General features: G+C 33.8%; 4 protein-coding genes and 1 long non-coding RNA gene across 5 annotated transcripts; 3 read left to right on the top strand and 2 right to left on the bottom strand.

Annotated features, from left to right (window-relative positions):
- Positions 1–4,138: 4,138 nt before the first annotated feature.
- Positions 4,139–6,516, bottom strand: LOC133205618 (gamma-aminobutyric acid receptor-associated protein). The gene is made up of 3 exons (XM_061341459.1): positions 6,300–6,516; positions 5,708–5,905; positions 4,139–4,232 (listed from the first exon to the last, which is right to left on the bottom strand). Exons 1-3 carry the CDS (start codon positions 6,387–6,389, stop codon positions 4,167–4,169), a joined length of 354 nt encoding a protein of 117 aa, XP_061197443.1. The 5' UTR covers positions 6,390–6,516; the 3' UTR covers positions 4,139–4,166.
- Positions 6,517–13,656: 7,140 nt separating this feature from the next.
- LOC133205659 (uncharacterized) lies at positions 13,657–33,985 on the bottom strand. The gene is made up of 5 exons (XR_009723635.1): positions 33,915–33,985; positions 31,029–31,124; positions 27,339–27,443; positions 27,027–27,123; positions 13,657–15,237 (listed from the first exon to the last, which is right to left on the bottom strand). It is a non-coding gene; the product is annotated as an uncharacterized LOC133205659 (long non-coding RNA).
- A 2,688-nt stretch (positions 33,986–36,673) lies between these two features.
- LOC133172480 (collectin-12-like) lies at positions 36,674–38,530 on the top strand. The gene is made up of 4 exons (XM_061307366.1): positions 36,674–36,716; positions 37,412–37,690; positions 37,908–38,156; positions 38,326–38,530. Exons 1-4 carry the CDS (start codon positions 36,674–36,676, stop codon positions 38,496–38,498), a joined length of 744 nt encoding a protein of 247 aa, XP_061163350.1. The 3' UTR covers positions 38,499–38,530.
- A 1,537-nt stretch (positions 38,531–40,067) lies between these two features.
- LOC133172477 (galactose-specific lectin nattectin-like) lies at positions 40,068–43,171 on the top strand. Its single transcript, XM_061307362.1, has 4 exons — positions 40,068–40,107; positions 40,211–40,489; positions 42,691–42,894; positions 43,001–43,171. The coding sequence occupies exons 1-4, from the start codon at positions 40,068–40,070 to the stop codon at positions 43,105–43,107; spliced, it is 630 nt and encodes a 209-aa protein (XP_061163346.1). The 3' UTR covers positions 43,108–43,171.
- Positions 43,172–44,793: 1,622 nt separating this feature from the next.
- Positions 44,794–48,928, top strand: LOC133172475 (hepatic lectin-like). Its single transcript, XM_061307361.1, has 4 exons — positions 44,794–44,839; positions 44,996–45,274; positions 47,977–48,168; positions 48,870–48,928. The coding sequence occupies exons 1-4, from the start codon at positions 44,794–44,796 to the stop codon at positions 48,926–48,928; spliced, it is 576 nt and encodes a 191-aa protein (XP_061163345.1).
- The last annotated feature ends 3,643 nt before the right edge of the window (positions 48,929–52,571 follow it).

Below are 52,571 nucleotides of genomic sequence, written 5' to 3'. Positions count from 1 at the left end.
GTGGTCATTTTTTTTTAATTCACCCTTAAACCAAACTTGCATGGATATCGTTCTTGGGATGTAAACTAACTAGAAAAAAAATATATAATGTGAAATTTGCCTTTCTTTTAGATAACATTCGTTGAGGTAAGCTTCGTAATCTTTGATTACCGGTACCTATGTTTGACTACTGGAATGAGGTACACATGTAATACATATCCTACTGAAGACTCGGGTGATCTAGGTAGGGGTATAATGACCTTGATCTGGAATATGTGACCTTGATTCAAGACCACAACTTACCTTAAGGTCATTAGTTAACAACATATTCTGAATGCTGTGGAATCAACATTGGTCAAGGGGGGACCACAAAGAATGACCTTGTAATAACAGCGGGGATTGGTTTAAGTCTTCACAAAGCTTATCAATTTCCGTTTCGGTCTACGAGTTTGGGCTACAGGCATATACCGTATATTAGGATTTTTTCATGTGTATCCAATTTCCGCTTTGTTAGCGACAATTTCTGAATCCCGGAAAATAAATCAGCATAAATTTCATTGACTGAATTTTTACATTAAAAATTAAGAGTTCTATATGTACAAATACTGTCTCCCTCCCAATTCCTTCATAGGTTTATAACTTGCAATAGGGAAAATTTGATTCACGTAAATTTAATATACTGTTTAAGGTTCTGATTCGTAGAAAAAAACTGATATACGGTAGTAATTTGTTTCTTATATATGATTTTAGTTCTAGTTAATGCACTTGGTATGTACAGATAGGAGGACCCTTTCAGACATTAACCATGTACTTGTACCATGATAATATCCATGCATTTTCAGTTCATATTTAACTTGAAATGTTCTTTTTTGATATTTTCACTGTAATAGTAATTTCTTAGGGCTTAATATTCCCTCCTTGATGTGCATTTGTTATACAACACATTTCTGTGAAAATGTTTAAACATGCCATTGATGATGGATATATTATGTAAATGAATTCCAAGGAAGTGAAGTGCAGCCCTATTATTTGAAAACCTGGCCCACTGACTTCAAAAATATATATTACACGTAATAAGGAATACCAAGTATATTAGCACAAATAATACAAGTGCTATGTATATATGTTCTAGTTCAATAATCCAGACAAACTCTAAAAGCACATGCAGATTATTAGTTGATTCCAGTTCAACAATCCAGAAAAACACTAAAAGCACAGATGTAATGAAAGCATATATGTACATTGCATTTATTTAAGAATAAATAACACAAAACAAACTTTTCTCTTCCAAAATTCAAATATCTTTGCTAAAATATGTGTCTCTCTCACTTTAGAAGTGATATTGTTTAGATAAACAGTTTAATATTTCAGGCCAAGCCACATAATTTAGTGAAATTTAGTGGAAAAATGCATCTTTACAGCTCAATATATTTTTTGAAAAGTTTAAGAAAAGTATAAAGTTCTTAATGCAGAGTTTCTGGGGGATATTTTCAAGAGTGTCTTTTATCATTTCACACAATTAAAATTTTTTAATTACATTTCCATTGGAAGAAATATTGAAAAAATACCAGTGTAACTTTTCTGTGTGGGAGATAAGAAAATTTGTTTGTGGTATGTATCTTTAAATTCTAAAGTATCAATTTGATCAAATGTATATACAATAGAAATCCATTACAGCTCATTGCAGATGAAAATACCTGTATTGAGTAACACACAGTGAATGGTTCTTATCCTCAAAGTGTGCCACTGAGGTACAGTTCTGCTTAATTGCAGTTTAGTTAGATTAACATCTTTTATGTCAGGAATGTATATACATTACTGGTAAAAAATGGAAGGAATTAAAATACACAAGTCCCTATAAAAAGTTAAATTAAAAAAGTGTTTAAAAGACAAGAAGTAGCCTGTGTAATGGAGTGGTTAGAACGTTTGCTCTAGAATCCCAGAGTATGGAGTTGATCCTTGCGTCACATGTTCAAATCCCACTGCAGGAAGTGGAGACCATGTAGTCCTTCGGATGAGACCATGTAAACCAAAGGTCCTGTGTCACAGTAGTTCAGCTGGCATGAAAAAGCCCCCTCACTGCTCAAAAGGCTTAAGTGCCAAGTATAGGTCTAAATTTGCACCCCTCGACCAGCAAGTGGTGGCATCTCAATATGAGTGAAAATTCTAGGACTTAAGAAGGGACATTAAGCAAAAAAATAAACAAAAAAGATGAGAATTTAAAAAATTTAAAAGAAAGTGTGGCACAAGGTGGATTCGAATCACAACTAATAAAATGTTACGAGGGTAAAGAATCAAAAGTTCAACTAAATGTGCTATGCTGCACTGTGCTGAAGGACTTCTAGGCCTGCAAAATTCAGTGCTAAAACTGGGGAAATGCTGTTTTAGCTAACTTTGAGTGTAAATTTTAAAATTCAAAATAAACAATTTTTGCTTTAATATGCAAATTAAAAATATTTAGACATGCGTATGTACATACGATAGACATTCACTACTGAACTTTCACACTGAAATATGACTTTTCCAGAAAAATTGTTCTTTCCCACAGGTCAGTTCTCTTGTTATAATGAATACATCCTTTAATCAATTTATATCCCGTGAAATCTTACCATGAATATATCATCAGTTCATTAAATTTTCTGTACATTAAATGAATTGCCAACAAAATAATGTCCACTCAATCAAGTAAAACTTTGTTGCACACGAACATTGACCCCTTTGAATTAAAATGGTTAGACATTACATTCTTTTGAAAGGTTCCATTTATAATCCTGACACCTTTTTACTGTGTATCTAAGTTACCTTTATCTTTGAGATTAAACTTATACATGATCTAGTCTGAAACCTTTCAAATTTTTAGATCCTCAAGTTCTCGCTAGGACACTACTATTTGACAGTCAGGACCTCCATGCCAAGCCAATCTCACACCCAGAATGGGGAGGGGGGGGGACTGTAAAGTGTCACCATGTCTTTCACACTTTCAGCTAAAGGTACTGTAAGCACTAAGCTCACAAAATGAGAACCCTGCTACCATACGTTTTGCTATGGGAAACCAAAAAGATCTGTACAATCGAAATGTAAAACAGTGATGTACAATGGCACTAAGTTTCATAAAATTTTATTCAGTGTATAAGAAGAGTTGCAGATAAGAGATGGGTACCCCCAATACTATAGGAAGAATGGCAGTGTCCATGAACCACAAGTATCTGTCCAATGGAAACGTAAGACAGTGGTGTACAATGCACTATGTAATAAAGGTTCTGTAAAAGTATCACTAAATTTTATTCAGTTGTATAGGAGGAGTTGTGGATATGAGATGGGTACCCCAATATTATAGAAAGAATGGCAGTGTCCAGGTCTACTATGGGAAGCACAAAATACATGTATGTGTCATATCGAAACATAAAATAGGAAATCACAATGGCACTTTGCAAAAAACATTCTGTGAAAGTCGCATTAAATTTTATTCAGTGCTATAGGAAGAGTTGCAGATAAGGGAAGCGTACCTCCAAATGATAAGGATAAAGAAGGTCGGATACCCTCATCACTATATGCCATCCACTTTTCAACCATGATAGTATAAAAATAATGCTTTTACTTCCTCTTGCAGGCCATCTCAAAGATATCGATGAAAAAGTAGTTCTGTTTTTCTCCAAAACATATTCAAGATATTTTTTCTGTGATTTTATTTACACTCTACATATAATACAATTAATAAAAATAATAAACATAAAAGTATGTACATTAAACAAACACCAAATTTACCATAAAAAAAAGTCATAAAAATGACTTAAAGATCAGAAGATGATGATGAAAATAAAGTTTTTCATATCTTGAAAATTTCCTAACAAAAATTGGTACAAATTGCTGTTTTTCATAAAAATGTTGATGAGTTCAAACAAATGCTTGTCTGAATATAAATACTACCTCTAGTTAACAGGATGAATTATTTGTAACAGTTAATAATTATTTCAACACATTTAACAATGGAAAGCAAACAAGTGACACCATGGAATAAAGTTTCTGTTTTTGCCTGTATTCTCACCTGATGCAAATTATGACATAGCAACCAAAATGTACAAGGTCGCACTGAAAAGCTTTGTAAACAAGTACATGTATAAACTTCTCATAAGTCCAGTGGGTAAACCATTTAAATTTCTCTGATGTATCACCAAGCATTGAAAACATTATGCACCATATACACTCTCATCACTGTAAGCGATGTAAAGAAAGAAATCCTCTTCATGATGTTCCTGTAGGAAAAATGAGCAATGTACAATTTGTTTATCTTTGTATTAGGTAATACATGTATCATTATGTATAGACAATCTATAAAAGCATCATTATCATGGTAACTTTCCAAGAATACATGACAAACCACTTTGCGTTACATTTTATTTCATGCATAAAAGATGAGTAAATGTTTATTCCTTGTACAGTTATGCAATCTTACTTCTGCTAAGTTTCTGAAACATGTAGGTAAACACACATTGCTCTTTACAAGAATACTGATTTACAGGGAAATTTTTTCCCTGTTTCATTTTGACCCTTTGATCCTTGTTGCAAATGGGCAAATTAAAAACAGGGTAAATTCAAGAAAAAAAGCATTATCTCTTTTAACAAAACTCTGTCTGGGTTAATTTAAAATGCAGCTAACTTGTTTGCAAGTCTAAAAGGGTGAAAATATGCAGGGGCAAAAATAACCCTGTATAATGGTCCCTGTTTAATCATCAGGCCTTAAAGCTCTAACCTAATGGCACTTAGGTCCCACTGATTTGATGTGAAGAGATCAATTCATTAATTTCATGATTTTTAAAATAATCTGTATGAATTATCTTTCTTGAATGCCTGATTATGACACTATAGTACATGCTTCAAATCAATATTGATTTAATTGATGCCTGGCAGTTCATGAGAAGAATTCTGTCCTAGAATATTCCTATATAAACATGATAAAGCTTAATTTGTCCTCTTAGGGTAATCCAATCCTAACCTCTGGGACTACAATATGAAAATTATACTCTATAGGGATACATGTACTTGCCTTTTAATGATGACCAATTGTAGTTTTCCTGGTCTTTAGAAGGACTTTAATCACATTCATAATTGCTTTAATCCTAACCTCTATACACTGTAGGGATACTTGCCTTTTAAATCATTAATTCTGGTTTTCATGTTCTTTAGAAGAAAACTTTAATTTACATTTTTTATGCAGATGTTTCAATGAATCAAACCCTGGTTTGGCCTCTTGAAAGTCCTTGGGGACATAATCTGAACAAACTTAATAGACTATATATGGTAAAATGCTTTTATTCAACATTTTTTTCCTTTCTGATTCTTGAGACTTTTTTTTTTATACTGGTACATGACTCTGTCCTATTTTAATATTTCTTAATTGTCCTCCCTCCTTTCAGAGGAAGGTGATCCCTCATTGAACAAACTTGGATCACATGTGCCAAATGATGCATTATGCCAGGTTTAAATTGAATTGACTCACTGATTCTGCAGAAAAAAGTAAAAAAAAAATGTGAGAAAGACAAGAAAACAGGGTTACAGACTGACAGCTAAATAAACTTTTTGAGGTTAGTGATACGCCTGAAAAATAGGTTATAGATCTGAAACAATGCCAGTTTTGCTTCAGAAGTATCCTTCTATTGATTTATTATTATTTTCAAAGGTTCTTTATTCATTTATCCTACCACTCATTGAAATTATTTAAATAGACTACCTGATACAGGGATCCCATGGTGGCACTGGTCGGAGGAATGACATTATTCACAAAGAAAAACAGGGCATCTTCAGGTCTCAAGTGAATCCTCTTCCTGATCAAGAAATAAAACTGACCAACAGTTAAATCTGAAGGAACTAAATACTTTTTCTTATCCAAATCTCCCACGCGTGCCTTTGGTGCCTTTTCAACAATGACCTGTAAAATAAAATAAAAATAAACTGCTGACAAAGCAAAAACAGCATAAAAACTTAAGACACACAATTTGTTTTTGTCATATAGAATATCTTATTGAATTAACATGGATGCCAGATAACATCTATTAAGTATATAAAGATAACCATGCTCATGTAATATGTAACAAACAGAAAGACTACCCTAGGAAAGCAGAACCATTTCGATTGCGCATTAAGACATTCTACGGACTTTGAGACTTGAGACTCGCATGCATTAAATTCACATGACATACATAAAGTTAGTTTTTATCAGAAGGATGATAAAATTTTGCAATTATTCATAACATTATTTTAATTTCCTCTGACATTGCATTGCATTACGACACATTATTTTTCCCTAATTGAAAAAAACATACGGGCACTCTGTCTGGGTATTTTTTTCTTATCTTCTCGCCTTCGGCTCTTCTTTTCTCAAAAGGATGTTCTTCTTTGTATTCCCACTTCATGATTGCTGTAATTTGAGTTGAAATTTCAGGCGTAAAATAGTTTTCCTCTCCTCTGTCAACAAAATGGCTGACCACTGATATAAACAATCAAATTCATACACAAAACAAAGTAGTTCGTAAGCAGATTGTCGATAAGTGCAAGTAATGCTCTTTAAAGTTTCTTTTGATATTAATATAATTCTAGAAATAAAAAAATTAAATACTTTGGTATATACCTTATATGTTAATAGCAGTATTTCCAACAATGTAATATAACTGCGAATTAATATTGGTAAAGTCACGAGGGATATTGCGTCACGTTTTAGACCCATCACTCCTCAAAATAGCACAAGGGAAGTTACTCTAAGAAAGAAAGACACGTAACCGGAAGTAGTCTGTGTTACAGGGAAAATGTCTGCATTATTTAATTTTCAAAGTTTATTGACAGTTGTTCTGTTGCTTATATGCACATGTGCATACATTAGATCCATAGCCCCACGTCTGTTGGACAAAAATAAAACAGGAATTCTTGGGATATTTTGGAAGTGTGCACGGATAGGAGAAAGACTTAGTCCCTATGTAGCAGTTTCATGTGTTGGAATGGCTATTGTTATATTGTTTTTTACATAGTTTGACCTTTTTGAATGTTCTGAAAGTCACAGTTGAAGAATCAATGAAACAGTATCTCGCCTTGAAAGAAAGTGAATGATAACAGAGCAGCGAAAGTGAATGTGTAGTTGCCAAAGTATGAAACACTTGTACAGTGGAAAGAAGGATGAAAGTGATGTCTATTGCTATAAATGATGCAGACCAACAATACATACATAGTGAAAACTTGTTTTTAGGCATTGAATGTATGTTACGAATGTAATTTTTAAATGAGTAACTCATGATCACCATATAATAAATTGTGTTTTCATGTCTAATGTCTTCAGTATGTAATGTATTTTCAAATCAGACCCCCCCTTCTCTCTCTCTGAGAAACATTTTTTTATTGGTTCTATAAAAAAGTATGAGGCCTATAAGACCATGTACTAGTTCTATAAAAAGTATTAGGCCTCTTAGGCCATGTTTCAGATTCTTATTGTAGCAAGCTAAATTGTGCTATGCTAAGTACCAGTCTGACTGAAACCAGTTTTCTTGTATTTGCTTCATTTTGATGTTTTTTTTTGTACTGGCTTTAGTATTCTTATATTCATATAACAATGAATGCACAATAATTTCTTTTTAATCTAGGGATAGGGCCACTTTGCTTCGTATATTTGGGAAAAAAGATTGGCCACTGATACCTACCACCATTTTTAGCTCACCTCGACGAAGTCGAGATGAGCTTATGCTATACCCCCGGCGTCGGCGTCGGCGTCGGTGTCGGCGTCGGCGTTAGCGTCGGCGTCCCAGGTTAAAGTTTTAGGAGCAAGTCCCATTCCCAAGTAACTATAAGCCCTACCTGGACCAAACTTGCATGGATGATGCATCTAGGGATGGACACTACCAAACTTGCTTCGGATGCTGGATCTGACCTAGATTTTCCAGATGAGTGACCAGGTTAAAGTTTTAGGAGCAGGTCCATTCCTAAGTAACTATAAGCCCTACCTGGATTAAAATTGCATGGATGATGCATCTAGGGATGGACACTACCACACTTGCTTCGGATGCTGGATCTGACCTAGATTTTCCGGATGAGTGACCAGGTTAAAGTTTTAGGAGCAGGTCCATTCCCAAGTAACTATAAGCCCTACCTGGACCAAACTTGCATGGATGATGCATCTAGGGATGGACACTACCACACTTGCTTCGGATGCTGGATCTGACCTAGATTTTCCAGATGAGTGACCAGGTTAAAGTTTTAGGAGCAGGTCCATTCCCAAGTAACTATAAGCCCTACCTGGACCAAACTTGCATGGATGATGCATGTAGGGATGGACACTACTACACTTGCTTGGATGCTGGATCTGACCTAGATTTTCCAGATGAGTGACCAGGTTAAAGTTTTAGGAGCAGGTCCATTCCCAAGTAACTATAAGCCCTACCTGGACCAAACTTGCATGGATGATGCATGTAGGGATGGACACTACTACACTTGCTTGGATGCTGGATCTGACCTAGATTTTCCAGATGAGTGACCAGGTTAAAGTTTTAGGAGCAGGTCCATTCCCAAGTAACTATAAGCCCTACCTGGACCAAACTTGCATGGATGATGCATCTAGGGATGGACACTACCAAACTTGCTTCGGATGCTGGATCAGACCTAGATTTTCCAGATGAGTGACCAAGTTAAAGTTTTAGGAGCAGGTCCATTCCTAAGTAACTATAAGCCCTACCTGGATTAAAATTGCATGGATGATGCATCTAGGGATGGACACTACCACACTTGCTTCGGATGCTGGATCTGACCTAGATTTTCCGGATGAGTGACCAGGTTAAAGTTTTAGGAGCAGGTCCATTCCCAAGTAACTATAAGCCCTACCTGGACCAAACTTGCATGGATGATGCATCTAGGGATGGACACTACCACACATGCTTCGGATGCTGGATCTGACCTAGATTTTCCAGATGAGTGACCAGGTTAAAGTTTTAGGAGCAGGTCCATTCCCAAGTAACTATAAGCCCTACCTGGATTAAAATTGCATGGATGATGCATCTAGGGATGGACACTACTACACTTGCTTGGATGCTGGATCTGACCTAGATTTTCCAGATGAGTGACCAGGTTAAAGTTTTAGGAGCAGGTCCATTCCCAAGTAACTATAAGCCCTACCTGGACCAAACTTGCATGGATGATGCATCTAGGGATGGACACGACCAAACTTGCTTCGGATGCTGGATCAGACCTAGATTTTCCAGATGAGTGACCAAATTAAAGTTTTAGGAGCAGGTCCATTCCTAAGTAACTATAAGCCCTAACTTGATCAAACTTGCATGGATGATGCATCTAGGGATGGACACTACCACACTTGCTTCGAATGCTGGATCTGACCTACATTTTCCACATGTGAGACCAGGTATAGATTTAGGAGTAGTCCCATTCCCAAGTAACTATAAGCCCTACCTCGACCAAACTTTCATGGATGATGCATCTAGGGATGTACACTAACCAACCTGCTTCGAATGCTGGATCTGACCTAGATTTTCCACATGAGTGAATTTTAGCCATATTTTAACCAAATTAGCATGGATGTTGTATCTAGGGATGGACACTTCCAGACTTGCTTTGGATTCTGAATCTGACGTACATTTTCCAGATGAGTGACCAGGGTAATTTTTTTTGAGTAGCTATATAATATTATGGCCTTTTATGATTAAACTTGCATAGATGGTGCATCTAAGGATAAAAACTTCCAGACTTGCTTTGGATGTTGGAACTGACCAAAATTTTCTTGATTACTAAACAGGTCAAAAGTTTTTTGAGCAGGTCTATAATTAAATCAAACTTGCATGGATATTGATCTTGGGATGTACCCTAACTAGATAAAAAATATGATGTGAAATTTGCTTTACATGTAGATAACATTCGTCGAGGTGAGCTTCGTAATCTTTGATTACCTATGTTTATGCATGAAATTCTATACCATTTTATATTTTAATTATAAAAAGTTCCTTTAATACCAAGACATCTGTATCTTCAAATAAATGCGCAGATCTAGAGGGGGTCTGGGAACCCTCTCCCCCCTCCCTGGAATTTTCAGTTATTAAAAGTATATACTGAAACAAATAAAATATGACTTTGGACCCCCCCACCCCCCATAGAAAACATGGACCCCAACCACAACGAAAATACATTTTCACAACTATACTGGAGCCGCTCCTGAAAGAGCTATAATCATGGTTATATACACAGGCACTTGGGGTATCCCCCCCCCTCTTTTCCATTTTTTTTCCTTTTTAAATCTGGGATCAAGTCACCTTTTTCCTATTTTTGTATTCTAATATGCACTATATTGTATCGATAATTTAACCCTTTTTTCTCTATAAGCTGTTTATAAATATATCTTTTTCGACTGATACATAAAAAGACTCTTTTTATGTATCAGTCGAAAACGTTAAACCGGGTCCGTAGGACAATACATGTATCATTTTAACGATAGAATGTTCTACATATATATATATATAAAGAGAGAGAGAGAGTGATACATACCCTTTTCCATATCACATCCTGTATCAGCCCGAGACACCAATATCAGCCCGATGGCTGATATTGGTCGATGGCTGATAAAGGATGTGATGTGGAAAAGGGTATGTTTTATTGTGTTTATTACATACTTAGTAATAAAATACACCACACATCAACTTGAGAAAAAAAAACAAATAAATAATCGTGCACTGACTACTGACATGTACGTAGTTTATTGATTCAAAGAACAGTAATTTAAAATTAAAAGAATGTGAACCATATATATATATATATATATATATATATATATATATATATATATATATATATATATATATATATATATATATATATATATATATATATAAAACATTGCTGTGACGTCATGCCTTTGTTCTTGCAGTCTAAAAATTTACCTGTAGCCGTCCGATAATAATAATTAGCAGTCCAATAATATATTATCGGACGGCAGTGATAACAAAATCGGACAGTAGTTAAAAAACAACAACTAAAGTGAAATCAAGGTTTAATTTGTCCAGAAACCAAAAAAAAAGTTAGGGAGAAAAAATTCAGAGAAAGCGAACGCGAGGAAATTAAGTTGTTAAAAATAGCAAATCCAAGAAGAAACTGGAGTTTTAACCTTCTTCAAAAGTAACACTTTCCATTCTTTTTTTTTTTTTTTTTTTTGCAAAGCGTTTTCGATACAGCACTGTGAATAAGCCAATTTAAATCCATTTCTGATAGAGAACCAGTCTGCGAATCTCTTCATTTAACGAGGTTTGTTCGCCAATGACCACAATTTTAAAACCCAAGATTTTCATTATATCATCTAATCAAAATTTTAGATAAAAATCCGCATTTTTACTCAAAATACATTTTGAAGATATCATCCAACACTGTATCTGTATCAGTGTCAAACGCACTTAATAAAAAAAAATTCTGAATCATAAAAAAATCCTTCATCACCTGACCACTGTCCATAGTTCCTGCTAAGCCAAACGACTGCCATTGAATGAATGAAACAAAAGAGTTAACTCACTGATTTTACTGTCTAAAGAAAAAAAAACTTTCTCTTTTCTTTTGTCTACTTATTAGATGGTCTCAGGTAGAAAACTATTGATGCCTGAACTCCTATTGTGTAATTATTGGACTCCTCCAGGTAACTTTTGGACATTTAAATAGCAATGTTTTAAGTAAGATATATGCCGAATACAATTCTATATGTAAAATTATCAGACTGTTTTCGGCCCTAACGGGCCTCAAACAGTCTGATAATTTTACATATAGAACAGTATTCGGCATATATCCATCACACACACACACACACACACCCTCACACACACACACACACACATATATATATATATATATATATAACTCTGATTTAAGGACTAGGGAGACCAGACCATTATATATGGCTTAAGGAGACAATATACAAATTTTTTAAATTTGCTTTTTTCTAAAAAGAAATACCAGATCAAAGATCTATAGAACACCATTTAGTCGACTCTTGCTTTATTTTTTCATAATAAATGCCTCCTAAAAATATATGAAAAAAATGGTCTCCTTAATATTTTATGTTTCTCTCATATGACTTAAGGAGACCAGTGTATATTTTTTATAAATATAACTTGTGGTTTAAGTAGACCATTTTTCTTTCATAGTAATTTCACTTATTATGCATTAATTAACATATTGTTTCCAACCAGAATAGTTGCGGATGGTCATAAGTCAAGGTCAGCAGAAAGATATTTGTGCTAATGTGACTCAACATGATCAGTACAAAACATTGAATTAAACTAAAGTTTATCATTGCACAAGTGACTTAAATAGAGAGTAGTTGCCCCAGTGGCGCAGTGGTTAGAGCGTCTGCTCTAGAGTAGCGAAGTAAGGAGTTGATCCTTACGTCGCAGGTTCAAATCCCACTGTGGGATGGGGAGACCGGTCCTTCAGATGAGACCGTATAAATCGAGGTCCTGTGTCACAGTAGGTGCTGGCACGAAAAAAATCCCTCGATGCTCAATGGCCGTAAGTGCCGATATAGGACAAAATTTGCAGATCTCCACCGGCATGTGGTGGTGTCTCCATTTGAGTGAAAAAATCTTGAGAGGAATGTTAAACAACATACAATCAATCAATATATAGAGAGTATAAGCCCAGAGTAGCTTGTTCTGATATCCACATTTAACTCTCAATGCTGTCGCCCACGTGGTGCAGTGGAAAGAGCCAATGCTCTAGAGTCGTGGAGTTACTTGATCCTTTTCTCACATGTTTGAATCCCACTTTGGGACGTAGAGACCGGTCCTTCGTACAAACAGAGGTCCAGTGTCGCAGTAGATGCTGGCATGAAAAAGATCCCTCACTGCCCATTGGCCCTGAGTGCCGAGCATAGCTCATTTGCAGCTCTCCATCAGCAAGTGTTGGCATCTCCATATGAGTGAAAAATTCTCCAGAGGGACGTTAAACAACAAACTCTCAATGCCCAAAACAGTTTAACCTAAAAGTGAATGCAGACATAGATTATTCTTTAAACCAAGTATAGTATACTCCATATTGTTTTGTTGAGGACACAAAGTTCACAGTGGACTTCAAGTAGTTTTTCCTGCTATTTATACCAAGCTTCTTTTAAACCATATAGTCACTGAGTGCATTCGCTTTCCAACTAATTGATGAAGTTCTGACCTATGCCTATATTTGTTTAAATTCTTTCTGATTTAAGAATACATTTGACCAGTTGAAACCAAGAGTACATGTACTACATAAAACTTCAAGGTTGTGATTAAGATTCAGTAAAAGTTATGCCCCATCCAGTATAGCAATATGTGGATGCCATGTTCAAAATACATATTTGCTATCATTAAACTTGCAGAGACCATGAATCAAAATAATTCAAATGCTTAAAAATCATTTTATTTTTACTGCTAGTCAAAATACAGTCACTCAAGCATATCCTTTGTTAATTTGAAAAAAAAAATGATAGTTTAACATTTATTATTAATACCATACCAAAGCACAAGATAGTGCACTTCTTACATAATCCAATGATTCATGCTGTGATTTTACCTATTTAGTTGTTTCTTATTTACAGTTCAGTATACATGATATACCAGTACAATGTGACACTAACCTAGTATCAGCTAAATGGATCATTACTATTCTGTTTATGTTTACTGATCACCAAAGAGTATATTGTTACTTTGAATGAACCTTCTCTAAAAAACTGGTCATTAATCCAGAAAATCTAAGTCAAATCAAGGATTGGTACCCTGAAACATTTACATGTACATACATCATCTTTGCAGGTTTGTTCAACATAGAGTTTATAATTACATGAGAATAGGACTGCTCAAAACACTTAATCTTGTGGAGTCCCCCATGTGGCGCAAAGGAGAGAGTTTGTAATCTAGAGTCGCGAGTAAGGATTTAATCCTTAAGTCTCAGGTTCAAATCCACTGGGGTTGTGGGGACCAGTCCTTCAGATTAGACCATATAAACTGAGGTCCCGCCTAGCAGTTGATGTGGGCACAAAAAAGATCCCTTACTGCTCAAGGCCCTGAGTGCAAAGTATAGGTCAAATTTTGCAGCTCTCCACCAGCAAGTAGTGGCATCTCCATATGGATGAAAAATTCTTGAGAGGGATGTAAAACAACAAACAAACAAAAACAAAAAAAAACACATGAGGAAAATGTAGATCAGGTCAAGCATCTGAAGTAAATCTGTTAATGTGCTTTAATCCATGCAATTTTGTCCAGGTAGAGCTTAGGAATGAACGTTGCTCCTTAAATTTTAACTGGGATGACAATGCTAGGTATATAATAAGAACTCATCTAGACTGTCCAGAAAAGCTAAAAAATATTTAGCAATTTCTTACTTGCATGATTTAAAAAAATCTGCAATCTAACATTATTTAAAAAAAAATTCAACACATTTTCTAATTTTCAACAAATTCAATGCACTATGAGACGATTTAACATTTCTTAACCACATACACTGTACTTAAAGTGCAATATACATGCATTATACTGTATGTTAAATCTTTACAGTTTTCTTCAAGTACTCTAATAGTATATGAAATATGAAGATTACCAACAGTGATCAAGCTTTAAAGTCCATTGAAACAATACATAATTAGAGCAGAGCAAACACAGACCTCTAAAAACACCAGGTGCAATGGAGGAGAAAGCATTTCCTGCCATGTGCTCCTTGACATGACTGGGCAAATGGAAAAATCCACAAACAATTCAGTGTAAACAATTTTGATGAAAAACATTAGTCAACATTCAACTTAATGATCGATTGAATTTGCTATAACAATTAATTTACACGTAAGTGTACACACATGTATGCATACTAGATGAATTATTTCACAATATCCAAAATTGGACAATAATAGTTTCTAATCTAGCTAGACAACAGGAAATTTTCATTATTACTTACATTACATGAAACTATTGAAGTCTGTGAGCTACAAATTATATCTAAAAATTATACACATTTTAACAAGTGTTTACAGTTTAGTGTATTTATTATACACAAATGATGACTTAGTAATTATGACATACTAGTAAAGTCCACAGATTGACTTCCAGATTTCAGCTCAAAGGCTTGAAGATTTTTAGTGGCTCTTTCATCATTTTTTTTTCACTGAATATTTTCATTTTTATTTTCAAGACGCTGTTTTTGTTGAGGTCTTTTAGCAGTTTGATGCAATCCAAGAACTCCAAGGGCAATTTAAGAACTCCTGAATTTCTTTCTTACCTGGAAAAAATAAAAATTTAAAAGTTTAAAATATATTCAACTTACATGAAGAAAACTAGTAAAACTAGTGATAATGTAATAGACCTTTCAGATGTTCCAAAGCAGCTACATGTATCTAATTAAAAAATATAAAGTTTGAAGTATTTAGAGTCACCTGTACTCTGAACATGGGATATATGTATTTGACAGACAGATGAATGAATAGACTGATCACTATAGAGCACCTTAGTCTTAATTTTCAATAATCTTTATATTAGTGAAAATCAAATAGGAACTAGAGTGTTTCAAGGAATGTATATGTCACCTGCTAGGTATCGTCATTAAAGAGGTAAATAAATCTAAGAGTGGTCAGCTATTAATTTAATATTAGCATGGAGGTTCATGCATTTGCCTGCAAGGAAAAAAAGGATCCAAAAGTAAAAGACTGGGATAGAATCTGGCAATCAAAGAAAATATGGTTCCCCAGTCCTCAAATGAATAATTTAATTGAAATTATGAGGAATAACTATTTATCATTTTATTAATACACATGTAGGTGCTTCCAACAATCCTCGGAGGAAAGGAATTTCAGACTGTCTTTACTTTAATTGTCACTTTGTCAGTCAACACGATTCATTGTGGAATACTGATCCCAATGTATTTTCATAGTATTTAAATATAAGTTTGTGTGGTAACTGAATTTCATACAGTTTCAAAGTATAGTATCATGAGCTCAAAAACATATATAAATGCTAATTATCAAAACCCTGCCTCTCAAAATTTTGGAGATATAAGGTGTGACAGACGGACAGACAGACACCAGGTAAAGTGAACTCTAAGTGTCGTTCTGCTCTGCAGTTGACACAAAAATGAAAGTTAGTCAATTTTTGACCATGTATATCACTTCAGTGATGAAAGGAATGCTGAAGTGGTAAGTCTATCCTAATTATTTGAAAATACGGCAACCCCATTGGTCAGAATATAATACATATGCTGTCCAGCCTTAATTTCATTGGCATAAAGCAGCACAAAACACGATTTGATTGGATGGTGCAACTTGTTTTTCTAGGGGGCACTGTTGCAACCCTGGAAAAGAAAACAGGACTGGGGCTTGCCCCTAGAGGGCACTTACTGACCGGAAGTAAACAAACAACAGAAATAGCAATACACTAGAAATATGTCCATAGGACATGTATGCCTGCCGAGTGTATAGTAATGCAACATGAAATTTTGTGTTAGTGTATGAAGTTTGATGAGAATATCTTGAAAAGTTTCTTTAAAATTGAAATTGAAATCTAAAAAAAATGGATATAGATGATAAATTCTCACCAAATTATGTATAGATGCATAGCCTTAGATATCAATATTTTAAATGGTTTTAAAACCATGCAAAATGCAAATTGAAGGAAAGTGAGGTCAAGGTCACAGGAAAGGTCAAAAGTTTTTGAAATAGTTGAATAGGTCTTACTAATTATATATGTATCAGCACATTAAGTTTGATAAAAAATATCTTGAATGATTTCTTTAAAACTGAGCTAGTAACAAGCGTGGCGCCATGGTTAGAGCGTCTGCTCTAGAGTCGCGAAGTAAGGAGTTGATCCTTATGTCGCAGGTTTGAATCCCACTGTGGGACATGGAGACCAGTCCTTTGGATGAGACCTTATAAACCAAGGTCCAGTGTCACAGTAGGTGCTGGCATGAAAAGACCCCTCACTGCTCAATGGCCATGAGTGCAGAGTATAGGACAGAATTTGCAGCTTTCCACTGGCAAGTGGTGGCGTCTCCATATGAGTGTAAAATTCTCGAGAGGGCCTGCAGATTACCTGTAATGATTGCGCAGCTATGTTTAGGCTTCCCGAAGCTTTAAAATGGGCTCAAAACATAATATGTCATTGCGAGGTTGGTTTTAGTTTTAATTTAAAAGTATTGAACTTAAGTACTTCCAATTTATATAGAGGATTTCCTCGGCTATGTATTAACATATTTGTTATGATATCACATGACTTTGCTGATCACGTGACGGTCATTTATAATTTTTTGAAGTGTTTCATATAAATCACTTCGGCGCAGTTGATTTACACAATAATTATTAACATTTTGTTATAAAAATAAGCTCATCGTATCCTTGTGTATCCGAAATGTGCTTGGGAAAAGTCATAGTATTACTTAGATACAAAATATTTCCAGAGAAATTCAACTTACCTACAAATTTGAGGGTATTTTCCACACAATATCGTAATCTGTATTAAAACAAAGCCAACACACATTTTTCCCAAGCAAGATTCAGTTAGAGAACAACCTCTTCTTACAGATTTCAACAAAAATTCTCAGATTAATCCTCATTCTTCACCTGCGCCAGACTCTTTTATACACACTAAATAAATTCTACGGTGACTACCTCCAACCACGGGTATAAAACAGAGTACATTTCAAAAGTATATTTTTCATAAGCATTTTGAACATGCTGAATTTCAATCAAGGGTAGGTAAGCGGTGTATTTTTAAAATATTCTGACATATACGACTTAAAAAAACCTTTAACGACCCGTGAATTTTGCAATAGCTACCTAGCATTTTACATGCAGTTTCAAATAAAGTGTAAAGTTCATGACACTCTCCCCGTCATAACACCTCAAGATTTCAGTGACTTGACGTCATTTTCCATTATGACGTCATATTTTGGTAGTTCAGAGATGTGAAGGCACAGAGTGCACTGTGATATTCTACGGGAAGCCTAACCTACCTGCGTGACCAAAATCCCTACTTAAGGCTTTAAACTCTTCATTCTTGACCTGTATTTCGTCAAATAAGATTTTTCCAGTTAATTAAGGTAAAATTACTAATTGTTAAAACTGTAAATGATTTTTTTTTTTTTTAACCTGAGCCAGATTTTTACTTTTCTAAAAAGTGTCTGTATTTGACTGTTGGTTCCACCTATCTCAAGGAAATGATCTGTAAAAGCTAGTAAATGTTAGAAATCATAATCTGTTCTCTATCTACTATAATCATGAGAAAAGGTGTTGAAAATTAACAGATGGAGATAAAATCAGCAGTCATATTAAAGGCTTTTTTTCAATAATCAATTTATTAGTGAAAATCATAAAAGTATTAGGCAAAAAGGAAAAATAAATGTTGTCATTAATTAACTTTGCATATCTCTACAATTTTCTGATAAGAAAATTATACCCGATGGATGCAATATAATCACCCTTTGCCTGCCCCTAAATTAAATTATGAAATTTTGATAGATTTTGATCTAGTAAGCAATTATTTAAAACAAGGTTCTTTTAGCGGTGCCTAGGGTCGAAATTCATAGAAAAAAAAACTACAAAAAACGTGAAAACCTATTTCAATCATACTGGTTTATATTTATTACAAATGTCCTCATAGTCAGCATAGCCCAGAACGATAGACCGCAGACTCTCACCATGAACATTTTTAGTGTCCTGGTTCGAAACCATTTGTTGGCACATTTTTATTTTTTCAAACTTTTTACCTGTATAAACACTAAAGAACGAGTGCACTTATGGGCCCCGGTAAAATGTGACAAAATGAAGAATTAAATTAAGCATAATTTTCCATCTCAGATCATTAATTGATATCTAAACCATAAGATTCAACAAATTTTATCACTGAAATTCATGAATATACAAAGAGCAAAGCCATACAATGTGGTAGGGGTCAGCCGAAATTCGTGATTTTTTATAGTAAATCGAGGACGGTCATTCATTTCAAAGCTTTTGTTTATTGTCAGCCTAACATTGTACAAACTTGTGCGATTGACAAAAAATGCATTATACATTTATAAAACTTGTGTGAAAGTAGGAAATTTGTACATGATTAGGCTTGTACTTAAAATATTAAAAATGTATGAAAAGTTCAATGTTTTTCCTTTAACAAGCAAGAGCTATTTACCTGTATGACCTATGTTGAACCCACCCGTGGAATAAATTATTTAAAATACTGGTAGTCACGTGAGTTCTACCCAGGTAAACATTCCTCAAAGATGTTCACTGTAAAACATAACCACGTTTTGTATCATTATATCGAAGTCAAGCCACATAGAGAAGTTTGTATGTATTTGGTTTTAGGAACACAGGATGGTTAGGAGAGTTTAGTGTCGTTAAAATGTCATCATAAATAAAAGTGTCAAACATTTTTAACATTCATGCAAGACAATGGTACTGGTATTGAAAGCCACCTAAATACACTTTTTTTCATTTTAAAATTTAAAGGAACTAATGTTAATAGTTATTGTATTATTTCAAACGCAAGCATGCAAATTTCTTAGTTTGATCACTATGGATACAGGTATCTATACAACTTCATTCGATTTTTTTCTCGGGTAAAATAGCACAAGAAGTTCGGCAAAAGTGGATGCTCTTGTGTATCGAATCAACTGAGAGATATAAACCCCGTATGCAGGTGATGAAGGTATATTGCTGAATAAGTAAGGGAAGTTGACGATTGAAAAGTTAAAGTCATCACGTTTATCTTAAAGCTTGGTTGTTAGATTACCATTAATGTAGAACTAAAGCAATACATGAGAAACAAGAAACTACACACATGTGGCCTAAAGTCAGTGACCGGAACATATATCGGTAAGCTTTTTCTAAAGACAGTAACCAATATTGGTCCTATAGGTCATCTCATATTTTTAACTAGAAGTGTTCCTTTGATATACTATATTTTACTTAATTTCTATAGACTTACTATACCCTGAAAAAAAAAGGAGGAAAACAGGAACTACCTGTTTAAATGACCCCGACCACCGAGGTTAATCTAAAGTTTGTCCCTGCCTACCTGAAAAACAGACTGCCTCGGGCAGTCAGTAATTTCCAACTCTGGTTATGAGATGCTAAATGTTTAATATTTACAATTAAATGCTTATATTTACATTTTTAAATTCATGATAGATTGAGAAAGTCGATAAAATCATTTCTATATTAAGTCTGTATACTGTATAGGGGGAAAATAACTCGCGGTGTTAATATTCGCTATATTCACGGTGTGAATAAATCCGTGAATTCAAGAAACAGTGAATAAGTTTTCAATAACCTACATGTTATATTTGGAAATTTGAGAATAGACTACGATATCATAGGTAAATATATGTGCAGTGCATGGTCATTTCAGTAATTACGAATCGTACTTGTCATTCAATTATTTTAATTAAAATGCTTGACATTAATTTAGATCACCCAGCAGATAATAACCTGTATTTGTTTAAAAAAAAAAACTGTTTTAATAGCCAACGCTACATGTTTCATCAATCAAAACACTAGGGTCATGGGTTTTGAATACCCGTACGTAACTATGTTACGATGTGTATTTGTTACCTGCATTATCATGTTTTTATCGACATTTTGGTTTTAAAAAATCATTCAAATAACTATTGAACTTGCTGATGTATATATAAATCTACCCTGTTGTTCGTGAAGTGAATACATAACGCTGATTAATGCCTTCTAGCTATGCTATGGATTAAACAGATATAGACATTGAAGGGAGGTACATGTAACCTTAGTTATATACCGATTCTGCGAATTCAACAAACCGCGATCGTGTCAGAGGAGAGAAAAACATGAAAATTACAACCCCTGAAATTAATACCCTATACAGTACTTCAACCGAGAAATTAGTTGAAACTGGTTCCAGAAAAGAAGCTGAAAATGTTCTATAGTTTACAGACAATACTTGACACATGATGACTGAACAAGAACAGATAGCAATAAGTAATTTAAATGACTCAGGTGAATTATAACCTGTTCAATCTTAGATCCATCTTTTTTCTAATACGAGGGTTGATCCAAAAGTTCATGGGATTTAATTATTTCTAAAATTTTATTGTGATTTGATGAAAGCAAACAATAGGCATATTTATAATATAGAGTCATTATGCAACAATACTGGAAAATTTCACCACGTTCCAATTACCAATAAGGTCACATGAGCTTTCTGAACACTGATAGTTGTAAAATCCGGGGGAGACTTCGACGTAACGTCAAGTTAAGTATGTCATGTCATGTTATAGGAGCATCTCACCCTCATGTTCAATTCAACTAAGTAATTCTACAGAATATTCTGCCTTTTTCTCTTTTTTTCTCTCAAGAAAAGCCTGGGTATCCACCAATCGACTTATCTTTATATTACACTCATATTTCAAAAATACTCCCCATCTTTCCATATGATGTTCCAATTTCAGTAGCAAAGTCAAGCACAGTACGTCAGTGGTCAACATCCATCAACGCTTAATTTGTCTACGAGAAAAACAGACCCTCCAAAAGCAGCCACACCTTTAATCAACCTCCATGGAAGTTCTATTGTTCTTAAATTTCTCACGCCACTGGAAAATCAGTTGCTAAATGCATTTTTCTCCAGCCTGTATCAGTAGTATACCCCTTTAAGTCAGAGTGTTCCTAAGATTTTAACAAAACTTTTAACTTGACTGAAATGTGACGTTCTCTAACAATTAAAAGATGAACAAGAAATCATCAACTAATAATCTAAATATCAAGTTAAATCAGTAAAACTCTCACAGACAGATATATTAGTGGTCAAGCAATCGTAATAATGACAAAATTCTCATTTTATTTGCCACTTAGCGCAGGTTTTTTCTTATATCACGTATTAAGAATTAAAATGATAATGAACGAGTAAATGTCTCCCCTGCATTTTAAAACATCCTTTGCTATGGCAACTGCCATAGAGTTACTATCATTAATATTTAAAATATTTTTTTATTAAAAAAATTCAAGAAGTGTCTATATTTTTATTTGTAATTTTCAACCAAAATTTTTTCAACTTTCACTAATAAATAAATAAAATAAGAAGAAATTCCATGAACTTTCGGATCAATCCTCGTACATGTCAGTCATTAAATTTATATAATATACAGTATGCATAAGGGAGACCAAATGTATTATTACTGCATTAAGGAGACCAACCACTATCCATATGTAAATCAGTATTCAACCACTTTCACTTAATAAAAAAATAAAATATGAAGAAATTCCATCAGCATTTGAATCAACCCTCGTACATGTCAATCATTAAATTTATATAATATACAGTACGCATAAGGGAGACCAAATGTATTATTACTGCATTAAGGTGACCAACTACTCTCCACATGTAAATCAGTATTCAACCGCTTTCACTAATAAATAAAAAAAAATATGAAGAAATTAGTGATGAGACATCGGTTAATTTTCATAATTGATCATCGGTTGGAATTGGTTACTGCTTCTGATGCGATTTCACCGATTATAATCGGATTTCTTCATAGTTTTGTATACAAAAAGCAGACTATTACAATAATTTCATTTATTTCTTTAACATGAATATATAAAATACATAATATATTATTTTCTTTGTTGTTTTGCTTCTTTTACACTTTCTAGACCTAAAAATATTTACAGTGGACACCCAACATGGCTGCCTAGCGGCAGAAAACGAACTTCAAAAAGCTGTGGGGGGAATTGATCACTCTATATTTAAGGTAAATGTTGACTAAGTTGCATATTTTATATCTCAAATAAAAGATACAATTAATATTTTTTGAATAAAAAGAATCAGCTGATTGATCAAACCAAAGAGCAAACACAGATTTGGCAGAAAAAAAATTCACCCGGGGGTAAATTGAATGGGTCGGTCGGGTTATTACAGGAAACAAAAATAATTTTTTTTAGGCCCTATATATGCATCTTCGGTTCTTAATCACCTCTGCTTCGTGCTAGTTGGCTAGTATCAGATGCAGATGCCATTTTCTTTCATTAAGAAGAAATAAATTTTAAACCAGAAATGTATTAGAAGTATGTTTCCGATGATCGATTATGAAAAACTATAATCGATCATCGGAATCAGTAGCATTTTTTTTGTCGACAATCGATGTTTTCTGATTATCGGTACAACACTAGAAGAAATTCCACGAACTTTTGGATCAACCCTCGTACATGTCAGTCATTAAATTTATATATTATACAGTATGCATAAGGGAGACCAAATGTATTATTACTGCATTAAGGAGACCAACTACTATCCACATGTAAATCAGTATTCAACCACTTTCACTAATAAATAAATAAAATATGAAGAAATTCCATGAACTTTTGGATCAACCCTCGTACATGTCAGTCATTAAAGGGGGAGTTTCGATAAGGCCGTTTTTCGGCCCCTCACGAAATTTTATGAAATTTTGATATTTTGTAGAAAAACTTCTAAACTTCCTAAAAATATGAAAATAATTTATGTTACGCATTTTCCGGTCACGTGATAATTGAAAATTTAAGTATACCCCCATTTCGTATATTTTGGGAGTAGACATTTTCATAGGGGGAAAGTGGATTTTTTAACTGTCAAAATCGTAAATGAAATAGGATAAATATGAATAAAGACATAAATTAACCAATCTCAACAATTTTTTTACGGAAAATAGTGTTTATCTTATGCGAATGTTTTTTAAGGTGCGATATTTTTCTGGTGTGTCAAATGTTACTTTTCTTTAAAAGAGGATGGATTTAACTTATGAAACGTAAAATATATAGAAAGATTTAACATCATAATTAATCGACAATTTATACATAAACTATATAATCAATATTTAACATTTTCCCATACGAAAAATGCAAATGAAAAGATATGTAGACATGAGATAGGTGAATGTAAAAACGTCATATACAGTTATATGCACTACATTTTCATCAATAAGGTTATACAACTACATGTTTTATAAAAATATACCTTAGTATCATAAAATTGAAATTAAATAACATGTTTTGAAATAAAAAGATTAAAAAATATTTTAAATACATACATGAATAAAAAGTTTACTTAAAAGCATCATATTGCTAGGTAAGCCAGTACATTGTAGGTGCAAGGTAAGAAAAATATTTTATCTGGCGTTCGCCACATAATTATTCGGCGGCCCCTTCAGAAGAAGAGCTCTATATAAAGATATACAAAAATTATCAAATTTTAAAACAAAAATGTATGAAATTTTTCTTTGCCAAATAATAGTTGACAGCTTAAGATATCATGTCTAAAAAATTAAGTTATATCTGATGGTTAATTTGTTGACCCCCCAGCCTCCTTAAAGGCAGAGATTTTAAGCACCGCCTTCGAAAATACCTGGTCTGTGTACCTCTGTCAATCAAGTGCATTGAGGTATATCATTGGGTGCTACAATTTGATTGGCAAAAACACTACAATTTTATCTGGCGGCCGCCAGATATTTCAATGGCAGAAACTTATCTGGCGGCTGACAGATAACATTTTTTTTTACCTTGCACCTACTGGCTTCTGTATATTGCAATGTATTTGATAATATGAATGATATTGATTACAGTCAAAAGTATTTTATCATGATACGTAATATGATGGAAAAATCTATAATGCATTAAATTTTCCTTCTCATTATGAAACTTATAAGTATTTGCCCACATAGATCTGCATAATGTTTTCAGCGTAACTGAGAGAATCCCAGCCAGGACTTATTTCCTCTCGCTTCTCAAATCTCCAGAGATACTTAAGTTTTTACACCATTTCTAGTCACTTCTCATTTAGAGAGTTCTAGAATTCATTATATATGATTTGCTAGAACAGAGCGCAGTTCGAAATACATGTGAAAACGCCAAAGATATGTGTTTAATCCGTAATCAAGCAGACATATGCCCCTAGACATCCAGACTTAAAACAAGCCACGTTTCCTATATCAACCACACATAAATACATGGGCGCCTCTCTAGCATGTCGGAGCGTGGATTTCTATTTACAAGAAAGTCAAAAATATAACTATGCATGATGAATAACATTAAGGAATGGACTTGCTCGAAAACTTATTTTTTGTTCAGTCAGTAGGAAAATGTAAGAAAGATGCAGCATCTGAACCATGTCTGGTAATGTGCAATTCTAGATGCATCATCAATGCAAGTTTGGTCACGATGGGGCTTATAGTTATATAAAAATGAGACCAGCTTCAAAATCTTTAACCTGCTCACTTATTAATGAAATGTAGGTCATATCCAGCATCTGAAGCAATATAGTAGTGTGCATCATAAAGCAAGTCTGGTCAACAAGTGCTTTCAGCTGCTCTGCTCCAAAAACTTAAACCTGCTTTTAAAACATTTACTTGGACATTCTTTGACTAAAAATCCAGCATCTGAAACCTGACTGGTGACAAGGAAACACGCTGGATCATGTGACTCTGATTAATATAGGGCATAGATATACTTGAAAAAAAAATCTGCTTCAAATACTTTTACCTGAAACACTGATGCCGACGGTATTACGAAAGCTCCCCCAACTTCAAGGAGGTGAGCTAAAAATGTGACGTTAACGTTATACGTTGGCGACAAAAAAAACTGTCGAAATGAAGATAGGATACGATAATGTTTTCTACTGTTAATATAATTGAGAATCTTCTTTGATTTAAAAAAAAATGCTACTTTTGGCCTAGTATTTTAACACAGAGTCAAATCAAGAAACCAGGAGCTTCTAATTTTAGATATGCAAATTTTATGCAATTTTCATTTTTTTGGATATGAAGTGCACACGTGACACTCATCATATTTCAAGAAATTAGTGTGCAGAGTATATCTAATTACTGAAAAAAATTAGGTGAGTGTCCCTCATGCACTTCATATTCTAAACATCGATTTTTAAATGCCACCCTCTTATATTTTCCCATAAGCCTAATGTTAACGGATCTGAGGGTACATCTAAGTATGTATCAGCTACGTTGTGAATTCATCTCATATTAACCTCTGAAATGTAAATAACAAAAGTTAATATATTTTTCTTGAATTCTTAACTAGTTTTGAAAAAATAAATTGAAATTTATTTTTATGAAAAAAAGTGGGCCGCTGAGCGACCTTATCGAAACTCCCCCTTTATATAATATACAGTATGCATAAGGGAGACCAAATGTATTATTACTGCATTAAGGAGACCAACTACTCTCCACATGTAAATCAGTATTCAAAACTTGAGATTTTAATACCCTAATAATTTACATGTTTAGTTACATGAACTAAATCTATTTACCTTTGTCATAACGCAAGAACTGTTTTACATTCAGCCAACTTTAACATTACACATGCATACAGTGTATGCCATGCATTAGGAAGACCAGATGCATTATTTCAACATTAAAGAAACCAACTACAATGGAACAATTAGACAGTATTCCAAAAAGTTCATTCCAATACCATAGTAATTTCCCTTAATTTGTTTGTATTTAGATGACTTAAATCAATTTATCTCAGCCAGAATTGGAACAAAAAAACTAATCATAAAAGTGGCCAAACACATGAACAGACAGATGGACATGATGATTCCTATGCTTATATACTCCCTAAGTTGCCAAAGTAGAGCAGATGCAGTCGTTAGAGCGTCTACTCTAGAGTTGCGGAGAAAGAAGCTGATCCTTACATCGCGAGTTTGAATCCCACTGTGGGACGTTGAGACCCGTTCTTCAGATGAGACAGAGGTATTAACCGAGGTCCCATGTCACAGTAGGTGCTGGCTCGATAAAGATCCCTCAATGCTCAATGGCCGTAAGTGCTGAGTATAGGACAAAAATTTGCAGCTCTCCACTGACAAGTGGTGGCGTCTCCATATGAGTGAAAAATTCTCAAGAGGGACGTTAAACAACAAACACTCTACACCCAAAACTTTGTTTGCAGAAGATTTTGTGATACATGCTTTACAAGTATACATATTGTTCATAAGGGAATAAAAATGCTATAATATATCATTAAGGAAAGCAACTGAAATTAAATGTGCACTTCTAATTGAACTAAACAAAATTACCCTTTGTCAGAATGTAGATTTATAAACAGGAAGGCTGTTTTTCTTCATTTTTCCATGTCAGATTCAGACTGTTCTTGAAAAAATTCTGGCATTCACCCTGTAAAAGTGAAGAGTGCAGATAATAAAGAGCTTCTAAATAAACTGCATTATATTTAAATGATCCACTTAAAAGGGATAACAAATGCATTTAACTCCATCAAGGAGACCAACTGATATCCATATATATATATAAATCAGTACATGTATTTTAATTGTGATATTTTAATATCTTAGTAATTTACATGTTTAGTTTCATGAAATAAATCTAGTTACCTTTGTCCAATGACCAATGAGCACAAGCACTGATTTTTCCTCTTTTTTTTTAACGGAATCACCAGGGCCAGTCTGCGGTCCATATGATTCTGGCATATGTACACTCTGTAAAATGCATATTTGTACCATGTACAGGCATATGAACAATATTTCTATACTACATACATGCATCATTAAACTTAATAATCTTTTTTTTCCAAAATTCATTATTCATAGTGTTTTGCTGTTAGCAAAATTCAACAAAAACTATACCGTATATATACTTGCCTATAAGGTGGTCCACCTATAAGTCAGTTGTATTTTTTGAGGTTATTTTGGAGGGATTTGCTATTGACCCGCTTATAAATTGGTACAACTTTTTGCCAGAATCAATTGACAATTTCAAATCAATGCTCTGATGTTTTAACCTGGTTTCAAAATACTAATCTTTTTATGACTCACCTATAAGCTGGACATAGAATATATACAGTACCTGCATTATACATGCATTAGGAAGACAAATGCATTATTGCAATATTAAAGAGACCATTGTGGCAAAAGAAATCAATGTATGAATTGTATTCAAAACTACGGGTGTACTAATTTGTCTGAAGTATATCATGATATAATGTGATACACAAAGACTTTAACAGGATATGTACATATACCCACATGCCTAAATGTAACAACAGGAATTATCGTTCTACAATAATTTATTGAAATTGCCAATATGAATAAACAAAAGCAAACTTTGTTTCGATTGTATGAACTTTAAGTTTTCTTTTTCCACTACGGTCAGATAATCTAACTATCCCCCCTGGTTGGCTACCGGGTCCTTCGTTAGACTGCCTTATCGGACATGATATTTACTGAAGATTTGATTTTTGGTACTGACTTTTATACTCAAAATAATGTCTTTAATTGTTTAATTTCTTGAGGTCATTATCACTTTGATGTGTTCAGTGTTTACTTTGATATGTAATGATGTGTATAAGCGTGTATTTTCGATAATTTAAATTTCTAGTACAGTAATCGTCCCTAAGCTGCTGTTTCATTATCGTGTCATAGTATCTCTGAGAGTGCAATTTATTAACACCTCCAAATCACCTGGCCTGCGTAATTAAATTTAACTACCAAAAACAACAGCTTAGGACTAATAAGGTGTGATTATCAGCAATGGTCCCATGAAGCCTGTGCTAGACCTAACGGAAACGTTCAACAGACCGTAAAATTAGCATAATGGGATTATTGTGTATTAAGGTGTGAATTCAGTGGAGTGAGAATTTGTTGGACTTCGAGATAACGCATGTGTTTATAGCACTTGGGACCGTAAATCTACTTCAAGATAAGCGAGGTATTCGAGATTTCCATGTTCGAGATACCGGGGTTTTTTAAAATCATAAATATAATAAAAACGGCTGGGACCGTTGATTCACTTCGAGATATCCGTGGTATTCGACATACCGGTGTTCGAGATACCGAAGTTTACCTGTATATCGATACGTATCTAGATTAATGAATATATCGTATCAAAAACAAGAGGCCCATGGGCCACAACGCTCACCTGAGCACATTGGCTAGGAAAAAGCACAAATCACTTCAGTATTGAAAAGTTTAAAGGGGAGGGGGCTTGGATTTTGAACTACCTGAGGATGCTTCCATATCAATATTACAAATGGCTTTACTGTTCTTGAGCAGAAGATTTTTAAAGATTTTTTTCCTATATATTCCCTTGTTAAAAATTTGATCCCCCATTGTGGACCCTCCCTAACCCCCCCCCCCCCCCCCCTCCATCATTTGAACAAACTTGAATCTACACTACCTGAGGATGCTTCCATATCAATATGACTAAACATGGCTTTTCTGTTGATGAAAAGATTTTTTCCTATATATTCCTAGGTAAAAATTTGATCCCACATTGTGGCCCCACCCTACCCCTGGGGTTTATGATTTGAACAAACTTGAATCTACACTACCTGAAGATGCTTCCATATCAGTATGACAAAACATGACTTTGCTGTTCTTGAGAAGAAGATTTTTGAAGTTTTTTCCTATGTATTCCTATGGAAAACTATGATCCCCCATTGTGGTCCCACCCTACCCCCAGGGGTAATGATTTGAACAAACTTGAATCTACACTACCTGAGGAAGCTTCCATATCAATATGACAAAACATGGCTTTGCTGTTCCTGAGAAGAAGATTTTTCAAGTTTTTTTTCCCTATATATTCTTATGTAAAACTATGATCCCCCATTGTGGCCCCACCCTACCCCCCAGGGGTCATGATTTGAAAAAAACTTGAATCTACACTACCTGAGGAAGCTTCCATATCAGTATGACAAAACATGACTTTGCTGTTCTTGAGAAGAAGATTTTTGAAGTTTTTGATCCTCAATTGTGGCACCACCCTAACCCTGGGGGTCATGATTTGAACAAAGTTAAATCTACACTATCTGAGAATGCTTCCATATCAATATGACTTAACAAGGCTTTGCTGTTCTTGAGAAGAAGATTTTTCAATTTTTTTTTCTGTATATTCCTATGTAAAACTTTGATCGCCCCTTGTGGCCCCATCCTACCCCAAGGGGTCATGATTTGAACAAACTTGAATCTACACTACCTGAGGATGATTCCATATCAATATGACTAATCGTGGCTTTGTTGTTCTTGAGAAGAAGATTTTTAAAGATTTATTCCTATATATTCCTATGTAAAACTTTGATCCCCCATTGTGGCTCCACCCTACCCCAGGGGGTCATGATTTGAACAAACTTGAATCTACACTATGTAATGAAGGTCTCACCTAAGTTTCAAATTTACAGCCCAGTGGTTCTTGAGAAGAAGATTTTTAAAAGATACCACTAAATTTTCACTAATTCTTAATTATCTCCCCTTGAAAGAGGGTGTGGCCCTTCATTTGAACAAACTTGAATCCCCTTTACCCAAGGATGCTTTTTGACAAGTTTGGTTGAAATTGGCCCAGTGGTTCTTGAGAAGAAGATGAAAATGTGAAAAGTTTACGACAACGACGACAGACAACGGACAAATTTTGATCAGAAAAGCTCACTTGAGCCTTTGGCTCAGGTGAGCTAAAAATAACTTAATTCCAATACATTTTGGGCAGGCAGTTTTTTTTATGTAATTCTGTGAAAAACTTGGGAATTTCAATCACCAAAGATTATATTTACCGGTAATTGTTTTGAATTAAAACTGATCAAAAATGATATAATCATTAAGGAGGTAGCACATCTTAAATGATTATTACAAAATCATAAAAATACATAGACAACTTTACTTAACATGTTGATTTTACAGTCAAGAAAAGTTTGAATTTGAAGTGTAATTTTTAAAGACGGTGAGACAAAAAATTAAAAATGAGAAAAAAACAATTATTATTTTTATAAAATTCATGCATAATGATTTATAAGACTTTTTTGATAGAATTGTTAAAGAATTCAATATATTGCATATCGCATTAAAAAATGTCTTTCTTTTTTTTTTTTTTTTTTGCTCAATACACAGCCCTAGCAAAAATGATATACAACAAGGACTTTGATTGGATTATTAACATTCATTCGATTGATCATAATTATTAACTGTTATTGCACTTTCATTTTCAAAATGTTGTTAGGTACATTGTTTGTTCACTCTTTTGCATTGATATTATAATTTTATAAAAGAGTATTTTAGCAGAAAAAATTATCAATTTACCTTTCTTGGAATAAAGACATGTTGACCCTTGAGCTGAGATTTTCTCTCTTTCCATAGATTTGTTACACTGGGGTCCACATGATACTAGCAGAGACCCTGTAAAAAAGGACTTAACTATGGAAAAGCATGAAGAATATATGCCTATTATACATATCTTAAATTCTAATGAAAACAATGTTTTTTAATTAAGATCCATATATTTCTAATGATTGACATAATACAAATTCAAAATAAAATATGCATGTCTATATTATACACTATACCTTAAGCAGACCAATTGCATTATTACATCCTTCAGGAGACCAACTTAAATCAATGTTTGAGAACTACTTGTGAGAACAATAAATTTGTCTACTTTACAGTACTAAATGTACATGGAATCTATAGGATCATGTTACTTTAATTGACCTGCCTTAGTTCAACACAGTAATTTAACAAAGAAATTGAGCCAAAACAAAATTTTAAGACTTTTTGAACAGTGCATGTTCCTATCATTTCAAAACCATTACCAGTAAAAATGCTAATATAGGAAAATGATGACAATTAATTAATATTGTACTTTCAGGTATATTAGATGAATTAATCTGATTCGTCAAGAAATATTTGTTAAAAAGCACTATTATCCGCTGAATAATGAAGCCACGCCCAGTGTCACAACAGTCAACATTGCTTGACGACGGGTGATATTCCAAAAAATAGTGATTGCACAGATTTATGCGCTCAAGGTTCACTATTATTTGTATTTGTATAAAACATTCAGTATAATATAATAAATATTGCATGTAGTTGAGTGTAATATTGAAAATTTTCACCCCTCGAAAACCAAATACGTCAAAAAGGGGATGGGTTTCTCCAACTTCGATCTACATAGTTTCGCCCCTGCAAAAACTGGTATAGACCTTGGATATGTTTAAACGGGCTAAGAGAAATCAAATGCATCAAGAATACTTAATTGTTTTTACCCAAGTTACATGCCAAAAAAGATTCAGAGAGACGTCACATAAAGTTAACGTTGATTTGAACTGAAGTTAGGGTGTCAAAAGTCATTCACATCCAAAAGTGACATTGATCATGTGTGGTAGATAATAAACTCCTACGGGCTAAATATGCTGCCATAATCAAGTGAGGATCTTTCCCTAATCCTATATATAAATCCATTTAGTACAATATTATATGCACTTAAGCAGCTGTTTATGACATTGTAAAATTATATAAACAAGACCGGTTTATATAATTTATATCAATTTATATAATTAATAATATAATTTATGTAATTTTATCAAGATAAGTGTATGGGGTAGAGGGAGCAGACATTGAGAATCAATGTTGTCGGACCTCATGAAACTAAACTAACAGTCTTCCAAATAACCCGGGAGTCCAATGCCAGGGACCTGTTAAATTTGCAGCCGGGCTTGTAAAAATTGCCAAATTACATGTCCGAAGAGGGCATATGTGAATCTTCTTTCATTGTACGATCTTTACTTGCCATTTACTCTGTCCTACCCCCATTATTCGCTTAAACGTTGCTATATGTAATGTCGATGGATTGCCTGTCTACATTCTCGATACGACCTGTCAAATGATTGTCAATCTAATCATTGAAGTGTTTAGTTTAACCTATTTGTTTTCTCGAAGTTGCTTGCTAAATTACGTGATGTTCATCCATGCCACATACTGTGGCACTACAGTCATGATCCCATTTCTGAAATTCAGTTCAGCTAAACCGGCCAACAAATGACCAGCATGCAACTCAAAAGTTATTTATGAACAAAAACGCTTTAGAAAATGGCAATCACAGGCCATGGTTGGTTTACGACGCTGAAAAAATTAATATAAAACCTTTATATACCTAATGGGTTTTTTTTGTTGCACAATACTGGTAAATGTAAGAATTTTGAGTAGGACATGTACAAATTTGAATGGGCTGGGTAAAAATGATAGGTCTACATGCCCGAAGGGCATGTGCTGAAAAAGAATTGTTGTGAAGACTGAACTAAAGCGACAGCGCCGGGTGATCATATAAAGTCCCCTTTATTACATAATAATTTGGCAAATTATCAACACATCAAGCTAAAATTTCCAACATATCTTAACAGTGAGAATTTTTATTTTTTAAGTTGAAACCTCGTGACCTGTGAAAAAAATGAAATTTGTATCCCATCTAAAGTCTTAAAATGTATCAAGGTAATTTTCGATACAAAAATGCGGTTGGGGTTATAAATGAAGGATAAAACCAGAGACCTCGGAATGGAATACTCTGAAGTCTCTGGTTTTATTCTACCCCCAACTGGAAGTTGTATCCAATCTAAAGTCTTAAAATGTATCGAGGTAATTTTCGTGGCATAAATGAGTGCTTTACAATAAAGAGACTCGACCAGAGATGTCTGAAACGATTTATTTGACAAGAAAAAAGTCTCTTGAAGCGAACGATGTCATTTTAAAGTAGGTTAATGATTGATAATGATACATGAACAAAATACGAGCTTGAAGCGGGGGTGCCTGAAATTGAGTTAGATACCTTGTGGTAAAAATAAGTAGGGGTGCACCGTATATGAAACAAGTGCCTGTGATTGATAGTCTGAAATTTCTCTTCACCTAAATATTAAGAGCTTGCAGTGATCGCTATAAATCTATACAACAGTCAAGTTACATATGGTAAACTAACATAAAAACAAGATTACAACAGTCATGATTACAGAAGGTATATTTTGAAGACTCTAGGTCAGTAGGTGAATGTAAACAGGTAAACACACGTGGGACAGTCACCGCAAATATGAACCACAAAACGACTTATAACATTAAAATGTAAATATTCATCTGCACACAGATTTTTGCATAATAATAATAATTTTTAAAAGTGTAAATTAAAATATGAAATAAACAAACCTCAAACCTTGTAACAAGGCTTGTTTCCCTACAATCTTATTCTGGTTCTCTGTGGTTCACTGAAAATGCAGGGGACCAGGCTGCGTTATTAACTCGTACACAGATTTGTTGATACGAATAAACCTATAAACATATATACGAAATAAAATATTATCATAAAAAATGAAGAATTTCAAATTGCTTGAAAAATTATCTTTATGTAGTTTATAATAAATGGTTGTAATTGTTTATTAATTTCTATCTATCCATTAAAATTTTATACGTATATCAGCTTAATATGTATCCGTCTGAAAAATTATTGTTATTACACTCCCTGTCACATCTTCATAGTTAAGCCTGTAAGCATGGTAAGTAAGAATCAATTTCAGTTGAAGGGGACCAAAACCAAACATTTTTCAGTTTCATTTGGTGGGGAGGGGGGGGGGATATAAACCTCAAATGATTATTTTATCTCTGTCACTGAACTGCTGAAAATAATGAAGGGAACTAGGCTGCGACAATGATTTGTTGACAGAATTAAAATACGAAATAAATTATCATACATACGAAATAAAATAATTTCATGAAAAAATGAAGAATTTCCAATTGCGTAAAAAAAGAAGCTTTTCATGTATGTGATTTACAATAAATGTTTGTACTTTTATATTTTCTATATATCCATTAAAATTTCACAGTATCAGTATTTCACTATTTGTAAACATTAACAATAATATTAAATAAATGTTACACTCACTGTGGCTTTGACTGAGTTACTGTCACATCTTCATAATTAAACGAGAATATTCCCTTCCGTAAATATTGCTATATATATCTGAACTGTTACCAGTTCATCTTTCTTTGGTGAAAGAAAACCTCAGGGATGGAGAATAGGCCCGTACGTAATTTAGTTGGAGGGGGGGGGGGGGGGTGAGCACAACCAAACAACATTTTTCAGTTTCAGGTTGGGGGAGGCTACAAACCAAAAAAAATTTTAATAAGCAAAAGAAAAATACATTATCAGAGGTTATTATTGAGGGGGCCCAAAAGCAAAAGAAAAATAGATCATCAGAGGTTATTATTGAGGGGGCCCAAGCATAAAGGAGCAATGTTTTCTATAGTATACCTAAATTTCAGCAAAATTACAGGGGGCCTGCCCCCCCCCCTTCCTTCAGCCATGTATTGTATCAAATCTGCTTCACCCTGATTCAGATTTTTTTTTACAGCATATATATTCTATTAGCAGAGGACCACATTATATTAATAAACAATTATTAAATTACAGCTATTTTTTTCTTACAGGGTCTGTTTCATTTATACTATATCATGATGAACATGTCCTGCATGATGTTTACAGAAAGTTTAATTTAAATTTTTAAGCTCGAAATAGCTGCGTCAACTTGCGAGACTATTTTTTCAACGTTCGGCCTAATCTTTAAATATTTAATTTGTTTGTGGACTTGCATAAAAGAATTAAAAAAAATATAGGGGCCTATCATTTAACTTTATTTCGAATTTCCTTCAGGATTTTATATACCGAACTATAGTCTAACGATTATTTAAAATCATACTTTTTCTCTTGAAAGCTAAATTACTAGGCAAAAAAAAAAAAAAACAACAAAAAACCCAAACGAATGTTTGTCTTGTGTATTCTTAATTACAACTTATTACTGTATCATTTTAGTTACTTACCCAAATTTCTCAACATCCATGGTGTTCAGAGGTCATTTTCTGAAAACTGAAGGGGCATTCCGATGGCATTCGGAACAAATGACGGAAAGCACTTGCTAAGAATTCAAAACATGGTTCATAAATTTACAATATTTTTCCTTTTTAGGTTTTTAACATAAAACATGGAAAACTAAGTTAAAGAAACACTCATTTGAACAAATCAAAAGCGGAAAAAATATATATGCTAGATTTTTTGTTTAATTGCATGTTTTTCATGGTCTCCAAAATGCAGAAAAATTATCCTTTGAAATTATACGTAGGTTATAAATTCTTTTCTTTTTTAGGGAAGATGATAGAAATTAGACAACTTTTGAATGTTAAATAACAGAGTTAAAGATTAATAATATTTAATGGCAGACTGTTTATTTATCTATAAAAAGACATTTGCAATACTGATGAGGTCAAAATAATAGGGAGACCGAAAAAGGTCGCCTTAATCCAGTGGTCTCCCTAAGCCAGAAAATATATCCTCCTTGGTCTCCTAAAGCCATATGTCATATATATATATATATATATATATATATATATATATATATATATATATATATATATATATATATATGTATGTATGTATGTATGTATGTATATGTATGTATGTATGTACATGAGGATTGGGTAATTTCCATAAGGCAGCATAAACTTTGTAGTTATCTGGAGCAATATTTGTTCATTGTTTTTCTCAGATGCACGAACACTTTCTTACGGGAATGGATTGATTATAGTGGTAACCAGCTACTTTTGAATGTAAAAATAGTAGCTACCTTTTAAAGACATATACATGTATTTATATAAATACTCTTTTAATAACCCTCAAAGAAAATATTGAATTCGAATGATTTTAAAGATTCAAAAAACATTTTTACGAATGTAATACTAAAACAAAGTCAAACTCTCATAAAACCATGACGCAGAGGGCCTCTCCTAGAAACAGTTCAATGAAAAGGTTTTGTTTGCAATATTCAGAGCTTAGGTCACTAAACTATACTGATAAGGAAATGATCTAGAGATCACAGATAGAATACATTTGTACGTGGTTGGCACATCCTTACGCAATGTGGATCTTCGTATTATCGCTAATTTTGGTTACCACAGTCTGTAAGTGCTTCAATTTTTTTAGCTAGTCAATTTAATCATATTTTAGCCCGCCCGGACACAAATTTTCACAAGCCATCAAACCGAAGAGTTGTATATAATGAGAGTAAAGTTATATTTAAAGAATTTCATGTAATAAATTAACAGTATAAATATTCACAGCTGAGATTGTAAAGATATTTACTGCACAAAGTTTTAAATTCGAAATATTTTCAAGAAATTGCCTCGTATTCAATTCCAGTCTTGAACCATTATGATAGCCCCATGCAATATATGTATAGGCTTTGATATAAATTAGCCAAAGCAAGTCAGCTTACTATGACAAATATCTGTTGGATATTTTTTGTCACAGACCTTTTCTTAGTAATTGTTATATATACAGATCGAAAAGGACACTTTTTCTGCAAGTCTTGATGGTATGGATGATGAAAGAGTGGCGCAATTATATTTACAAAGATGCCTTTAAAATATCATTAAAAATGAACCAATATTTGTCCAAACAAATGTTGAAAAACAAAAAGCCACTTAAATCTTTAAAATTATCAGATTAACAATTCTAAGATAGTGAAACACACATAAAAAACAACCAATCTCATTATCCTGTATCTTCCCATTTTCATAATATATTTTTTTAATTGAAAACAAAATCAAAACTACACGCACGAAAAATAGCATTTTTAATTTTTTTTTTTTTACAGATTGTGATGAGCTACAGTATTGCCCCCCAAATCTTCAGCGATCAACACATCTGAAGACATACAATGGTCATTGTTACGAGTTCATGATCCACCGACATGTAGAGTGGAATGTAGCAGAAAATGACTGCAGTTCCAAAGGAGGAACTCTGGCTGTTGTCAATAATATTGAGGAACAATTTTTCATCATGTCTGCATTAAGATCTTTTCCATTCCATGGTCAGGGGGTTTGGATAGGATTAAGTGACACTCAGCAGGAAGGGAAATTCACTTGGATTAATGGTAGATAGCTTTTAAACACATCAGTATTTAACTGTCGTATTTGATTGTAGACATAATTTAGAAAGGATTATGATCAATATCATGAAATATTAGTCATACTTTTTCAAATGGTTCCAAAATTGAAAACATCCATTTGCCCCTCTTCCCTGAGAGACGCGAACAAATGCAGATCATATAGGACAATGTACATATTAAAGCAATATTGATCAATTTGCAGGAGAGGCGTCATCCTTCACATACTGGGCACCAGGGCAGCCCGGAGTGGTGGATTTACCCAGTATCGGTGGTAGAAAACGTCTGATTTTGGACACTTTAACAGGAGGAGGCCTTCATCTTCCACATCTGATAGACGAAGATTGCGTCCTGCTCAAGTACTCGGACTCTGGTCACTGGCATGACTATCCCTGTGTTAAATTGGATCCTCTAGGTCTTGTGCATGAGAATTATCCATATGTTTGTGAATACAGTAGGTTGATATTTGTTCATTCGGAAGATTTTTAAAAAGTCATTCTATTTTTACATTTTACAACCAATAACATTGGGATCTACATGTATTTGAATTCTTGATTTTGCTATAATTATGTCGTATATATGTACACGTACATGTACTTTTCATAATACTTTACCACTGACAGACCAAACGCCCGTTCCGACAAGCACCACACTAGGAACACCCATGAGGCCATCAACGCCGAGTACCACCACATTAGGTGGGCCTATTTCTGTCACGACTCCAGAACCTGACATAGCCGGCACCACCACATCAGGCGCTATCGTTGGCTCAGTGGGAGAGCTCGTAATAGGCTAAAAAGGATGTTAAATTGTGATATGCATGTATTTAATAAAATTATGTATTAATCATTTTTATTTTATTATGAAGGGATGCTGTGAATTCAATATTTAAAAAGAGAAATCCATGCACTAACAAAAGCAAGCTATATTCAGAGAGAAAGATCCCTTTAATTGCTTTGTATTCTGGTAGAGTCGAGATATCAAGATAATGGCTTATTACGAAAGTGGGTGGATATCCTTATAAATAGTGAATTTCTTTGTGCTTTCTCTCTCTCCTCTTTCTCTGTCTCGATCATGGAGATGCTATAGAATACAAACTGTCTAAACATTTTCTTTATGTATATTATAACACATTTTTTTCTTTTGCTCTATGTTTACCAATACGAGTTCCACTAAATTTTTGGACTTTCCAAGAAAAATAGATTGAAAAATGTTGATACTCCAGAATAAACATACAGAAGGAACGTACAATTATGCAATTTAAATTATTTAATCATCCAGTATCATATCTGTCATTATAAAGCCCAAAGAATTTGCGAAAGGCTATCTTGAAAACCCCGTAACACCAACTTATTTATCTGTAGTCTATTCAGTTTAACAATTCATCTTACTCGTGCAGTTGCAGAAGATGCTCTTGGGTATCGACTCAGTTGGGAAACATAGAATTAATTCCATATGCAGATGATAGTGGAATATTAAAGAGGGAAGCTGACAATAGAAAAGCTGAAGTCATCCAATTTATCACATAGTTTACCATATCATATTTTTTTTTGTAAAATACATGTATATCAATGAAAAGATGTAGTAATCTTCACACATTTAATGATAAACTTGATAACTTTAACTTTTCTATCGTCAACTTCCCTTACCTATGTAGCAATATACCCTTGCCACCTGCATATGGGATTTATGTTTCCCAGTTGATTTGATACGCAAAAGCATACTCTACATACGAACAATTTCTAAAACGAGGCAAGCTATTGACAAACAAGTTAATGAAACAAGAATATCAATAGTCTCGTTTAAAGTCATCATTTCGCAAGTTCTCTGTTCGATACAATAACCTTGTTAGTAAATACAGCCTATCATTTAGTATTCCTAAAGATTATATAGAGCAGTAACCACAATTCGTGAAAATTTTGTATCGCTAATAAAGAGTAAATGTCTATCTCGAGAAAATAAGGTGTCGCGAAAATTTACTGATCTACTGTAGTATGCTGACGGTCTTTTTCATACTAATTGTTAGACCTTTTTTTCACAATGAATTGTCTTCGGATTTTTCTGTTTTCCCGGTCATGACAAGGAGCACAAGGCGGGTGTGATCAATCGACAGTGGATGCTTACTCCTCCATGGCACCTGATCCCACCTCTGATGATATTAGATGTCCTTGTTTGCTCTGCTTTCAATCTGTATTGTTTCATGCAATGGACTTTTGACATTGATTACCTAATAACACTGTTCGTTATCTTCATAATTCACACTCATATATACAGTACATGCATGGAACAACTTGCACTCAAAATGCGCAATATGCATGTTCTTTACCTTTTAGATAAGAAATGAATCTTTAGTACTTTCTGCACGATGCTGTACCTGTACGTGCTGTCATTAGCGACCGCCGTTTGTAAGTTGTTGTTTTTTTATTTCATAACCAAACAATATAGATGCTAAATGACGAGACTTTTTCGTTGGTAATCTTTTATCTATTAAAACACTGATAAATACAGATGGCGAAGTTACTCAGAATTGTACTTCACAATCAAAAAATGGCGCCACGTTGAAAGTCTACAGTACACATTGCTATGAGTTTCAACTTCGTCACAAAGTGGACTGGAAAGCAGCCGAGGGTGACTGCAGCTCTAGAGGAGGGACTCTAGTGGTCATCAACGACGCAGAGGAACAAAATTTCCTCATGTCCTCACTCAAGGCACTCTCATTTCATGGAAGTGGTGTGTGGATTGGATTATCCGACACAAACCATGAGGGAACATTCACATGGGTTACAGGTGTTTTATTACATGTATTAAAATTTGGTTGAATTAAAGTATACTAGTAATTAAAAGTCCCAAACGGCGATAACACTCATGCGTTACTTAATGTGGTCCTGCTGTTCTTAGAAAATCTTAGCAAATTTTTCTCTATCTGCATGTTTCTATAATGAAAAAAATGACCACATACTGTGGCTCCACTCTAGCGCCAAAAGGTCATGATTTGACCAAACTTAATTGAACTCTTACTAAACTCCGGGATTATGAAAATCTTAATCTTAACGTTTCCTTGCAGTTCTGGGGAAGATTATTTTTTCCAAAGAATATTATTTTTCTACATGTACATGCATAGTCTGAAATATCTGACGTTTTCCTGGCTTTTTTAACGATCTGATATTTTACTAGGAAAACGTCAGAACCGGCACCATTACGAAAATTGGGAATTCGCCGCCTCCAACCGGAGGCGGCATTCTCGGGTTGATTTTCGATACTCGCGAACCGAATTAAATGTCAAACTCACAACTTATCTATTGAACAATACTTTAAGTACTCACCATCATCGTTTTTATGGTTCGTTTATAAATATACAATCCGATGAAAACATTTTATCTGACTGTCGAGATTTGTTTTCATTTCGTGCATTTTCAAATTTTGCAAGTCCCGTATCGAAATGAGGAGTGATGTTTTCTTTTCATCGATATTTGTGAGTACTAGAAGCATTGTGCTATTGATAAATTGTGAGTTCGGCATTTAATTCGGTTTGCAAGTATCGAAAATTTCCAGTTTTTCTAACGTTTTCCTAGCACGTAAAATATCAAATCGTTAAAAAAGCCAGGAAAACGTCAGATATTTCTGACTAGTGCATTATGGTTAATTTGACTCTTAATTTAATCCCCGAGGAACGCGGGGGGGGGGGGAGGGGAGGGGGCTTTTTTCTGAGTATAGTGTTTTGCTATAGTAAGTTTCCTTTAGATGCTGGTTCTGTCCACAAGCACCCGTGGAATAAATTAACTTCCTTCAATTTTGCCAAGTTTGCTTAAAATTTGCCCACTGGTCCTTGACAATAAGTAAAATGTAATGTTATCAGACAGTCAGAAAAATTCGATCAGACATGTTCACTGGAAACTAAATTAGGTACTATAATGTATTTGACCGAAAAATTAACAGGATACTGTAGTATTTCGATAATATTGTTCCCGGTGGATTCTAGTCAGCAATGTAATATAAAGAACGAGGGCGCTTTTGATTGGCATTCGGCAGGAATCTGGGCGCAATTGAAAAGTGAAAATTTTATTGATCTGTCACATGAAATTTTAGCATTCTTTTGATGTATCGGGTTCCTGTGAAATAGGAAAGGGAGATATTTTCCCGATATTGTATTTTGATTTGCTAAAAAAGAACTTGAAAATTGGCTAGATGAGTCATTTCGTACAAAATGTTACATTTTTAAACACGTTTTTCTAAAAATTTGCTATCTCTGGGTCATCTCTCCATGGTTTTGAAACGTTATATTTGTATGCATTCTTATTCAAAGAAACTAACAAACATTTTTAAAAAAATGGAGAGGAGACCCAGAGATGATAAAAAATGAACTTTTTCCAAAAAAATTCCAATGTGTAAATGCGGTGCTTCATTGTCGCTTTAAAAACCATTTTGTATATGTAGCGGTGATAGCTCAGTAGTATGCGGTACCCGTCCAGTGCAATGAAAGAGATATATTTTTGGTTCGATCCTCGCATGGAGCGTTATTATTTTTTTTTTTAGTACAAACAATCAATTCTTTTGTCAGTTTAATTTTATGTACTGATTTATTTTCAAATAGATAAATTCTGCTTCTGTTGCACCGAAAGCGAAAGCAATTCTTCCAACCTACTGATACTTTAATATACCCATGTACTTGTAATTGCATTTAACTATGCCCTATAGGTGTTTATTATTTATGTAAGTTTAACATGTAGTAATTATTAAGATAAGCGGACTGAAATGTTAAATTTGACAAAGTATTTCAAACTAAATGTAACTTTCCCATAATTTTCCCATACGTGTAACTTTGTAAAGTACATGTACATGAGTGTCCAGCTGTGGTCAGCCGACCAAATCGTAGACATTTAAACTAAAAATGTTTCGTACACCTTATTCCTGCAGATCACACGCCAAACACGCCCATCTTCTTTAAAAAAAACAAAAAAACATTGTTGCTTGTTACTGTCATTTTGCAGGAGAAAATAGCTCCTTTACGTTCTGGGCACCAGGACAACCCCACTTGTCACATGCAGGCAAAAGATTTATCCTTGACGGTTTAGTAGACGAGGACTGTGTTCTCATGAAATACTCCGAATCAGGCCACTGGCATGACTACCCCTGTCAGAAGTTAGACCCATTCGGACTTGTGCGGGAACATTATCCCTACATCTGCGAGTACGGTACGTTTATTTTCAGTTTCGAAGATATCACTTTCGTAATGAAATTCTAATCCTAAAGCATTAAATTTGAAATCGAAAATTTAAGAGATACATTTTCATTTTGAAGATACTGGAACAACTTCAGCTCCGTCTGTAGCTCCGACTATGGCGCCATCTACAATGAGTACCACTTCAGCTGCCCTACCAGCAAGTCCTCGTGTTCCATCGCAGTGACATTGATATGATGCTTTACAAATTATATTTTAAGATTAAAGCGGAAATGAATGTTTTGAATAAATCTTTCAGAGACCTATACGTATTAGAAATACATGAGGCTTATACAGCTACAATTGCAATACGAAGAGAATTTATTGTAAAGAACTGCGAAGGCTAACTCTCGATTCAGGCCTATATTTTTGACACACACATAATTCAAAATGTGTTGCAAATTTGCGGTTAAGGTCAAGATCTAGTAAATGAAAGGTGCATACAGATTTCTCAAATTTGAGAAATAAATTCCTTTAATGATGCTTTATAATTTTAGCTTGGTCAAAGAAGTTGTTTCGGGGCATAATTTGTAGGTAAATAAGACGAAAAATCATTTTTTAAACTATCATTTTCAATGAAAAATTAAGAAAACCTGTCATGAATATGGGAGTTTTTTCCAAATCAGACAAATGAAATGTATCCAGATTGCCTACAGTCTCTCAGAAAACGGTAATTTGTATGTTCTTGGCCTCTTCTTTAAAATAATATTAAATTGAATATAGGTATCGGGATTACTTTTCACATGATTTCATATTGGATTCCATGAAAATACTTCATTTTCTACATAATTTTATTAGAGCCGTAAAGTAAAAAGAAAGTTGAAAATGATTATGACGTCATAATGGATCTAGCACCAAAAAGTTAGTCTAAAGTCATTTACTAGATCTTGACCTTAAAGTTGTTTTTTTTTAATGCAAAGCAGATTTTATTAGTAATTGACGAGTAACTCCCAGCGTCAAAACATTAATTGCTCTCATGGCAACTCTTTTTAGATAAGAGGATGTAAAATTGAAGACGTATTGGATTTTAAAATACTCATGGATAGGAATAATTGTCCTCAGATCTTTTAGTCTGTTTAATTTATATAACTATATCCGATTTATTTCGAAAAATGTTTGTTTATTGTTTAACGTCCCTCTCGAGAATTTTTCACTCATATGGAGACGCCACCACTTGCCGGTGGAGAGCTGCAAATTTCGACCTATACTCGGCACTCAGGGCCATTGAGCAGTGAAGGATCTTTTTCGTGCCAGACCTACTGCGACACGGGACCTCAGTTTATACGGTCTCATCCGAAGGACCGGTCTCCACGTCCCACAGTGGGATTCGAACCCGCGGCGTAAAGAACAACTCCTTACTCCGCGACTCCAGAGCGAAAGCTAGTTCGCTCTAACCACTGCGCCACGCGGGCGACTCGAAAAAATGTAATTGTTTATCATAATTATTTTCGGTTTATTTTAGTCTATAAACATTTGTCCCCGAGAAAACAACAAAAGTTTTGGTATGAATTGTTAAATAACAATTGTAACGCCTGTCCTTTGGTCAATAATTTAAATTTTATGAAAAATGACATAAATATCTACATAATTTCAGAAAATAAATGTTGCAACATGAATTAAGAATTGACCTGATGGTAGGCAGCGAAACAATACTATCGTTCACAATCCTTTCGTTGTCCAGATGTGCTGTTCCACATCAGCCATTCAAACACTATAGTATTTTTTGCCATCCGATGAAATTCAGTTTTGATGCACATGTTGGGATAGTGCTGTATATGACCTTGGTCCTGGTTACCGTAACCTGCAGATAAGAAATAATATATATACGTGTAATTACACTTTGAACAGGAGAGTTCATTGTCTCATTTCCAAGATGGAACTAGTGCTTTTGTTGTCTTGCCTGATGGTGACCCTTGTCTGTAAGTGTCTGATGATAGACATATAATTATAGCATGATGTAATTTATGGTTGAATGGTTTTGGTTGAATGTGCTAAAATTCCTTACAAGATTCGATAAGAGGAGATAAAAGAGAACAAAAAATAATGTATCTCATGTGGAATCTTTTAATTGTAAGGCGGTGATGATATTTCAAACTGCCCCACAAATCTCCACCAAGGCACCACTCTGAAGGCCTACCAAGGTCATTGTTACGAATTCAAGATTCACCGAGCCATCGACTTTCACCAAGCAGAGAGTGACTGCAAATCAAGAGGGGGTCATGTGGTTGCCGTCAACAGTATGGACGAACAGAACTTCATTATGTCCACATTAAAGTCCTTTCCATTTCATGGCCATGGTGTGTGGATAGGGTTTACTGATGGTCAAGTAGAGGGGAAGTGGACATGGACCACAGGTATAAAAATGATCACATTTTTAGGTGAAATTTTTACATGAAGCTGCCAACAAGTTTATAATTCTTTTTTTAAACAAACAGAAAAGTACAAAGAGACAAACAAAATCAAATAACATGAGACGATAATCATTTTACGGGCCATAGTCTGCAATGTGTATATTTTTTTTCTTCATACATAATATAAGTTAATCATGAGGCATGACCTTAATAAAATTAATATTAGAGTGAGTCGTTTACAACATTAATCCGTTGTCTATGATTCAATAATCATATACAATCTTTCTTCATTTGTCTACTAATATTCCTACGTCACCTGCATATTATATATCTCCCAATTGATTCGATACCTAAGCGCATGCTATGAGTACAATCAATATTTAAAGGGGTGTACTCTACTGACAAATAAGCTGATGTTTCAAGGATTTCAGCGACCTCGTTAAACGTCAGCTATTCGCAAATTCTCCGGTCGTTATAATATTATAATAATAAACTTGTTTGTTAATACAACCTGGGGTTGGGTCGTATTTTGTCTGACATGTTTGAAACCATTTGTTAGGTCATTGCTTTATACTAAAGGAGATGGGCGAACAAGGCGTGAAGAATGCATTTTGCTTCAGATATATATATATATATATATATATATATATCTATATCTATATCTATATCTAAAATCAATTAATCATATATATAATCATATTTTATAATCATATTTAATTTGTCAATTAAGTATTGAGATTAAAATTCGCATTATTGAATTATGAAAAACATTTCTCTGCAAAAATTATTCTATTATTTAAAAAAAATTGTATGGTATTCTTGAGGATCGAACCCTAGAAATAAAAATCCTGGGGCCTGTTTTACAAAAGAACTTACGACTTAGATCAAAAACTTTAGCTGACTGTAAATTCTTGAAAAATTCATGAATCTGTTAAAATGTTGAATCTGTTAAAAATTGTTTCTATAAATATCTCATTCAAATTCTTTTTAAAGAGATTAGAATTTCAAAAAAAGTATGATAAAATGTTATCCACAAAATTACAGATTGGTCTAAGTTCTTTTGTACAAAAGTCCTGGTGAATAGTAGCATTTAGTCATGTTTGTCAGGGGTGTGCAATTAGCATCGCCCGACGCCCGGGGCTACTATTTTTGGGGGTCGGGCTAGTAGTTTTCTGCACGGAGGTAGCCCCTTGGGCCAGTAAAAATTAAAACTACCAGTGTAATACATGTATTTTCTCTCATTTTTGGCTATAAAATTCTTAAGCAATGAAAATTTTTCGGCAGCATGCGCCTATTATTCGTAAATCTACATAATATTATCCATTTTGCAGTACTACCTGACTTATTTACTTCCAAAAACGATCGTTTTTATCTAATTCGAATTTCCTCTATTCCTCTGTTTATGGTAAATACGCATGCAGATATCTCATTAAATTATTTACGATCACTCAATCAATTGAAAGATAAGTGTTATGTGGTTTACATAACATATACTCCAGCGTATTTAATGATTTAAGCTGAAAAAAAATGATTGTCATTTCATTTTAGATAGGATAATTTATTTTAATTCATTTTTATTTTCTATCATAATTATTAATTTATACATGATTTAATTTTACTAGTGAGAATTATAAAGAATCACATTAAAACCCTAGCTGACTTTTTCAACAATAACTTATTTTCTTTTAATATTAGAACTTTGTTACCCCCCCCCCTTTCCCCTACATTTGGACTAGTAACTTTTTACTTGGGGCTAGTAACATTATTTCTGCCACTAGCCCGTGGGCTAGTGCTGAATTTTTTTAATTGCACACCCCTGTTTGTGATATGACCATTGACTAAATGGACTTCAAGATACGAATGTTGAGTAATAAAAGTGTATTTTTAAGGTATAGTGGGTCATTGCTCCATGTTTTTAATTGTTAATCAAAAATGTATATTTTTAAGCAAATGTTGAGAATAAATTTTAAGAAGAAATGGAGCATTCATATGGGAAAATTGTGTTATAATATGAAAACATGATTATTTTTGTCCTCTTTGGTGTGTTAATGCTATTTCATGGGCAAATAATTTTAATCTTGGTGAGATTTTTCCATATTGGGGAGATTTTACGTATTTAAAGTATACTTTAATGTTAGATGAACTATCAGAGAAAATTTTGTTATGACTAAGATTCAATTATGACGCACTATAGGCATTTCGTTCTCTTTGTTCGCATAACTTCTTTGACTTTGAAACTATAACTCTTGCTGCATTAATTTTGTCTGGAACTAGTTGTTGTAGACGTGCATGAATGTTTTGGAGCTGCAAATAATATACTTGTACAATTTTCACATGAAATGATTTGGTTTTAAGCCTGTGTGCAGGTGTATCATAATTTAAACTACAATCAAAGATGGCGGCACTTCAATGGATGCATACTGTCAATAACGTATACTAGTATACATATGTATAGGGTTCTGCATCTGGTCATTTTTTTCACGATAAGTGTTCAGCTCTATAATTCTTTTTTAGAAGGTACATTCCTCTTGCATAGAATGGAGACTACATTTATATACTCTTACATTAGTCGGGTGGTTCCAAAAATAAGATTTATAAGTGACCCCACCATAGAATTATACAGCGGAATGTTGTTATCATCATCACTCCCGACAGTAAACTCTAGAAATCATTTGCTAAAAATTAAGATGAAATTTATGTGACAGGGGAGACAAGCACGTTTACCCACTGGAGGCCCGGGGAGCCAGACGGACGGAAGCGCTTCCTGTTGGATGCCGAGGAAGACTGTGCCATCATATTGTACTCTGACGCCTCAGGTCACTGGGACGACATACCCTGTGTAAAGCAGGACCCACTGGGGCTTGTTCATCAACATTATCCATATGTCTGCGAATACTGTGAGTATCTTACTTACAACTGGATTCAGTTTCCAATATCTCCAGGAATACCTGGTAGTAAATATGTATAAACATAGTTAAAATGGAATTTTCAGTGAAAAGTTACAATTATAATGGGTGTTAATTCTCCAGTTTCTGACAATTTAAGAGAACAGAAAGGATACAATCAAAATAGTTGTTATTGCGGGTCAAGGCTACAAATTGAGACAATTAAGTACATTAAGCTGGGTACCATTCTGAAAGCCGCTTTGCCTTATCTTTAAAGTACATGTATATCTCTTTTTCTCAGAAGAAAATTTATGTGCAAATAAGTCCACCCTCATATACCATCTTAATGTGTGACAAAAAATTGGTTACACGGTGCAGTATCAATTCTAAAGTGAAATTTACTTACTTATGACTCGTAAATTTCGAAGTAAGAATAAAATCATACACTGTATATCAGAAACATTTTTTCCCCTTTTTGCATGATATCTCATAGTAAGGGTTGCTTAAATAAAATTGCTCTAATCTCATTTTCCTGAAGTATGTGGGCAAACATTTTACTATGAAGAGTTGTTTTAATGGTAATGAGTCATGGAAGATAACAAAGTTTTTTTTAAATCAGTCATTACTAATGACTAATTAACAAAAAACTTTGTTATCTTCCATTTTTGTTTGAAATATTTATGTTTAATAAAAATTTTTTTCAATCTCCACAGTGCAAGGAATAGCTACAGCCAACACCAATACGAGCCCTCCGCCTACCACAGCAGTCTGAAGTCAAAAATTAAATACGACATACTTCCATCAACCTATCTTTCTCAAAGAATTTGTATTATTCATACATGTATGAAATACATGTACATACGACGTCTATCCTAAACTATTCGAGAAATGAATTTTGATTGAGTCGTAATCTCTGGTATTTTAGGTTACTTAGTAATTATGTTCCCCAAACGAAGTTGGGGAACATATTGTTTTTACTCTGTTTCTTATTATTATTTTTTTTCTTCTTCTTCTTCTTCCTGGGTACTTTTTTGTCCGCGAGTGATCTCGTCAACTACTCATCCGATTGAGGTGAAACCTTTTTAGGGTTAATAGGCATGTTATGTAGATTTGCGGAATCAAGGTCATTTTGAGCGCACGTGCATGCACGTGCGTGCGCGTGCAATGCGTAAAATGACCAATATACTTGATATAGCTGTAACTTTTATATTTTTTGATGAAATGCTTTGATACTCAGAATATAAGGATATATTAAAAGTGTAAACAAGATGACATGGTCAACATGCACATGCATGCACGTGTGCGCACGCGCAAAGCGTAAAATGACAAATATACTTGATATACTCGTAACTTTTATACTTTTTGATGAGATGCTTTGATACTCAAAATTTTTATATATATTAAAAGTGTAGACAAGACGACATGGTCATCGTGCACATGCATGCATGCATGCATGCACGTGCGCGCGCGTGCAATGTGTTAAATGACCAATATACTTAATATAGCCGTAATTTTTATATTTTTTTATGAAAAGCTTTGATATTAAGAATATACAGATATATTAAAAGTGTAGACAAGATGATGTGGACATCATGCTCATGAATGCACATGCGCGCGCGTACAATGTGTTAAATGACCAATATACTTAATGTAGCCATAACTTTTATATTTTTTTATGAAAAGCTTTGATACTAAGAATAAACCGACATATTATAAGTGTAGACAAAATGGCATGGTCATTATGAACATGCATGCAGGTGCGCATGCGTGCAATGCTAAGATGACCAATATACTTGATATAGCTGGAACTTATTTATTTTTTTGATGAAATGTTTTAATACTGAGAATATAAAGATGCATTAATAGTATAGATGAGATGACATGGTCATCCTGCACATGCATGCACGTGCGCGCGCGTGAAATGCAAAAAACTATCAATATACTTCATTGGCTTATTTAATGAAGCTTACAGGAAATAAGACACCAAAAGGGTGTTGGGGAGCGTTTGGGGAACATCTGTAACGGTCCCCGTTACAATTATAACTAGTTGGGTATATTTCTTCTATACCTCCGACTTGTACTACTTCTGGCCAAGATTGTTTAAGGTTTAGTTAGAAAACCAAGAATTATTTTCTGCACAAACGCATTTGTTGTATTAGAGGGTCAAGCTGCAGACCTGTAGTCACTGATCTGAAAAAAATTAAAATAGAAGACCAAAAAGTTACAGTTTCTTGCATTCAAAAGGGTGTGTATTATTTGCACACAAAAATCTGCAGTTCTCTCTCTCTCTCTCTCTCTCTACATTGTATGGTAAATATACGTATACGGAGGGCTTGTAAATCTAAAATCTCGATAAATCTATACAAGGTACTTTATCATTTACTTTGTTTCAAAACACTTAAACTATTTGGTACATATGATAAAATCTTAACTTGGAAAAATGAAAATTCACAAATATATAGAAAATTGATCATATTAATGATGATAAAATAAATGCTGTCAATACCAACGGTCACAAGGATTGGCGTATTATTATTCCAGTAGCTATCTTGCCAAAAATAATTAAGAACCTCACTGACCCCTTCCATAAAAGTCCGGAGATTAGAGTATAAAAAATAGTTTTAAAACCCAAAACCTAATAAGATGGTTTTGAAGTGCTTGATTTTGTTTTACATTTCTAATGCAAACCAGACCCTAGTGAATTAACTTATGTTCAAATCGGACAGAGAGTTTCAGAGACACACTGGAATAAACAAAGATTGAACAAGCATTTTCACAAATATTTATAAGAGATTTCTTCAATTTTCTGTTTAATTAATTATTCAGTATATCAAAAATGTGTTGAGTTGATTACTATTCAGTATATTATTTTTTTTTTTTCAAAAAGGGCACATATGCATGCACAAGTATTTATTTTATTTGATTTATTTATTTATTTATTTTTTGGTTAGCATACGCCTAACAAATTGTTCAGTGCAACACGTGTCTGACTGAAAGATAAGTTACACAATGAATAATGTCACATTTAATGCAAGGCACTTCTTCATAGAGATAAGATGTCTAAATCTGTTTATTAACGTAATCACTTGACAAAAACTTTAATTTCTTCTGCAAAATTTGAAACATTTGAAAAATTTGACATTCGTAAGGACGTGTATTAAATTGCAAAGCTGTTGGAATGTACCGTTACCTTTTAAAATATATCTATTATATTTTCTGTAGTATTTTCTTCATGGTAAATTTAGTTGCAAATTCATTGTTTTTGTGCTGAAAAAAATTGATTTAGTTTTTAGTTTTGTGTTTTAGAAAAAAAAAATATTTAGGAAATATCGGCCAAGGCAGCTCGCATATAAAAGTTTTGTCTTTAAGGTAAAACTCTTGCGGTGTTTGCACAACCTTTTCTAGAAAACATAAAAATTCCTTATGCCATATTAACAGTATAGTCCTTTTTCTGAATGCTCTTTTAGCGTATTTTAGGGTATTAACACTTAACAAGTGTTTTTTGTTGATTGTTGTGTCATTTTATGGTAGTACAAGTAATAGTTTCAATCGGAGGAAAACGTATATTTAAAAAAATCGTTTAGAACTCAACAAATAAATGAGAAATGTACCTAAAGATATGTCATTCATGTAAATATTTTAACACTTTTGCTGTATGAGTTATGATTAAACATACTTGCAGGCTGTTATTAAGACGAGGTCTGCCTGTATGTCTAAAATTCCATGTCAGAGATAGGGGGAATTAATATTCATCAATAGTTGTGATGTTGTATATATAAATCCTGAACTAAAGCCCAGTATATGCCCTCGCAAAATTAAAAATATTTTTTTCTCTTTCCCTAGACTTAGCACTTAAAGATTTTCATCTGTCATTGTTTTTGTGAAGATAGTTTGATTTTTTTAATCTATTCTGAACTGTGCGCTGACAATTTGACAATAATAGTTAACAATAAGTTGGGGTGCAATTTTTTTTTTAAACAACACAAAAAAAAAACGGGAGGTTTAAATATCATTTGGTAATAAAAAATACTCAATCCCATTCAATATCCAATAAACTTTACATACGCTCAGAAAGTGAAGTTTATGCAGCCAAGACTAATATTTCCTATTTTCATATGTTTCCTCAATACATTATAATACATGAATAATTTCAAAGCAATATTTACTAGAAACATAAATTTTAAGAAACCTAGTGTTGGTCGTTGACAGTCATGAACCGATTTTAATATATGCGAAACAATAGAGACATTGCAATAGATCGTGTGAAAAAGAGTTGAATTTAAACGTCCAAGGAACGTAAGGTTCACGAGGAGTCACGAAACCTTAAAAGTCATGTCACGGCAAATCAAGTACACGAATGGTTGTACGTCATATGTTCAAATATTTACACTAGATTTTGCTTTTTTTGTTTGCTG

Source organism: Saccostrea echinata, unplaced genomic scaffold, assembly GCF_033153115.1.
Source record: "Saccostrea echinata isolate AGI-Se365-2 ecotype Australia unplaced genomic scaffold, CSIRO_AGI_Sech_v1 ptg000054l, whole genome shotgun sequence".
Lineage (NCBI taxonomy): Eukaryota > Metazoa > Mollusca > Bivalvia > Ostreida > Ostreidae > Saccostrea > Saccostrea echinata.
Note: the sequence above shows the minus strand (reverse complement) of the source record. Positions and strands in the feature narration are given on the sequence as shown.

What these genes read in the sequence shown, in the direction of transcription:
- LOC133172477 (XM_061307362.1), top strand. Translation starts at nt 40,068, where the DNA reads ATGCTGTACCTGTACGTGCTGTCATTAGCGACCGCCGTTT. An exon ending in GTCATTAGCGACCGCCGTTT is followed by an intron (nt 40,108 to 40,210) that starts GTAAGTTGTTGT and finishes TGATAAATACAG; the next exon opens with ATGGCGAAGTTACTCAGAAT. An exon ending in AACATTCACATGGGTTACAG is followed by an intron (nt 40,490 to 42,690) that starts GTGTTTTATTAC and finishes GTCATTTTGCAG; the next exon opens with GAGAAAATAGCTCCTTTACG.
- LOC133205618 (XM_061341459.1), bottom strand. Translation starts at nt 6,389, where the DNA reads ATGAAGTGGGAATACAAAGAAGAACATCCTTTTGAGAAAAGAAGAGCC. An exon ending in AATACCCAGACAGAGTGCCC is followed by an intron (nt 5,906 to 6,299) that starts GTATGTTTTTTT and finishes TTTATTTTACAG; the next exon opens with GTCATTGTTGAAAAGGCACC. An exon ending in CCATGGGATCCCTGTATCAG is followed by an intron (nt 4,233 to 5,707) that starts GTAGTCTATTTA and finishes TTTTTCCTACAG; the next exon opens with GAACATCATGAAGAGGATTT.
- LOC133172475 (XM_061307361.1), top strand. Translation starts at nt 44,794, where the DNA reads ATGGAACTAGTGCTTTTGTTGTCTTGCCTGATGGTGACCCTTGTCT. An exon ending in CCTGATGGTGACCCTTGTCT is followed by an intron (nt 44,840 to 44,995) that starts GTAAGTGTCTGA and finishes TTTAATTGTAAG; the next exon opens with GCGGTGATGATATTTCAAAC. An exon ending in GAAGTGGACATGGACCACAG is followed by an intron (nt 45,275 to 47,976) that starts GTATAAAAATGA and finishes TTTATGTGACAG; the next exon opens with GGGAGACAAGCACGTTTACC.
- LOC133172480 (XM_061307366.1), top strand. Translation starts at nt 36,674, where the DNA reads ATGTGGATCTTCGTATTATCGCTAATTTTGGTTACCACAGTCT. An exon ending in GAAATTCACTTGGATTAATG is followed by an intron (nt 37,691 to 37,907) that starts GTAGATAGCTTT and finishes ATCAATTTGCAG; the next exon opens with GAGAGGCGTCATCCTTCACA. An exon ending in TCCATATGTTTGTGAATACA is followed by an intron (nt 38,157 to 38,325) that starts GTAGGTTGATAT and finishes TACCACTGACAG; the next exon opens with ACCAAACGCCCGTTCCGACA.